Below are 64,188 nucleotides of genomic sequence, written 5' to 3' on the forward strand. Positions count from 1 at the left end.
AAAGGAGGTAAGGGGAGTGGGGGAGGAATGGGATGTATTTAGGGAATCAGTGATGGCTTGCACAAAAGATGCTTGTGGCATGGTGGGTTCATTAGAAAAGGTAGTGAGTGGTGGGATGAAGAAGTAAGATTATTAGTGAAAGAGAAGAGAGAGGCATTTGGACGATTTTTGCAGGGAAAAAATGCAAATGAGTGGGAGATGTATAAAAGAAAGAAGCAGGAGGTCAAGAGAAAGGTGCAAGAGGTGAAAAAGAGAGCAAATGAGAGTTGGGGTGAGAGAGTATCATTACATTTTAGGGAGACTGAAAAGATGTTCTGGAAGGAGGTGAATAAAGTGCGTAAGACAAGGGAGCAAATGGGAACTTCAGTGAAGGGTGCTAATGGGGAGGTGATAACAAGTAGTGGTGATGTGAGAAGGAGATGGAGTGAGTATTTTGAAGGTTTGTTGAATGTATTTGATGATAGAGTGGCAGATATAGGGTGTTTTGGTCGAGGTGGTGTGCAAAGTGAGAGGTTTAGGGAAGATGATTTGGTAAACAGAGAAGAGGTAGTAAAAGCTTTGCGGAAGATGAAAGCCGGCAAGGCAGCAGGTTTGGATGGTATTGCAGTGGAATCTATTAAAAAAAGGGGGTGACTGCATTGTCACTTCTTCATCCCACCACTCACTACCTTTTCTTATCTGCCCACCTCACACGCTTCTCATGCCACAAGCATCTTTTGGGCAAATCATCACTGCTTCCCTAAATACATCCCATTCCTCCCCCACTCCCCTTACCTCCTTTGTTCTCACCTTTCTCCAGTCTGCACTCAGTCTCTCCTGGTATATCCTCACATAAGTCTCCTTCCCAAGCTTTCTTATTCTCACCACTCTTTTCACCCCAACATTCTCTCTTCTTTTCTGAAAACCCCCTCAAATCTTCACCTTCGCCTCCACAAGATAATGATCAGACATCCCTCCAGTTGCACCTCTCAGCACATTTACATCCAAAAGTCTCTCTTTCGCGCGCCTATCAATTAACACGTAGTCCAATAGCGCTCTCTGGCCATCTCTCCTACTTACATATGTATACTTATGCATATCTCTCTTTTTAAACCAGGTATTCCCAATCACCAGTCCTTTTTCAGCACATAAATCTACAAGCTCTTCACCATTTCCATTTACAACACTGAACACCCCATGTACACCAATTATTCCCTCAACTGCCCCATTACTCACCTTTGCATTCAAATCATCCATCACTATAACCCGTTCTCGTGCATCAAAACTACTGTCACACTCACTCAGGTGCTCCCAAAACACTTGCTTTTCATGATCTTTCTTCTCATTCCCAGGTACATATGCACCAATAATCACCCATCTCTCTGTATCCACTTTCAGTTTTACCCATATCAATTTAGAGTTTACTTCCTTACACTCTATCACATACTCCCACCACTCCTGTTTCAGGAGTAGTGCTACTCCTTCCCTTGCTCTTGTCCTCTCACTAACCCCTGACTTTACTCCCAAGACATTCCCAAACCACTCTTACCCTTTACCCTTGAGCTTCGTTTCACTCAGAGACAAAACATCCAGGTTCTTTTCCTCAAACACACTATCTATTCTCCTTTTTTCTCATCTTGGTTACATTCACACACATTTAGACACCGCAGTCTGAGCTTTCGAGGAGGATGAGCACTCCCCACGTGACTCCTTCTTCTGTTTCCCCTTTTAGAATGTTAAAATACTATGAGGGGAGGGTTTCCAGCCCCCCTCTCCCGTCCCCTTTAGTCGCCTTCTACGACGCGTGAGGAATGCGTGGGAAGTATTCTTTCTCCCCTATCCCCAGGGATATATTATTACATGACAGCTAGAGACTGAGTGTGAACGAATGTGGCCTTTGTCTTTTCCTAGCGCTTCCTCGCACACATGAGGGGGGAGGGGGTTTTTATTTCATGTGTGGCGAGGTGGCGATGGGAATGAATAAAGGCAGACAGTATGAATTATGTACATGCGTGTATATGTATATGTCTGTGTGTGTATATATGTATGTATACGTTGAGATGTATAGGTATGTATATTTGCGTGTGTGGATGTGTATGTATATACATGTGTATGTGGGTGGGTTGGGCCATTCTTTTGTCTGTGTCCTTGCGCGACCTCGCTAACGCGGGAGACAGCGACAAAGCAAAATAAATAAATAAATGATAAATATATATATATATATATATATATATATATATATATATATATATATATATATGTGTGTGTGTGTGTGTGTGTGTGTGTGTGTGTGTGTGTGTGTTACCATACTCCGCCTTCTGGAGGTCACGTTTAGCGAGGCTGAATCACTGTCAGTATAGTCTCATTATAGAACTCGTTGCAGCGCTACATTATACAACGGTAACTTTCTACGCACCAGAGGCAGACAAAGTCTCTGCCCAACACCAGCCACTCCCGGCATAACACACGTGACACTGACTTCCCTCACCAATAACATCATCTACATAAACTAACCCAAGTTTTACTAACACAAGTTCTGGTCAAGAAGAATTCGTTCGCATTCTTATAAAACAATTCATCCGCTTCTCTATAAACTATACCTCGCCTGCTTCATCTTCCAGACTCTCAAAAACAAATATAACAAAACTACAAACAAAACAAAAAGAGGAATGGTGAACTAAGAACAATCACTAGCTGCCTGGCCATCACACCTTTCCAAAACTCTTGCATTCACCTCCCTAACCACCCCATCCATAAACAAATTAAACAACCATGGAGACATCACACACCCCTGCCGCAAACCAACATTCACTGAGAACCAATCACTTTCCTCTCTTCCTACTCGTATATATGCTTTACATCCTTGATAAAGACTCCTCACCGCTTCTAGCAACTTACCTCCCACACCATATATTCTTAAGACCTCTCTCAAAGCATCTCTATCGACCGTATCATATGCCTTCTCCAGATCCATAAATGCCGCACACAAATACTTCTTTCTGTAAGTATTTCTCACAGACATTCTTAAAAGCAAACACCTGATCTATACATCCTCTGCCACTTCTGAAACCACACTGCTCTTCCCCAATCTGATGCTCAGTGCGAGCATTCCCCCTCTCAGTCACCCTCCCATACAACTTACCAGATATACTCGACAAACTTATGCCTCTGTAGTTTGAACACTCACCTTTGTCCACGTTCCCACCATACAGTAGCAATATTCTTGCATTTCACAAATCCTTAGGCATCCCACCGGCATAGTTCACATACCACACACTGGTGCACCTTACACTGATGTACTTCACCAACCACACGCTGGTGCACCTTACACTGGCACACTTCACCTTCCACACAATGGTGCACCTTACACTGGCACTCTTCACCTACCACACAATGAGCACCTTACACTAGCACCCTTCACCTACCACACGATGGTGCACCTTACACTGGCACACTTCACCTACCACACAATGGTGCACCTTACACTATCACACTTCACCTACCACACATTGGTGCCTCACATGGGCATCCTTCACCTACCACATACTGGGGAACCTTACATCGGCATTCTTCACCTACCACACACTGGTTCACCTTATACTGGCATACCTCACCTACCACACACTGGTGCACCTTACACTGGCATACGTCACCGCCCACACACTGGTGCACATTAGTCATATTTCACCTACCACACACTGGTGCACCTTACACTGCCATACTTCACCTACTGCACATTGGTGAACCCTTACAATGGCTTAATTCACCTACCACACACTGGTGCACCTTACACTCTCTTACTTCACTTACCACACACTGATACACCTTACACTGGCATACTTCACCTAGCACACACTCGTCCGCCTTAAACTGTCATACTTCGCCTACCACACACTGGTGCACCTTATACTGGCATACTTTACCTACCACACATTGGTGCACCTTACACTGGCATACTTCACCTACCATACGCTGATGAACTTTATACTGGCATACTTCACATACCACACTGATGCACCTTACACTGGCATACTTCAACTGCTACACACTGGTGCACCTTACACTAGCATATTTCATCTGCCACACACTGGTGCACCTTACACTGGCATACTTCACTTACCACACACTGGTGCACCTTACACTGGCATACTTCACTTACCACACACTGGTGCACCTCAAAGTGGCATACTTCACATACCACACACTGGTGCACCTTACATTGGCATACTTAACCTACTACACACCGTTACTCATTACACTAGCATACGTCACCTACTACACACTGGTGCACCTTACACTGGCATACCTTACTTGCCACACACTGGTGCACCTTATACTAGCATACTTCACCTACCAAACACTGGTGCACCTTACACTGGCATACTTCACGTACCACACACTGGTGCACTTTACATTGGCATCCTTCACCTTCCACACAGTGGTGCACCTTACACTGGCACACTTCACCTACCACACACTGGTACACCTTTCACTGGCATACTTCACCTACCACACACTGGTGGAACTTACACTGGCATACCTCACCTACCACTCACTTGTGCGCCTTACACTGGCATACTTCGCCTACCACACACTGGTGCTCCTTACACTGGCATACTTCATCTACCATACACTTTTGCACCTTACACTGGCATACGTCACCTACCAGACACTGGTGCGCCTTACACTGGCATACTTCATCTACCATTCACTGGTGCACCTTACACTGGTATAATTCACCTACCACACTGGTGCACCTTACACTAGCATATTTCACGTACCACACACTGGTGCACATTACATTGGCATACTTCATCTACTACACACTGTTACTCATTACACTGGCAACTTACACTGACATAGTTCACCTACCAAACATTGGTGCACCTTACACTGGCATGATTCACCTAACACTCACTGGTGCACCTTACAATGGCATACTTCACCTTCCACACACCGGTGCACCGTACACTGACATACTTCACCTGCCACACACTCGTGCACATTATACTGCCATACTTCACCTACCACACACTGGTGCATCTTACACTGGCATACTTCACCTACCACACAGTGGTGAACCTTACAATGGCATACTTCACCTACCACACACTGGTGCACCTTACACTGGCATGATTAACCCTAACACACACTGGTGCAACTTACACTGGCATACTTCACCTACCACACACTAGTGCACCTTATACTGGTATTCTTCAACTATCACACAATGGTGCACCTCACACTGGCATACTTCACCTACCACACACTGGTGCACCTTACACTGGCATACTTAATCTTCCACACATTGGTGGACCTTACACTGGTATACTTCACCTACCACACACTGGTGGACCTTACGCTGGTATACTTCACCTACCACACACTGGTGGACCTTACGCTGGTATACTTCACCTACCACACACTGGTGCACCTTACACTGACATACTTCACCTACCACACACTGGTGCACCTTACACTGGCATACTTCACCTACTACACACTGGTGCATCTTACCCTGACATACCTCACCTTCTACTCACTGATTGACCTTACACTGGCATACTTCCCTTACCACTCACTGGTGCACCTTAACACTGGCATGCTTCATCTACCACACACTGTTACCTTGCACTGGTATACCTCACTTACCACACACTTGTGCATCTTACACTGGCATACTTCACCTACCACACACTGGTACACCTTACACTAGCATGATTAACCAACCACACACTGGTACACCTTACTCTGGCATACTTCACCTACCACACACTGGTGCAACTCACACTGGCATACTTCACCTACCACACACTGTTGCTCCTTACACTGGCATACTTCACCTACCACACACTGGTGCACCTTACACTGACATACTTCAATAACAATCACTGATGCAGCTTACACTAGCATACTTCACCTACCACACACTGGTGCACCTTACATTGGCTTAATTCACCTACCACACAATGGTGCAACTTACACTGGCATACTTCATCTACCATACACTGGTGTACCTTACACTGGCATACTTCACCTACCACACTGGTGCACCTTTCACTTGCATACTTCACCTACCACAAACTGGTGCACCTTACACTGGCATACTTCACCTACCACACACTGTTGCTCCTTACACTGGCATACTTCACCTACCACACACTGGTGCACCTTACACTGACATACCTCAATACCAATCACTGATGCAGCTTACACTAGCATACTTCACCTACCATACACTGGTGCACCTTACATTGGCTTAATTCACCTACCACACACTGGTGCAACTTACACTGGCATACTTCATCTACCACAAACTGGTGCACCTTACACTGGCAAACTTCTTCTACAACACACTGTTGCTCCTACACTGGCATACTTCAGCTAACACACTGGTGAACCTTACACTGGCATACTTAACCTACCAAACACTGGTTCACCTACCACACACTGGTGCACCTTACACTGGCATACTTCACCTACTACACAGTGGTGAACCTTACATTGCCATACTTCACCTAACACACATAAGTGCACCTCACACTGGCATACTTCATCTTCCTCACACCGGTGCACCTTACACTAGCATACATCACCTACCACTCATCGATGCACCTTACACTGGCATACTTCACTTACCTACACACTGGTGCTCCTTACTGGCATACTTCAGCCATCACACACTCTTGCACCTTACACTGGCATACTTCACCTACTGCACACTGGTGCACCATACACTGGCATACTTCACCTACCACTCACTGATACTCCTTGCACTGGCATACTTCACCTACCACACACTGGTGCACCTTGCGCTGGCATACTTCACCTACCACACACTAGTGCAACTTACACTGGCATAGTTCACCTACCAAACACTGGTGTACCTTACACTGGCATACTTCACCTACCACTCACTGTTGCACCTTACAATGGCATACTACACCTTCCACTCATCGGTGCTCCTTACAATGGCATACTTCACCTACCACTCGTCAGTGCACCTTACTGGCATACTTCACCTACCACTCATCGGTGCACCTTACACTGGCATACTTCACCTACCACACACTGGTGCACCTTACACTAACATGCTTCACTTCCATATACTGATGCACCCTACACTAGTGTACCTCACCTACCACACACTGATGCACTTCACGCTGGCATACTTCACCTACCACACATTGTTTCTTACACTGGCATACTTCACCTACCACACACTGATGCATCTTACAATGGCATACCTCACCTACCCCTCACTGATGCACCTTACACTGGCATACTTCACCTACCGCACACTGGTGCACCTTACACTGACATACCTTACTTACCACACACTGGTGCACCTTACACTAGCATACTTCACCCACTACATATGGGTGCACTTTACACTGGCATTCAATTATCACACACTGGTGCACCTTACACTCTCATACTTCACCTACCACACATTGGTGTACCTTACACTGGCATACTTCACCTTCAACATACTACTTCACCTACCACACACTGGTGCACCTTACACAGACATACTTCACCTACCACACTGGTCCATCTTACAATGGCATATCTCACCTATCACTCACTGATGCGCCTTATACTGGCATACTTCACCTGTCACACACTGGTGCACCTTACACTGGCATACTTCACCTACCACACAGTGGTGCACCTTACGCTGGCATACTTCACCTACCACACACTGGTGCACCTTACACTGGCATGATTAACCCTAACACACACTGGTGCAACTTACACTGGCATACTTCACCTACCACACACTAGTGCACCTTATACTGGTATTCTTCAACTATCACACAATGGTGCACCTCACACTGGCATACTTCACCTACCACACACTGGTGCACCTTACACTGGCATACTTAATCTTCCACACATTGGTGGACCTTACACTGGTATACTTCACCTACCACACACTGGTGGACCTTACGCTGGTATACTTCACCTACCACACACTGGTGCACCTTACACTGACATACTTCACCTACCACACACTGGTGCACCTTACACTGGTATACTTCACCTACTACACACTGGTGCATCTTACCCTGACATACCTCACCTTCTACTCACTGATTGACCTTACACTGGCATACTTCCCTTACCACTCACTGGTGCACCTTAACACTGGCATGCTTCATCTACCACACACTGTTACCTTGCACTGGTATACCTCACTTACCACACACTTGTGCATCTTACACGGGCATACTTCACCTACCACACTTTGGTACACCTTACACTAGCATGATTAACCAACAACACACTGGTACACCTTACTCTGGCATACTTCACCTACCACACACTGGTGCAACTCACACTGGCATACTTCACCTACCACCCACTGTTGCTCCTTACACTGGCATACTTCACCTACCACACACTGGTGGACCTTACACTGACATACTTCAATAACAATCACTGATGCAGCTTACACTAGCATACTTCACCTACCACACACTGGTGCACCTTACATTGGCTTAATTCACCTACCACACAATGGTGCAACTTACACTGGCATACTTCATCTACCATACACTGGTGTACCTTACACTGGCATACTTCACCTACCACACTGGTGCACCTTTCACTTGCATACTTCACCTACCACAAACTGGTGCACCTTACACTGACATACTTCAATACCAATCACTGATGCAGCTTACACTAGCATACTTCACCTACCACACACTGGTGCACCTTACATTGGCTTAATTCACCTACCACACAATGGTGCAACTTACACTGGCATACTTCATCTACCATACACTGGTGTACCTTACACTGGCATACTTCACCTACCACACTGGTGCACCTTTCACTTGCATACTTCACCTACCACAAACTGGTGCACCTTACACTGACATACTTCAATACCAATCACTGATGCAGCTTACACTAGCATACTTCACCTACCACACACTGGTGCACCTTACATTGGCTTAATTCACCTACCACACACTGGTGCACCTTACACTGGCATACTTCACCTACCACACACTGGTGCACCTTACACTGACATACCTCAATACCAATCACTGATGCAGCTTACACTAGCATACTTCACCTACCATACACTGGTGCACCTTACATTGGCTTAATTCACCTACCACACAATGGTGCAACTTACACTGGCATACTTCATCTACCACAAACTGGTGCACCTTACACTGGCATACTTCTTCTAAAACACACTGTTGCTCCTACACTGGCATACTTCACCTACCACACACTGGTGCACCTTACACTGGCATACTTCACCTACCACACACTGGTGCACCTTACACTGGCATACTTCACCTACCACACACTGGTGCACCTTACACTGACATACCTCAATACCAATCACTGATGCAGCTTACACTAGCATACTTCACCTACCATACACTGGTGCACCTTACATTGGCTTAATTCACCTACCACACACTGGTGCAACTTACACTGGCATACTTCATCTACCACAAACTGGTGCACCTTACACTGGCATACTTCTTCTACAACACACTGTTGCTCCTACACTGGCATACTTCAGCTACCACACACTGGTGAACCTTACACTGGCATACTTAACCTACCAAACACTGGTTCACCTACCACACACTGGTGCACCTTACACTGGCATACTTCACCTACTACACAGTGGTGCACCTTACATTGCCATACTTCACCAAACACACATTAGTGCACCTCACACTGGCATACTTCATCTCCTCACACCGGTGCACCTTACACTAGCATACATAACCTACCACTCATCGATGCACCTTACACTGGCATACTTCACTTACCACACACTGGTGCTCCTTACAACTGGCATACTTCAGCCATCACACACTCTTGCACCTTACACTGGCATACTTCACCTACTGCACTGGTGCACCATACACTGGCATACTTCACCTACCACTCACTGATACTCCTTGCACTGGCATACTTCACCTACCACACACTGGTGCACCTTGCGCTGGCATACTTCACCTACCACACACTAGTGCAACTTACACTGGCATAGTTCACCTACCAAACACTGGTGTACCTTACACTGGCATACTTCACCTACCACTCACTGTTGCACCTTACAATGGCATACTACACCTTCCACTCACCGGTGCTCCTTACAATGGCATACTTCACCTACCACTTGTCAGTGCACCTTACACTGGCATACTTCACCTACCACACACACTGTTGCTCCTTATTCTGGCATATTTCACATACCACGCACTGGTGCACCTTACACTGACGTACCTTAATTACCACTCACACTGGTGCACCTTAGATTGACATACTTCACCTACGACACAATTGTGCACCTTACACTGGCATACTTCATCTACCACACACTGTTGCTCCTGCATTGGCATACTGCCCCTCCGACACACTGGTGCACCTTACGCTGGCATATTTCACCTACCACACACTGGGGCACCTTTCACTGGCATACTTCACCTACCACACACTGTTGCACCTTACACTAGCATACTTCACCTACCACACGCTGGTGCACCTTACACAGGTATACTTCACCTTTCACACATTGGTGCACTTTACACTGGCATAGTTCACTTAACACACGCTGGTGCACCTTACACTGGCATACTTCACCTACCACTCACCGGTGCACCTTACACTGGCATACTTCACCTACCACACACTGGTGCGTCTTTTCTGGCATTCCTTACCTACCACTCACTGATGCACCTTAAACTGGCATACTTCACCCACCACATACTGGTGCACCTCACACTGGCATACTTCACTTACCACACACTGGTGCATCTTACGCTGGCATATTTCACCTACCACACACGGGCACCTTTCACTGGCATACTTCACCTACCACACACTGGTGCACCTTACACTGGCAAACTTCACTTCAACACACTGATGCACCTTACACTGGTGTACTTCACCTACCACATACTGGTGCACCTCACACTGCCATACTTCACCTACCAAACTGTTGCTCCTTAAACTGGAATACTTCACCTACCCCACACTGGTGCGTCTTTTCTGGCATTCCTTACCTACCACTCACTGATGCACCTTAAACTGGCATACTTCACCCACTACATACTGGTGCACCTTACACTGGCATACTTCACCTACCACACTGGTGCACCTTACACTGGCATACTTCACCTACCACACTGGTGCACCGTTCATTGGCATACTTTACCTACCACACTGGTACACCTTTCACTAGCATACTTCACCTACCACACATTGGTACACCTTACACTGGCATACTTCACCTACGACACACTGGTGCACCTTACACTGGCATACTTCATCTACCACACACTGTTGCTCCCACAGTGGCATCCTTCACATACCACACACTGGTGCACCTTAGACTGTCATACGTCATCAACCACACAATGGTGCACCTTACACTGGCATACTTCACCTAACACACACTGGTGCACCTTACACTGGCATACTTTACCTACCATACACTGTTGCACCTTACACTGGCATACTTCACCTACCACTCACCGGTGCACCTTACACTGGCATACTTCACCAACCACACACTGGTGCACCTTACACTGGCATAATTCATCTACTACACACTGGTGCTTTTTAATCTGGCATACTTCACCTACAGTACACTGGTGCACCTTACACTAGCATACTTCACCTTCCACTCGCTGGTGCACCTTACACTGGCATACTTCACCTACCACACACTGGTGCACCTTACACAGGCATACCTCACCCTTCACACACTGGCGCACCTTACACTGGCTTACTTCACCTACCTCGCCCCAATCCAAGTTCCATCCCTCTCCAAACACCAAAGTAAGCCCCATCCCTCTCCAAACACCAAAGTAAGCCCCATCCCTCTCCAAACACCAAAGTAAGCCCCATCCTTCTCCAAACACCAAAGTAAGCCCCATCCTTCTCCAAACACCAATGTAAGCCCCATCCTTCTCCAAACACCAAAGTAAGCCCCATCCTTCTCCAAACACCAAAGTAAGCCCCATCCTTCTCCAAACACCAAAGTAAGCCCCATCCTTCTCCAAACAACAAAGTAAGCCCCATCCTTCTCCAAACAACAAAGTAAGCCCCATCCCTCTCCAAACACCAAAGTAAGCCCCATCCCTCTCCAAACACCAAAGTAAGCCCCATCCTTCTCCAAACTCCAAAGTAAGCCCCATCCTTCTCCAAACACCAATGTAAGCCCCATCCCTCTCCAAACACCAATGTAAGCCCCATCCTTCTCCAAACACCAATGTAAGCCCCATCCCTCTCCAAACACCAATGTAAGCCCCATCCCTCTCCAAACACCAATGTAAGCCCCATCCCTCTCCAAACACCAAAGTAAGCCCCATCCCTCTCCAAACACCAAAGTAAGCCCCATCCTTCTCCAAACACCAAAGTAAGCCCCATCCTTCTCCAAACACCAAAGTAAGCCCCATCCTTCTCCAAACAACAAAGTAAGCCCCATCCTTCTCCAAACAACAAATTAAGCCCCATCCCTCTCCAAACACCAAAGTAAGCCCCATCCCTCTCCAAACACCAAAGTAAGCCCCATCCCTCTCCAAACACCAAAGTAAGCCCCATCCCTCTCCAAACACCAACGTAAGCCCCATCCCTCTCCAAACACCAAAGTAAGCCCCATCCCTCTCCAAAGCTCCATGTAAGCCCTTTCCTGTCTGTTCCATGTCCAGTACGAGTCTTTCTCAAGGTAGATTTTGTCTACTGCAGTTAAGTCATATTTGTTGTTGTCATCTTCCAAGTATAGCTTCTATGTTAACTCTAGCTACACTTATGTAAGATTTCCCTGAATTACCAACACAACCTAAATTACTGACTTAGATCAATCGTAAGGAGGAGTTTGTGAAGGATTTCAAGCAGTGAGTCATACTTATTGTTGTCACATTTCATATTGTTGATGTTCCAGTAATTGTGGTTATTGTTCCCCAGGACGAGTGTGAGCGGGATGAGCTCGCTCCCGCACCTCAAGCTTCCTGATGGCCTGCACCTGCAACCCTCCACCACATGCGCTCCACGCCCACCCTCCCACGTCCACCCTTCGCCTGCCATGGCCAACACCAGCAGATCAACAAAGTCCAGAGTCTCCACACAGTCTGTAGCATCGAAACCACCAGCTGTACCGCCAAGGACAGCACAACCAGCAGCGGTACAGTCAAGGATAGCACAACCAGCAGCTGTACAGTCAAGGATAGCACAACCAGCAGCGGTACCGCCAAGGATAGCACAACCAGCAGCGGTACAGCCAACTAGAGTGCAACAGACCGTAGTACAGCTAACGATAAAGCAACCAGCAACTGTACAACCACCGACAACACAGCCACTAGCAGTACAGCCAACAACACAGCCGGTGGCAGTACGGCCAACAACACAACCCCTGGCAGTACAGCCAACAACACAGCCAGTGGCAGTGCAGCCAACAGCACAGCCGGTGGCAGTACGGCCAACAACACAGCCGGTGGCAGTACAGCCAACAACACAGCCAGTGGCAGTGCAGCCAACAGCACAGCCGGTGGCAGTACGGCCAACAACACAGCCGGTGGCAGTACAGCCAACAACACAGCCGGTGGCAGTACAGCCAACAACACAGCCACTAGCAGTACAGCCAACAACACAGCCAGTGGCAGTACAGCCAACAACACAGCCAGTGGCAGTACAGCCAACAACACAGCCACTAGCAGTACAGCCAACAACACAGCCGGTGGCAGTACGGCCAACAACACAGCCGGTGGCAGTACAGCCAACAACACCGCCGGTGGCAGTACGGCCAACAACACAGCCGGTGGCAGTACGGCCAACAACACAGCCGGTGGCAGTACGGCCAACAACACAGCCGGTGGCAGTACGGCCAACAACACAGCCGGTGGCAGTACAGCCAACAACACAGCCGGTGGCAGTACGGCCAACAACACAGCCGGTGGCAGTACAGCCAACCACACAAGCACCAGGAAAGGTACACCCAGCAGTAATACAGCCAACGACAAGAGAAGCGAGAGCGGCACAGCCCACAACACCACAGGTGGGGTCATATCCCCTGGCCATACATCCAACACAACCGCCTTGGAAAAAGAACTTTTGTCGAGATAGTGAACCTGTAACTAAGAAAAGACGGCTTTTGGAAGCTACAGAAGCTGTAGTTGGACATGAAATGACAAAGACAGGAAGTAAACAAGAAGACGCAGAAGATATTTTAGCTCGGGTGTGTTCGGCTGTTGGAATCGACTCTGACTTGGTTGAGAGTGTGGTTGACGATCCCCCACCTCATAATCATCAATCAGAACTTGTGGGCAACACACACGTTTTTCCTGGTAGCCTGCAGTACTTGAGGGGAGTCAGGCCACTCCATCCAAGTATACCATCACTTGCTCACAGGCTAAGACGTCCTGAGTTCAGGTTCCACTCCAGCATGCATCCTGCCTACAGGATTTCACCTGATGGTTCCTATGCACTTGCACAAGTTCGTCATCCTTACCAGCAATACCATCATCGTCCCCGTGAACCCGCTTACATGGTGCCGCATCGCATTGCTATCCGTCCGGGAGAACCACATCATTACCGCCCATTTCCACACTACTTCAACAGATACCAGTATGTAGGGCCTCTACCCCACATCATGAACAGGCCTCCAATGTTGCGTCCAGGACCTCCCATAGGACCATCTGACAGACATCTCCCAGCACCACATAGCACCCCAAATCTCCCTCAACCATCTGATCTATGCCATTATCCTCCCCGAACTCTGCATCAGTCTCCACCAAGACCACCTGCTCTACAACCTGACCCCCGACGAGGACCCCCAGATGTCCATCATGCCCCTCACACAGTTACTGACGTAAAGCATAGACATCCGCTGAGACACTCAGACTCAGAAGTTCCTTATAGAATTCCTACTCCACATCACAATTCATGTGGTATAACTTCATCAGTCTCTGAACGTCCAGCAGCTACAGCCACGAGTCGATCCTTCACTAGTAGTCAAACTCCTTTTCAACCTAGTTTGCCAGATTCTACTGGCCAACATAAACAACGTGCAGGCGTGCATGAAATGTCCATTCCCTCCACATCTGTCAATCCCCTCCATCCTCAAGGTCCTCCATATCCTATTATCACCCATCCTGGCCGTGGTCAGTATCACCATCTTTACACTCAAGGATCAGAATCATACTCCAAGCATCCCTACACTCCTCGAGCAGAGCCTGCCAGGGATCCTGTTTGGCAGGAAAATGTTTCCTCTCGTGCACCCATTATGTCTTCACGAACATCGCCAGATAACAGGCCTCGAACCTCAGTTCAAGCTAGACCATCTTACGTTCCTGAGCAGTTGCAACATCGATATGACCAAACCTGGGGTGTAAAACGACCTTCTAGTGATTCAGACAGAGCTCCAGAGGTGGTGCAGGTACGACGGACTATGGAGCCCCCTAAACCTTGTGTGGAGCTTATTCCCATTGGACCTTCTCGTGATACAAGGGAAAGAAAATCTGTTGGTGAAGAAGACTCGCACATCTCTGTTAGTGTGATGCAGAAACAGATTGCTCCAGCAACTGACCCTCATCAACAAAGAGTAAATACCAATAGTTCACAGCACTCTCAGCTACCTGGCCGCACTTTTGTTAATGTTGATCACAAAGCACTCATAGCTGCCTATGGACAATCTGCTCATGTACAAGTTCCTGCTGCATATGTAGCTCAAACACCGTCTCTTCAACATAATCATCAGGACCGAATATCAATATCTCTCTCAGCAAATCCGGAGGTGCCTTCACCTACATCTCCACGTAAGGTCTTGCGACGTCCTCTGTCATCAGATCCATCATTTAATCGGAACTTTTCTTCAAGGGAAGAAACACCCAAATCTGAAGCACAAAAAGGACAAAGATACAACAGATCCAACAGTGAGCCTAGCAGCACTCAGTGCAAAGCCGATAACGACAACAATGAGCCTTGCAGCACTCAGTGCATAGCCGATAACAAATCCAACAGTGAGCTTAGCCGCACTCAGTGCAGAGCCGAGAACAGATCCAACAGTGAGCCTACCCGCACTCAGTGCAGAGCCGATAACAGATCCAAGAGTGAGCCTAGCCGCACTCAGTGCAGAGCCGATAACGACAACAATGAGCCTAGCCGCACTCAGTGCAGAGCCGATAACAGATCCAACAGTGAGCCTAGCCGCACTCAGTGCAGAGTCGATAACGACAACAATGAGCCTAGCAGCACTCAGAGCAGAGCTGATAATGACAACAATGAGCCTAACAGCACTCAGAGCAGAGCTGATAATGACAACAATGAGCCTAGCCGCACTCAGTGCAGAGACGATATCGACAAATGTAACACTTCTGTAAGGAAGACCGACTCTCACTGTAGTACCCACGAAATTTTTTCACCTGTCGATGATGCCAAGAAACAAACTACTTCATCTCGAACAAGTAGTGAGGGAGGAAAGCCCCAGATGGATATACATTACAGAAAGGTCAGTCAAGGGCAAATATCTTTACTAGACACTAATGAAGGGCACAGATTTACACCAGACAATGAAAGACAGATTTCTACACCAAACGAGGAAAGACAGATTTCTACACCAGACAATGATATAACTGTGGAAAAGATTGTTTACTTTACAAATCGTGACAGAGATTTACAAGAAAATGTACAGCATAAGACAAGAGACCATGATTTACCTCACAATGTACAGAATAAGACGAGATGGCTTGAGTCACATTATACAGCAGATCCAGAGAATATAGAAAGAGAGGCTCGTGGTCTCAGCTCAGGCGTGCACAGCTCTCGCTATGTCACCCACCACAGATCAGCCTCTGAGCCACCCCATGGCTTACTATCTGCTTCTATCGATACTGTTTCCCCAAATAAGCGACCAGCATCCTTACCTGGTGCAGGTCAGCAGGGCCTGTTTAACCCAGTTACCATGAAATGTCAGAATGACTTGAATGTAACATTTCAACAAGACCAACGTAACCCATTCAGTGAGAACCCAAGTGAGTTGGACAGTGATGAAGTCTTCATGGAACGGCTGAAGCTGGTACTGAATGATCTCTTGTCAGTCCCAGAGGCAACGAAATTGCAACAGCTGTCTTGCTCTCCGGAGCAGCTGCTGGCATCTGTCGTGCAGCGGGGTGGAGCTCATCCTTCAAAGGACTTGAGTCCACGAAAGCGGCTAAGAGAGGACTTCAAGACTGTCGTAAAATTGTCTCTCCCAGCAGACCTCTTAAGGGACTGGGGCTGGGACTCCTGCACTCCAGATCAAATACTTGACCAGCTCATCAAGGTCACCCACAACGGTATGATCAGTTGAGGCCAAAATCACATACTTTTTATTATCTATACACAATCATGCTTAAATATTTACCCAAATATATGTTTACATGAGCATACCTGTGTATGCTTGTCTTCCTAGCAAGTTTTTTTTGTGTATGATACAATACATAGATACTTCTGTACTGTATGTCTATCTGTATGCACATGCTGTCGGACTCTGCCTTCTCGTGGTTACACCGCTGAAAAGCCATTTGGATTAAGCTGTAGCATCGTCACCTGATGATAGTCTTAACAAGGAAATTCTTACTCCAAAGGAGTTGCCTACATTTCCTGCTTCTGTTCGTCATGCAGCCTTAGAACTGCAAGAGCCCCATAAAAGGTTTCCATGAGTTTTTTTGTAACATAAACGTACTTACATGGCTGTACAGTAGACATCTTCACTGACAAGATATTCTCATGCAAATTCTTGTTCGCTTGTATTTCAGTTTTTATACATGATTACCCTTGGACCATTTTCTGTGAAAGACTTGGTGTTGTTACCCAGGGGTCAGGGCCTTTCTAAAGGCTGCGTTGCTAACAGTGGTAAGGTAATGTGGACTGATTTGGAGTGAGAAGTTCTCTGACGAGACTGTGCAACCAATACTACAGCCTCACCAAAACTGGCTTTTCACATAGGATGTAACCTCGAACAGGCGGACTTCAGTGCTTACTTAAATACATATGTATTCTCCATCTATCTACCTATGTATCTCTGACACCTGTTCCCTCCTGGAAGTCCCTTAAGGGCAATAGGGACTCCATAACTGGTGAACTACAGTTCCCTTCAGTGTTTCATGCATAACAGGCCACTGGCAGAGGGTAACTTTAGGGCAGTGCCTGCAAAGGCTCATGCGTAATGGTCTTACAAACTATTTCTACCAAATGCCCGTGCCTAATGTTCCTACCTACTAGCTTATGTTTCTCTCTAATGCTCCCGCCTAATGTTCCTAGCCACAACTTTCACCTAACATTTCTGCCTAATGCTCCTGCTTACACCGTAAAAATTATAACTTCAAACAATGACATTCTTTTCAAGCCAATTCCCGATTTCTATTCATAGATAAACCTCTTCACTGAAATACACAAGACTACACTTACACATTTAGCCACACTTGCACGTTAGATTATGTATCCTGGTGTGTTTGCTTGAGTGTCAGCAGTGGTAGCATATGGTATTTGGGTGATCCCCCTCCAAAGGGGGAGGGGGATCACCCTCCAGTCAATACCCTTTATGTTGATGACCATAACAATCTCAAATTAGGGTCTCATTTCTCCATAAAGATATTACTACCTGTAAGAGGCTAGATGATTTTATGCCAGAGGTTGCAAAGTAAATAGATTAAGATAAAGACTGTAAGTGCACACCAAGATACATGGTTATGCTCAGGTTGTAACAAGAATACTCCAAGAGCTATACACATAGCAACATCTCAGAATAAGATTTGGGCAGTTACAACTTTTCAGTCAGTACCATCATACAATGATGGTACAATCAACATCATTATCAAATAACCAAGTTACAGTCAGTACCATCATACAGTAATTTAGTTTCAGTTTGTACTCTTGCAGTGGCTGTTACAATGACATAAATTAATGTTAAAACATTTAAAGTAGGATTGGCTGTTATGGTGCCTCCTTCTTCCTTCGAATAGGTCAACTGTGGAATTCTCCTCCTTCTCTTATCTTTTTGTCTTTGTGTCTATCTATATTTCTGACGTCTGTTTCCTTCAGGAACTCCCATCAAGGGATGGCCACGGCAAAAGTGTCCACTTATCCCTGTCCCTACATGCCTCCCTCACATACACCATTCCACACATTCTTCCACCATTTATCTTTCTCCAATATTTTCCACTGAATTTCCCCATGTCACAGATAGTCTTTTCTCCCACTAATTCTCTTTGATTTTACTATCATACATTTTCCTTGTAAACTCTCCACCTTCTATTCTTCCCACATGTCCAAACCACCTCAAAGTATCACGTTTCATCCATTCTACCATGTCCACAATTCATTCCCTTTGCATTCCTTGCCATACCACATCTTCCATACACCCCATCATTTCTTTCCTTATTCCATCTATTCTTACCACATGCTCCTCTCAAATAACTCATTTCCACAGCATGTATTCTTGACCTCTGTGACTCATTCCATATCCATGTTTTGGCTGCGTAGATCAGAGGTGAGAGGATAATGCTGTCCCTTAATTCTTCCTCCATCTGCATACACCTCTACCCTTCATTATTCTATTAAAGGACCCAATGACTCATCTACCCTGTGCTGCGCTCTCCCTTATCTCCCTTTCCATATCACCAAACAGCTCCTAAATACTTAAATTCTTTCACCTCTTCTAGTCTTTCTCCACCCATATCTAAAACAAAGTTTAGTACATTTTCTTCTTTCACTCTATATGGTTTTGCGAAATCTGTACTTTCATTGTTTCCTTGCAGAGACCAATACTTTACGTATCATTGCATTTACCATCAGTCAACTATGCTTACACATTATAAAACACGCTTACAGCTTTCCTTCTTCATATATCCTTACTTCCTTTAGAAGTCAGGTCTACAAATACCTGCGGAGCCCAGATAGATTTCTCGTTTCTTTCTCTATAACATTTTCCTTCACTTGAGGTGGCTCTGATTAGAGCATGATATTTCCCCACATAGTGGTCACAATGGAAAAGAAAATCAATTCTGATCCAGTCTTTGTAAAAACTGATACAGTAAAAACTGATACAGTGACTTGGCATTATTCCCATTGATGAAACAAAAATCAAACGCTTGTAATGAGGTAAAGTAGTCACCATCTTTGATAGCAGTGCCCAAAGGTCAGTCACCCCACGTCATTAACAGGAAAACTTCCATATGCTTCTAAATTCATGCAAGGGTAAATGATAATGATATATGCTCCTAGATTCCTGCAAGGGTAAATGATAATGATATATGCTCTTAGATTCCTGCAAGGGTAAATGATAATGATATATTTATTATACATGTTTGTTCTCCAACACTTGTGTTCAAATTTCTAAAAAGGGAAACAGAAGGAGTCAAGCGAGAAGTGCCCATCCTCCTTGAAGGATCAGATTGGGGTGTCTAAATGTGTGTGGATGTAACCAAGATGAGACGAAAGGGGAGATAGGTAGTATGTTTGAGGAAAGAAACCTGGAAGTTCTGGCTCTGAGTGAAATGAAACTCAAGGGTAAAGGGGAAGAGTGGTTTGGAAAAGTCTTGAGAGTAAAGTCAGGGGATGGTGAGAGGACAAGAGCTAAGGAAGGAGTAGCACTAATCCTGAAGCAAGTTGTGGGAGTGTGTAATAGAGTGTAAGAAAGTAAATTCTAGATTGATTAGGGTAAAACTGAAAATGGATGGACAGAGATGGGTGATTATTGGTTCTTTTGCACCTGGCCATGAGAAGAAAGATCATGAGAGGCAGGTGTTTTGGGAGCAGCTGAGTGAGTGTTTGCAGTTTTGATGCAAGAGACTGAGTTATAGTGACGGGTGAACTGAATGTGAATATGAGTAATGTGGCAGTTGAGGACATAATTGGTGTACATGGGGTGTTCAGTGTCGTAAATGGAATTGGTGAAGAGCTTGTGAATTTTTGTACTGAGAAAAGATTGGTGAACGGGAATACCTGGTTGCATAAGTATAAGCATGTGAGTAGGAGAGACGGTCAAAGGGCATTATTGGATTACGTGTTAATTGATAGGCGTATAAAAGAGAGACTTTTGGATGTTAATGTGCTGAGAGGTGCAAGTGGAGGGATGTCTGATTGCTATCTTGTGGAGGGAAAGGTGAAAATTTGTAGAGGTTTCTAGAAAAGAAGAAAGAATGTTGGGGAGAAGAGAGTGGTGAGAGTAAGTGAGCATGGAAAGGAGACTTGAGTAAGAAAGTACTAGGAGAGATTAATTGTAGAATGGCAACAGGTGAGAGCAAATGACATGAGGGGAGAGGATGAGGAATTGGATGTATTTAGGGAAGCAGTGATGGCTTGTGCAAAAGATGCATGTGTCATGAGAAAGATGGGAGATGGGCAGAATACAAAGGGTAGTGAATGGTGGGATGAAGAAGTAAGATTGTTAGTGAAAGAGAAAAAAGAGGTGTTTGGACGATACTTGCAGGGTAGTAGTACATATGACTGGGAGATGTATGAAAGAAAGTGGTAAGAGGTCAAGAGAAAGGTGCAAGAGGTGAAAAAGAGGGCAAATGAGAGTTGGTGTGAGAGAGAATCATTAAATTTTAGGGAGAATATAAAGATGTTTTGGAAGAAGGTAAATAACATGCATAAGACAAGAAAACTATTGGGAACATCGGTAAAGGGGGAAAGTGGGGAGTTAATAACAGGTAGTGATAAAGTAAGGAGATGGAGTGAGTATTTTAAAGGTTTGTTGAATGTGTTTTATGATAGAGTGGCAGATATAGGGTGTTTTGGTTAGGGTGGTGTGCGAAGTGAGAGGATCAGGGAGAATGGTTTGGTAAAGAGAGAAGAGGTAGTGAAAGCTTTGTGGAAGATGAAAGCCATCAATGTGGTGGGTTTAGTTGGTATTGCAGTGGAATTTATTGAAAAGGGGGGGGTGACTGTGTTGCTGATTGGTTGGTAAGAATATTCAGTGTAAGAATATTCAGTGTATGAATATTCAGTGCCTGAGGATAAGAGGAAAACATGCATAGTGCCATTGTATAAAGGCGAAGGGGATAAAGGTGGTGCTCAAATTACAGAGGCATAAGTTTGTTGAGTATTCCTGGGAAATTATGTGGGAGGGTATTGATTGAGAGGGTGAAAGCATGTTCAGAGAATCAGATTGGGGAAGAGCAGGGTGGTTTCAGAAGCAGTAGAGGATGTGTGGATCAGGTGCGTGCTTTGAAGAATGTATGTGAGAAATACTTAAAAAAACAGATGGATTTTTATGTAGCATTTATGGATCTAGAAAAGGAATATGATAGGGTTGATAGAGATGCTCTGTGGAAGGTATTAAGAGTATATGGTGTGGGAGGAAAGTTGCTAGAAGCAGTGAAAAGCTTTTATCAAGCATGTAAGGCATGTGTACGAGTAGGAAGAGAGGAAAGTGATTGGTTCTCAGTGAATGTCAGTTTGCAACAGGGGTGCGTGATGTCCCCATGGTTGTTACATTTGTTTATAGATGGGGTGGTTAGGGAGGTGAATGCAAGAGTTTTGGAGAGAGGAGCAAGTATGCAGTCTGTTGTGAATGAGAGAGCTTGGGAAGTGAGTCAGTTGTTATTCGTCGATGATACAGCTCTAGTGGCTGATCCGGGTAAGAAACTGCTGAGGTTGGTGACTGAGTTTGGAAAAGTGTGTGAAAGGAGAAAGTTGAAAGTAAATGTGAATAAGAGCAAGGTTATTCGGTTCAGTAGGGTTGAGGGACAAGTTAATTTGGATGTACGTGTAAATGGAGAAAAACTGGAGGAAGTGAAGTGTTTTGAATATCTGGGAGTGGACTTAGCAGCAGATGGAACCATGAAAACGGAAGTGAGTCACAGGGTGGGAAAGGGGCGAAGGTTCTGGGAGCGATGAAGAATGTGTGGAAGGAAAGAACGCTGTCTCGGAGAGCAAAAATGGGCATGTTTGAAGGAATAGTGGTTACGAGGTATGGGCTATAGACAGGGTTGTACGGAGGGTTAATGTGTTGGAAATGAAATGTTTGAGGACAATATGTGATGTGCGGTGTTTTGAGGAGTAAGTAATGAAAGAGTAAGAGAGATATGTGGAACTAAAAAGAATGTGGTTGAGAGAGCAAAAGAAGGTGTGTTGAAATGGTTTGGACATATGGAGAGAATGTGTGAGGAAAGATTGACAAAGAGGATATATGTGTCAGAGGTGAAGGGAACAACGAGAAGTGGGAGACCAAATTGGAGGTGGAAGGATGGAGTGAAAAAGATTTTAGGCAGTCGGGGCCTGAATATACTAAAGGGTGAGAGACGTGCATGGAATACAGTGAATTGGAATGATGTGGTATACCGGGGTCAACGTGCTGTCAGTGGACTGAACCAGGGCATGTGAAGCGTCTTGGGTAAACAGAGAAAGATCTGTGGAGCCTGGATGTGGAAAGGGAGCTGTGGTTTCGGTGCATTACACATGACAACTAGAGACTGAGTGTGAACTAATGTCCCCTTTGTTGTCTGTTATCTTGGCGCTGCCTCTCTGAAATGGGGGGTAGCAGTGCTATTTTCTGTGTGGCGAGGTAGCAACAGGAATGGATGAAGGCAACCAAAGCAATCAAGTGTAAATATGTACATGTGTATATATGTATATGTCTGTGTATGTGTGTGTATATGTTGATATGTATATGTATGTATATGTGCGTGTATGGGCATTCATGTATATATATATATATATGTGTGTATGTGAGTGAATGGACCATTCTTCGTCTGTTTCCTGGCGCTACCTTCCTGACGCGGGAAACAGCGATTAAGTATAATGAATAAATATATTCACGATAACTCTCTCTCTCTTGGCCACACATTCAAACCTTTTTACAAAAACTTATCTCTGCCAGTGGCCAACACCGTTGATCAACCTCATAATTTTCAGTGTGTTTACTTCAGGCACAACTTTAACTCATTAATACAAAACCATTTCAAGAATGGCTGGTTTATGACAGTTCCCACTATAGTAATCATTTATATTTTCTCCTGAAAAAACATCATCTCTGAGGACTATTCAATTCATAAACACTTTCCCATCACTAACTATTAGTTTATTCACCTGTTAGGCATTACATCTAAAAGTATCACCTTTGGGGCAAATCCATGCACAACTTATCAATGATTTTAGCATAGGCCATCTGCCCATCAAATGTGTTTGTTTGGCACCAGCATCAAACCATCACAGTGAGCTGATGCAAGATCCCACTTGTACATCACAAGGATCTCACCTAACACCGTGACTTAGTTCTTTTCCCACTGACATGGAGAGCTGGGCTTCAATGTAGCTAACTTCTAAGATAAATATGGAGGATGCCAATCTCCTTCACATCAGTTATTCCTCTCATTGCTGCTTCACCAAACCCGCTTCCGCTGCCAGACCAAAACACAAGATTCCTGCAAAAATTGAGATAACACCCTTGCTGCCTTTACTTCCAGCTAATTTCACAGAGGTATACACTAGTTTACACGTGATATTCACCCTTTCCCTTGACACAAATGTAGCAATCATTCCAAAATCACTGGCTTATGTCTGTTTATCCCTCATCACCAACCCTGTCAACACGCTATCCCAGGATTGTGACATACCCATCAAGTTCACATTGTATCAAACCTGCTTTTCTTATTTTGTTTTGATATCATGGAGATTATGAAACTGCTCCTAATAGTGGTGTTAGACACCAGTGGGAAATTTTCAAAAAATCAATAGATAGCAAGTATTAGAATACGAAGATGATAATGTAGCAGCTCAACACTTTCAGGGAATCTTAGTATCCTTGCATTGCCCCAGAATGATCTTATAACAATAAATACAATACAGAACTGTATTACCTCCGTCCACTATGATTATGTATCTATTTATCGTACTTTGTTGCTGGCCCAACCCACCCACATACACATGTATATACATGAACGCCCATACACGCACATATACATACATTAACATACCCAGACATTTACATACATACACATGTAAATATTCATACTTCCTGCCTTCATCCATTCTCATCGCCACCCCGCCACACATGAAATGGATCCTTTCTCCCCATGGGCGCGTGCGAGATAGTGCTAGGAAGAGACAACAAAGGCCACATCGTTCACACTCAGTCTCTAGCTGTCATGTGTAATGCACCGAAGCCACAGCTCCCTTTCCAGATCCAGATCCCAGATCTTCACATGCCATGGTTCAGTCCATTGACAGCACGTCGACCCCGATATACCACATCGTTCCAATTTACTCTATTCCTTGCACGCCTTTCACCACCCCCCCCCCCCCTGCATGTTCAGGCCCCAATCACTCAAAATCTTTCTCACTCCATCCTTCCGCCTCCAATTTGGTCTCCCACTTCTCGTTCCCTCCACTTCTGACACATATCCTATTGGTCAATCTTTCCTCACTCATTCTCTCCATGTGACCAAACCATTTCAATACACCCTATTCTGCTCTCTCGACCACACTCCTTTTGTTACCACACAACTCTCTTACTCTTTCATTACTTACTCGATCAAACCACCTCACTCCACATATTGTCCTCAAACATCTCATTTCCAACACATCCACCCTCCTCCGCACAACCCTATCTATAGCCCATGCCTCTCAACCATATAACATTGTTGGAACCACTATTTCTTTAAACATACCCATTTTTGCTCTCCGAGATAACATTCTCGCCTTCCACACATTCTTCAACGCTCCCAGAACCTTCGCCCCCTCCCCCACTCTATGATTCACTTCCGCTTCCATGGTTCCATCCGCTGCTAAATTCACTTCCAGATATCTAAAACACTTCACTTCCTCTAGTTTCTTTCCATTCAAACTTACCTCCCAATTACCTTGTCTCTCAACCCTACTAAACCCAATAACCTTGCTCTTATTCACATGTACTCTCAGATTTCTTCTTTCACATACTTTACCAAACTCAGTCACCAACTTCTGCAGTTTTTGATCTGAATCAACCACCAGCGCTGTATCATCAGCAAACAAAAACTGACTCTTTTCCCAAGCCCTCTCATCCACAACAGACTGCATACTTGCCCCTCTCTCCAAAACTCTTGCATTCACCTCCCTAACAACCCTGTCCATAAACAAATTGAACAACCATGGAGGCATCACGCACCCCTGCCGGAGACCAACATTCACTAGGAACCAGTTACTTTCCTCTCTTCCTACTCGTACACATGCCTTACATCCTCAATAAAAACTTTTACTGCTTCTAGTAACTTACCTCCTACACCGTATACTCTTAATACCTTCCACAGAGCATCTCTATCAACTCTATCATCTTCCTTCTCCAGACCCATGAATGCTACAGACAAATCCCTCTGTTTTTCTAAGTATTTCTCACATGCATTCTTCAAAGCAAAGACCTGATCCACACATCTTCTACCACTTCCGAAAACACACTGCTCTTCCTCAATTTAATGCTCTGTACATGCCTTCACCCTCTTAATTAATACCCTCCCATATAGTTTCCCAGGAATACTCAACAAACTTATACCTCTGTAATTTGAACACTCACTTTTACCCCTTTTGCCTTTAGACATTGGCACTATGCACGCATTCCGCCAATCCTCAGGCACTTCACAGTGAACCATACATACATTGAATATTCACCCCAACCAGTCAACAACAGTCACCCCCATTGTTAATAAATTCCACTGCAATACCATCCAACCCGCTGCCTTGCCGGCTTTCATCATCCACAAAGCTTTCAGCACCTCTTCTCTGTTTATCAAACCATTCACCCTGACCCTCTCACTTCGCACACCACCTCGACCAAAACACCCTATATCTGCCACTCCATCATCAAATACATTCAACAGACCTTCAGAATACTGACTCCATTTCCTTCTCACTTCACCGCTACTTGTTATTACATCCCCATTTACTGATGTCCCCATTTGTTATCTTGTCTTACGCACTGTATTTACCTCCTTCCAAAGCATCTTTTTATTCACCCTAAAATTTAACGATACTCTCTTACCCCAACCCTCATTTGCCTTCTTTTTCACCTCTTGCACCTTTCTCCTGCCTTTTTCTCCCAGTCATTTGCACTATTTCCTGCAAATGTCATCCAAAAGCCTCTCTCTTCTCTTTCACTAACAATCTTACTTCTTACTTCCAACACTGACTACCCTTTCTAATATGCCCACCTCCCACCTTTCTCATGCCACATGTAACTTTTGCGCAAGATATCACTGCCTCCCTAAATACATCCCATTCTTCCCCCACTCCCCTTAGGTCATTTGTTCTCACCTTTTTCCATTCTGCACTCAGTCTCTCCTGGTACTTCCTCCTTTCCAAGCTCACTTACTCTCACCACTCTTCACCCCTTCACCTTCGCCTCCACAAGATAATGATCAGACATCCCTCCAGTTGCCCCTCTCAGCACATTTACATCCAAAAGTCTCTCTTTCACGCGCCTATCAATTAACACATAATCCAATAACACTCTCTAGGCATCTCTTCTACTTACATACGTATACTTATGATATCTCTCTTTTTAAACCAGGTATTCCCAATCACCAGTCCTTTATCAGCACACAAATCTACAAGCTCTTCACCATTTCTGTTTACAAAACCGAACAACCCATGTACACCATTTATACCCTCAACTGCCACATTACTCACCTTTGCATTCAAATCACCCAATACTATAACCCGGTCTCGTGCATCAAAACTTCTAACACACTCACTCAGCTGCTCCCAAAACACTTGCCTCTCATGATCTTTCTTTTCATGCCCAGGTGCATATGCATCAATAAAATGAATGGGTAGGAGAGATGTGTGGTAATAAGAAGAGGGTGGTTGAGAGAGCAGAATAGGGTGTTTTGATATGGTTTGGTCACATGGAGAGAATGAGGGAGGAAAGATTGACCAAGAGGATATATGTGTCAGAGGTGGAGGGAACGAGGAGAAGTGTGAGACGAAATTGGAGGCATGTTCAGGCCCCGATCACACAAAATCTTTTTCACTCCATCTTTCCACCTCCAATTTCGTCTCCCTCTTCTCCTCGTTCCCTCCACCTCCGACACATATATCCTCTTGGTCAATCTTTCCTCACTCATTCTCTCCATGTGCCCAAACCATTTCAAAACACCCTCTTCTGCTCTCTCAACCACGCTCTTTTTATTTCCACACATCTCTCTTACCCTTACATTACTTACTCGATCAAACCACCTCACACCACACATTGTCCTCAAACATCTCATTTCCAGCACATCCATCCTCCTGCGCACAACTCTATCCATAGCCCACGCCTCGCAACCATACAACATTGTTGGAACCACTATTCCTTCAAACATACCCATTTTTGCTTTCCGAGATAATGTTCTCGACTTCCACACATTCTTCAAGGCTCCCAGAATTTTCGCCCCCTCCCCCACCCTATGATCCACTTCCGCTTCCATGGTTCCATCCGCTGCCAGATCCACTCCCAGCTATCTAAAACACTTCACTTCCTCCAGTTTTTCTCCATTCAAACTCACCTCCCAGTTGACTTGACCCTCAACCCTACTGTACCTAATAACCTTGCTCTTATTCACATTTACTCTTAACTTTCTTCTTTCACACACTTTACCAAACTCAGTCACCAGCTTCTGCAGTTTCTCACATGAATCAGCCACCTGCGCTGTATCATCAGCGAACAACAATATATATATATATATATATATATATATATATATATATATATATATATATATATATATATATATATATATACATATATATATATATATATATATACATATATATATATATATATATATATATATATATATATATATATATTTTTTTTTTTTTTTTTTTGCCGCTGTCTCCCGCGTTTGCGAGGTAGCGCAAGGAAACAGACGAAAGAAATGGCCCAACCCCCCCATACACATGTATATACATACGTCCACACACGCAAATATACATACCTACACAGCTTTCCATGGTTTACCCCAGACGCTTCACATGCCTTGATTCAATCCACTGACAGCACGTCAACCCCGGTATACCACATCGCTCCAATTCACTCTATTCCTTGCCCTCCTTTCACCCTCCTGCATGCTCAGGCCCCGATCACACAAAATCTTTTTCACTCCATCTTTCCACCTCCAATTTGGTCTCCCTCTTCTCCTCGTTCCCTCCACCTCCGACACATATATCCTCTTGGTCAATCTTTCCTCACTCATTCTCTCCATGTGCCCGAACCATTTCAAAACACCCTCTTCTGCTCTCTCAACCACGCTCTTTTTATTTCCACACATCTCTCTTACCCTTACGTTACTTACTCGATCAAACCACCTCACACCAAACATTGTCCTCAAACATCTCATTTCCAGCACATCCATCCTCCTGCGCACAACTCTATCCATAGCGAAAATTCTGGGAGCCTTGAAGAATGTGTGGAAGTCGAGAACATTATCTCGGAAAGCAAGAATGGGTATGTTTGAAGGAATAGTGGTTCCAACAATGTTGTTGTTGTATATATATATATATATATATATATATATATATATATATATATATATATATATATATATATATATATATATATATATATATATATATATATATATTATCCCTGGGGATACGGGAGAAAGAATACTTCCCACGTATTCCCTGCGTGTCGTAGAAGGCGACTAAAAGGGGAGGGAGCGGGTGGCTGGAAATCCTCCCCTCTCGTTTTTGTTTTTTTTTTCAATTTTCCAAAAGAAGGAACAGAGAAGGGGGCTCAGGGGAGGATATTCCCTCAAAGGCCCAGTCCTCTGTTCTTAACGCTACCTCGCTAATGCGGGAAATGGCGAATATATACATTATTTGTTTTTTATTTTCCTTTGTCGCTGTCTCCCGTGTTAGCGAGGTAGCGCAAGGAAAAAGACGAAAGAATGGCCCAACCCACCCACATACACATCTATATACATACACGTCCACACACGGAAATATACATACCTATACATCTCAATGTACACATATATATATATATACACACACAGACATATACATATATACACATGTACATAATTCATAGTTTACCTTTATTTATTCCCATCGCCACCTCGCCTCACTTGGAATAACAACCCCCTCCCCCCTCATGTGTGCCAGGTGGCGCTAGGTAAAGACCACAAAGGCCCCATTCGTTCACACTCAGTCTCTAACTGTCATGTAATAATGCACCGAAACCACAGCTCCCTTTCCACATCAAGTTCCCACAGAACTTTCCATGGTTTACCCCAGACACTTCACATGCCTTGGTTCAATCCATTGACAGCACGTCGACCCCGGTATACCACATCGTTCCAATTCACTCTATTCCTTGCACGCCTTTCACCCTCCTTCATGTTCAGGCCCCGATCACTCAAAATCTTTTTCACTTCATCTTTCCACCTCCAATTTGGTCTCCCACTTCTCGTTCCCTCCACCTCTGACACATATATCCTCTTGGTCAATCTTTCCTCACTCATTCTCTCCATGTGACCAAACCATTTCAAAACACCCTCTTCTGCCCTCTCAACCACACTCTTTTTATTTCCACACATCTGTCTTACCCTTACATTACCTACTCGATCAAACTACCTCACACCACATATTGTCCTCAAACATCTCATTTCCAGCACATCCACCCTTCTGCACACAACAACATCCCGCGCCTCGCAACCGTACAACATTGTTGGAACCACTATTCCTTCAAACCTACCCATTTTTGCTTTCCGAGATAATTCAAGGCTCCCAGAATTTTCGCCCCCTCCCCCACCCTATGATTCACTTCCGCTTCCATGGTTCCATCCGCTGCCAAATCCACTCCCAGATATCTAAAACACTTCAATTGCTCCAGTTTTTCTCCATTCAAACTTATGACTTGACCCTCAACGCTACTGTACCTAATAACCTTGCTCTTATTCACATTTACTCTTAACTTTCTTCTTTCACACGCTTTACTGAACTCAGTCACCAGCTTCTGCAGTTTCTCACATGAATCAGCCACCAGCGCTCTATCATCAACGAACAACAACTGACTCACTTCCCAAGCTCTCTCATCCACAACAGACTGCATACTTGCCCTCTTTCCAAAACTCTTGCATTCACCTCCCTAACAACCCCATCCATAAACAAATTAAACAACCATGGAGACATCACACACCCCTGCCGCAAACCTAAATTCACTGAGAACCAATCACTTTCTTCCTACACGTACACTTTCTTCCCTTACATCCTCGATAGAAACATTTCACTGCTTTTAACAACTTGCCTCCCACACCATATATTCTTAATACCTTCCACAGAACATCTCTATCAACTCTATCATATGCCTTCTCCAGATCCATAAATGCTACATACAAATCCATTTGCTTTTCTAAGTATGTCGCACATACATTCTTCAAAGCAAACACCTGATCCACACATCCTCTACCACTTCTGAAACCACACTGCTCTTCCCCAATCTGATGCTCTGTACATGCCTTCACCCTCTCAATCAATACCCTCCCATATGATTTACCAGGAATACTCAAAAAACTTATACCTCTGTAATTTGAGCACTCACTCGTATCGCCTTTGCCTTTGGACAATGGCACTATGCAAGCATTCCTCAGGCACCTCACCATGAATCATACTTACATTAAATAACCTTACCAACCAGTCAACAATACAGTCACCCCCTTTCTTATTATATTCCACTGCAAAACCATCCAAACCTGCTGCCTTGCCGGCTTCCATCTTCCGCAAAGCTTTTACTTCCTCTTCTCTGTTTACCAAATCATTTTCCCTAACCCTCTCACTTTGCACACCACCTCGACCAAAACACCCTATATCTGCCACTATATATATATATATATATATATATATATATATATATATATATATATATATATATATATATATATATATATATATATATATATATATATATATATATATATTTATTTATTTATTTATTTATTTTTTATTTATTTTGCTTTGTCGATGTCTCCCGCGTTAGCGAGGTAGCGCAAGGAAACAGACGAAAGAATGGCCCAACCCACCCACATACACATGTATATACATACACGTCCACACACTCAAATATACATACCTATACATCTCAACGTATACAAATATACATATACACACAGACATATACATATATACACATGTATATAATTCATACTGTCTGCCTTTATTCATTCCTATCGCCACCTCGCCACACATGAAATAACAACCCCCTCCCCCCCTCATATGTGCGAGGTAGCGCTAGGAAAAGACAACAAAGGCCCCATTCGTTCACACTCAGTCTCTAGCTGTCATGTAATAATGCACCGAAACCACAACTCCCTTTCCACATCCAGGCCCCATAGAAATTTCCATGGTTTACCCCAGACGCTTCACATGCCCTGGTTCAATCCATTGAGAGCACGTCGACCCCGGTATACCACATCGTTCCAATTCACTCTATTCCTTGCACACCTTTCACCCTCCTTCATGTTCAGGTCCCGACCACTCAAAATCTTTTTCACTCCATCTTTCCACTTCCAATTTGGTCTCCCACTTCTACTCAATCTTTCCTCACTCATTCTCTCCATGTGACCAAACCATTTCAAAACACCCTCTTTTGCTCTCTCAACCACACTCTTTTTATTACCACACATCTTTCTTACCCTATTATTACTTACTCGATCAAACCACCTCGCACCACATATTGTCCTCAAACATCTCGTTTTCAGTACATTCACCCTCCTGCGCACACCTCTATCCATAGCCCACGCCTCGCAACCATACAACATTGTTGGAACCACTATTCCTTCAAACATACCCATTTTTGCTTTCCGAGATAATGTTCTCGACTTCCACAGTCTTCAAGGCTCCCAAAATTTTCGCCCCCTCCCCCACCCTATGATACACTTCCGCTTCCATGGTTCCATCCGCTGCCAGATCCACTCCCAGATATCTAAAACACTTCAATTGCTCCAGTTTTTCTCCATTCAAACTTACCTCCCAATTGACTTGACCCTCAACCCTATTGTACCTAATAACCTTGCTCTTATTCACATTTACTCTAAACTTTCGTCTTTCACACACTTTACCAAACTCAGTCACCAGCTTCTGCAGTTTCTCACATGAATCAGCCACCAACACTGTATCATCAGCGAACAACAACTGACTCACTTCCCAAGCTCTCTCATCCACAACAGACTGCATACTTGCCCTTCTTTCCAAAACTCTTTCATTCACCTCCCTAACAACCCCATCCATAAACAAATTAAACAACCATGGAGACGTCACACACCCCTGCCGCAAACCCACATTCACCGAGAACCAGTCACATTCCTCTCCCCCAATACGTACACATGCCTTACATCCTCGATAGAAACTTTTCACTGCTTCTAACAACTTGCCTCCCACACCATATATTCTCAATACCTTCCACAGAGCATCTCTATCAACTCCATCATATGCCCTCTCCAGATCCAAAAATGGTACACACAAATTCATTTGCTTTTCTAAGTATTTCTCACATACATTCCTCAAAGCAAACACCTGATCCACACATCCTGTACCACTTCTGAAACCACACTGCTCTTCCCCAATCAGATGCTCTGTACATGCCTTCACCCTCTCAATCAATACCCTCCCATATAATTTACCAGGAATACTCAACAAACTTATACCTCTGCAATTTGAGCACTCACCCCTGTCCCCCTTGCCTTTGTACAATGGCACTATGCAAGCATTCCGCCAATCCTCAGGTACCTCACCGTGGATCATACGTACATTAAATAACCTTACCAGCCAGTCAACAACACAGTTATCCTCTTTTTCTTATAAATTCCACTGCAATACCATCCAAACCCGCTGCCTTGCCGGCTTCCATCTTCCGCAAAGCTTTTACTACCTCTTCCCTGCTTACCAATCATCTTCCATAACTCTCTCACTTTACACATCACCTCGACCAAAACACCCTATATCTGCCACTCTATCATCAAACATTCAACAAAACTTCAAAACACTCACTCCATCTCCTTCTCACATCACCACTACTTGCTGTTACCTCCCCATTAGCCTCCTTCACTGAAGTTCCCATTTGTTCCCCTGTCCCACGCACCACATCTACCTCCCTCCAAAACATCCTTCCACCCTCCCTAAAATCTAATGATACTCTCTCACCCCAACTCTCATTTGCCCTCTTTTTCACCTCTTGCACCTTTCTCTTGACCCTGCGTCTTTCTTTTATATATTTCCCTTTCATTTGCACTATTTCCCTGAAAAAATCGTCCAAATGCCTCTCTCTTCCCTCCCACCAACAATCTCACTTCTCCATCCGCTTTCTAATCTACCCTTTCTAATCTGCCCACCTCCCACTCCTCTCATGCCACAAGCATCCTTTGCGCAAGCCATCACTGCTTCCCTAAATGCATCCCACTCCTCCCTCTATCCCCTTACCTCCCCCGTTCCCACCTCCCTCCATTCTGTACTCAGTCTCTCCTGGTACTTCCACACACAAGTCTCCCTTCTGATGCCAAAAGCATCTTTTGCGCAAGCCATCACTGCTTCCCTATATACATCCCATCCCTCTACCACTCCCCTTACGTCCTTTGCTCTCACCTTTTTTCCATTCTGCACTCAATCTTTCCTGGCACTTCCTCACACAAGTCTCCTTCCCAAGCTCACTTACTCTCACCACTCTCTTCACCCCAACATTTTCTCTTCTTTTCTGAAAACCTCTACAAATCTTCACCTTCGCCTCCACAAGATAATGATCAGACATCCCTCCAGTTGCACCTCTTAGAACATTAACATCCAAAAGTCTCTCTTTCACGCGCCTATCAATTAACACGTAATCCAATAACACTCTCTGGCCATCTCTTCTACTTACATACGTATACTTATGATATCTCTCTTTTTAAACCAGGTATTTCCAATCACCAGTCCTTTATCAGCACACAAATCTACAAGCTCTTCACCATTTCTGTTTACAACACCGAACAACCCATGTACACCAATTATACCCTCAATTGCCACATTACTCACCTTTCCATTCTAATCGCCCATCTCTATAACCCGGTCTCGTGCATCAAAACTGCTGACACACTCACTCAGATGCACCCAAAACACTTGCCTCTCATGATCTTTCTTCTCATGCCCAGGTGCATAGGCATCAATAATCACCAAGCTCTCTCCATCCACTTTCAGTTTTACCCATATCAATCTAGAGTTTACTTTCTTACATTCTATCACATACTCCCACCACTCCTGTTTCAGGAGTAGTGCTACTCCTTCCCTTGCTCTTGTCCTCTCACTAACCCCTGACTTTACTCCCAAGACATTCCCAAGCCACTCTTCCCCTTTACCCTTGAGCTTCGTTTCACTCAGAGCCAAAGAATATCTCCCACGCATTCCCCACGTGTTGTAGAAAGCAACTAAAGGGGACGGGAGCGGGGGCTAGAAACCCTCCCCTCCTTGTATTTTAACTTTCTAAAAGGGAAACAGAAGAAGGAGTCACGCCGGGAGTGCTCATGCTCCTTGAAGGCTCAGATAGGAGTGTCTAAACGTGTGTGGATGTAACCAAGATCAGAAAAAAGGAGACATAGGCAGTATGTTTGAGGAAAGGAACCTGGATGTTTTGGCTCTGAGTGAAACGAAGCTCAAGGATAAAGGGGAAGAGTGGTTTGGGAATGTCTTAGGAGTAAAGTCAGGGGTTAGTGAGAGGACAAGAGCAAGGGAAGGAGTAGTACTACTCCTGAAACAGGAGTGGTGGGAGTATGTGATAGAGTGTAAGAAAGTAAGCTCTAGATTGATATGGGTAAAACTGAAAGTTGATGGAGAGAGATGGGTGATTATTGGTGCATATACACCTGGGCATGAGAAGAAAGATCATGAGAGACAAGTGTTTTCGGAGCAACTGTGTGAGTGTGTTATTAGTTTTGATGCACGAGACCGGGTTATAGTGATAGGTGATTTGAATGCAAAGGTTAGTAATATGGCAGTTGAGGGAATACTTCGTGTACATGGGGTGTTCAGTGTTGTAAATGGAAATGGTGAAGAGCTTGTAGATTTGTGTGCTGAAAAAGGACTGGTGATTGGGAATACTTGGTTTAAAAAGAGAGATAACCATAGATATACGTATGTAAGGAGGAGAGATGGCCAGAGAGCGTTATTGCATTACGTGTTAATTGATAGGCGCGTGAAAGAGAGACTTTTGGATGTTAATGTGCTGAGAGGTGCAACTGGAGGGATGTCTGATCATTATCTTGTGGAGGCGAAGGTGAAGATTTGTAGAGGTTTTCAGAAAAGAAGAATGTTGGGGTGAAGAGAGTGGTGAGAGTAAGTGAGTTTGGGAAGGAGACTTGTGTGAGGAAGTGCCAGGAAAGACTGAGTGCAGAATGGAAAAAAGGTGAGAGCAAAGGACGTAAGGGGAGTGGGGGAGGAATGGGATGTATATAGGGAAGCAGTGATGGCTTGCGCAAAAGATACTTTTGGCATGAGAAGCGTGGGTAGTGAGAGGTGGGATGAAGAAAAAAGATTATTAGTGAAAGAGAAGAGTGAGGCATATGGACGATTTTTGCAGGGAAATAGTGCAAATGACTGGGAGATGTACAAAAGAAAGAGGCAAAAGGTCAAGAGAAAGGTGCAAGAGGTGAAAAAGAGGGCAAATGAGAGTTGCGGTCAGAGAGTATCATTAAGTTCTAGGGAGAATAAAGATGTTTTGGAAGGAGGTAAATAAAGTGCGTAAGACAAGAGAACAAATGGGAACATCGGTGAAATGGTCTAATGGGGAGGTAATAAGTAGTAATGGTTATGTGAAAAGGAGATGGAGTGAGTATTTTGAAGGTTTGTTGAATTTGTTAGATGATAGAGTAGCAGATATAGGGTGTTTTGTTCGAGGTGGTATTCAAAGTGAGAGGGTTAGGGAGAATGATTTGGTAAACAGAGAAGAGGAAGTGAAAGCTTTGTGGAAGATAAAAGTCAGCAAGGCAGCAGGTTTGGATGGTATTGCAATGGAATTTATTAAAAAAGGGGGTGACTGTATCGTTGACTGGTTGGTAAGGTTATTTAATGTATGTATGACTCATGGTGAGGTTCCTGAGGATTGGCGGAATGCTTGCATAGTGCCATTGTACAAAGGCAAAGGGGATAAGAGTGAGTGCTCGAATTACAGAGGTATAAGTTTGTTTAGTATTCCTGGGAAATTAAATGGGAGGGTATTGACTGAGAGGGTGAAGGCATGTACAGAGCATCAGATTGGGGAAGAGCAGTGTGGTTTCAGAAGTGATAGAAGATATGTTCATCAGGTGTTTGCTTTGAGAAATACTTAGAAAAGCAATTGGATTTGCATGTAGCATTTATGGATCTGGAAAAGGCATATGATAGAGTTGACAGAGATGCTCTGTGGAAGGTATTAAGAATATATGGTGTGGGAGGCAAGTTGTTAGAAGCAGTGGAAAGTTTTTATCGAGGATGTAAGGCATATGTACGAGTAGGAAGAGAGGAAAGTGATTGGTTCTCAGTGAATGTTTGTTTGCGGCAGGGGTGCATGATGTCTCCATGGTTATTTAGATTTGTTTATGGATGGGATTGTTAGGGGGTGAATGCAAGAGTTTTGGAAAGAGGGACAAGTATGCAGTCTGTTGTGGATGAGAGAGCTTGGGAAGTGAGTCAGTTGTTGTTCCCTGATGATAATGCGCTGGTGGCTGATTCGGGTGAGAAACTGTAGAAACTGGTGACTGAGTTAGGTAAAGTGTGTGAAAGAAGAAAGCTGAGAGTAAATGTGAATAAGAGCAAGGTTGTTGGGTACAGGAGGGTTCAGGAATAAGTCAGTTGGGAGGTAAGTTTCAGTGGAGAAAAACTGGAGGAAGTGAAACGTTTTAGATATCTGGGAGGGGATTTGGTAGTGAATGGAACCATGGAATCGGAAGTGAATCATAGGGTGGGGGAGGGGCGAAAGTTCTGGGAGCGTTGAAAAATGTGTGGAAGTCGAAGACGTTATCTTGGAAAGCAAAAATGGGTATGTTTGAAGGAATAGTGGTTCCAACAGTGTTGTATGGTTGCGAGGCGTGGGCTATAGATAGAGTTGTGCAGAGGAGGGTGGATGTGCTGGAAATGAGATGTTTGAGGACAATATGTGGTGTGAGGGGGTTTCATCGAGTAACTAATGAAAGGGTAGGAAAGATGTGTGAGAATAAGAAGAGTGTGGTTGAGGTGAGAGAGCAGAATAGGGTGTTTTGATATGGTTTGGTCACATGGAGAGATAGAGGGAGGAAAGACTGACAAAGAGGATATATGTGTCAGAGGTGGAGGAAACGAGGAGAAGTGTGAGACGAAATTGGAGGTGAAAAGATGGAGTGAAAAAGATTCTGAGTGATCGGGGCCTGATCATGCAGGAGGGGGAAAGGCGTGCAAGAAATAGAGTGAATTGGAACGGTATGGTACATCGGGGTCGACGTGCTGTCAATGGATTGAACCAGGGCATGTGAATCGTCTGGGGTAAACCATGGAAAGTTTCGTGGGGCCTGGATGTGGAAAGGGAGCTGTGGTTTCGGTGCATTACACATGACAGCTAGAAACTGAGTGTGAACGAATGTGACGTTTGTTCTCCTTTCCTAGCGCTACCTCGAGCACATGCGGCGGGAGGGGGTTGTCATTTCATGTGTGGCGGGGTGGCGACGAGAATGAATAAGGGCAGACAGTATGAATTATATACATGTGTATATATGTATATGTCTGGATATATATATATATATATATATATATATATATATATATATATATATATATATATATATATATATATATATATATATATATATGTTAATTGACAGGCGCGCGAAAGAGAGACTTTTGGATGTTAATGTGCTGAGAGGTGCAACTGGAGGGAAGTCTGATCATTATCTTGTGGAGGCTAAGGTGAAGATTTGTATGGGTTTTCAGAAACGAAGAGTGAATGTTGGGGTGAAGAGGGTGGTGAGAGTAAGTGAGCTTGGGAAGGAGACTTGTGTGAGGATGTACCAGGAGAGACTGAGTACAGAATGGAAAAAGGTGAGAGCAATGGAAGTAAGGGGAGTGGGGGAGGAATGGGATGTATTTAGGGAATCAGTGATGGATTGCGCAAAAGATGCTTGTGGCATGAGAAGATTAGGAGGTGGGTTGATTAGAAAGGGTAGTGAGTGGTGGGATGAAGAAGTAAGATTATTAGCGAAAGAGAAGAGAGAGGCATTGGGACGATTTTTGCAGAGAAAAACTGCAATTGAGTGGGAGATGTATAAAAGAAAGAGACAGGAGGTCAAGAGAAAGGTGCAAGAGGTGAAAAAGAGGGCAAATGAGAGTTGGGTTGAGAGAGTATCATTAAATTTTAGGGAGAATAAAAAGATGTTCTGGAAGTGGGTAAATAAAGTGCGTAAGACAAGGGAGCAAATGGGAACTTCAGTGAAGGGCGTAAATGGGGAGGTGATAACAAGTAGTGGTGATGTGAGAAGGAGATGGAGTGAGTATTTTGAAGGTGTTTTGAATGTGTTTGGTGATAGAGTGGCAAATATAGGGTGTTTTGGTCGAGGTGGTGTGCAAAGTGAGAGGGTTAGGGAAAATGATTTGGTAAACAGAGAAGAGGTAGTAAAAGCTTTGAGGAAGATGAAAGACGGCAAGGCAGCAGGTTTGGATGGTATTGCAGTGGAATTTATTAAAAAAGGGAGTGACTGTATTATTGACTGGTTGGTAAGGTTATTTAATGTATGTATGACTCATGGTGAGGTGCCTGAGGATTGGCGGAATGCGTGCATAGTGCCTTTGTACAGAGGCAAAGGGGATAAGAGTGAGTGCTCAAATTACAGAGGTATAAGTTTGTTGAGTATTCCTGGTAAATTATATGGGAGGGTATTGATTGAGAGGGTGAAGGCATGTACAGAGCATCAGATTGGGGAAGAGCAGTGTGGTTTCAGAAGTGGTAGAGGATGTGTGGATCAGGTGTTTGCTTTGAAGAATGTATGTGAGAAATACTTAGAAAAGCAAATGGATTTGTATGTAGCATTTATGGATCTGGAGAAGGCATATGATAGAGTTGATAGAGATGCTCTGTGGAAGGTATTAAGAATATATGGTGTGGGTGGCAAGTTGTTAGAAGCAGTGAAAAGTTTTTATCGAGGATGTAAGGCATGTGTACGTGTAGGAAGAGAGGAAAGTGATTGGTTCTCAGTGAATGTAGGTTTGCGGCAGGGGTATGTGATGTCTCCATGGTTGTTTAATTTGTTTATGGATGGGGTTGTTAGGGAGGTGAATGCAAGAGTTTTGGAAAGAGGGGCAAGTATGAAGTCTGTTGTGGATGAGAGAGCTTGGGAAGTGAGTCAGTTGTTGTTCGCTGGTGATACAGCGCTGGTGGCTGATTCATGTGAGAAACTGCAGAAGCTGGTGACTGAGTTTGGTAAAATGTGTAAAAGAAGAAAGTTAAGAGTAAATGTGAATAAGAGCAAAGTAATTAGGTACAGTAGGGTTGAGGGTCAAGTCAATTGGGAGGTAAGTTTGAATGGAGAAAAAGTGGAGCAGGTAAAGTGTTTTAGATATCTGGGAGTGTATCTGGCAGCGGATGGAACCATGGAAGCGGAAGTGGATCATAGGGTGGGGGAGGGGGGCGAAAATCCTGGGAGCCTTGAAGAATGTGTGGAAGTCGAGAACATTATCTCGGAAAGCAAAAATGGGTATGTTTGAAGGAATAGTGGTTCCAACAATGTTGCATGGTTGCGAGGCGTGGGCTATGGATAGAGTTGTGCGCAGGAGGATGGATGTTTTGGAAATGAGATGTTTGAGGACAATGTGTGGTGTGAGGTGGTTTGATCGAGTAAGTAACGTAATGGTAAGAGAGATGTGTGGAAATAAAAAGGGCGTGGTTGAGAGAGCAGAAGTGGGTGTTTTGAAAAGGTTTGGGCACATGGAGAGAATGAGTGAGGAAAGATTGACCAAGAGGAAATATGTGTCGGAGGTGGAGGGAATAAGAAGTGGGAGACCAAATTGGAGGTGGAAAGATGGAGTGAAAAAGATTTTGTGTGATCGGGGCCTGAACATGCAGGAGGGTGAAAGGAGGGCAAGGAATAGAGTGAATTGGATCAATGTGGTATACCGGGGTTGACGTGCTGTCAGTGGATTGAATCAGGGCATGTGAAGCGTCTGGGGTAAACCATGGAAAGCTGTGTAGGTATGTATATCTGCGAGTGTGGAGGTATGTATATACATGAGTATGGGGGTAGGTTGGGCCATATCTTTCATCTGTTTCCTTGCGCTACCTCGCAAACGCGGGAGACAGCGACAAAGCAAAAAAAAAAAAAAAAAAATATATATATATATATATATATATATATATATATATATAAATATATATATATATATATATATATATATATATATATATATATATATATATATATATATATATATATGTATATATATATATATATATATATATATATATATATATATATATATATATATATATATATATATATATATATATATATATATATATATATATATATGTTGAGATTGGGGAAGAGCAGTGTGGTTTCAGAAGTGGTAGAGGATGTGTGGATCAGGTGTTTGCTTTGAAGAATGTATGGGAGAAATACTTAGAAAAGCAAATGGATTTGTATGTAGCATTTATGGATCTGGAGAAGGCATATGATAGAGTTGATAGAGATGCTCTGTGGAAGGTATTAAGAATATATGGTGTGGGAGGCAAGATGTTAGAAGCAGTGAAAGGTTTTTATCGAGGATGTAAGGCATGTGTACGTGTAGGAAGAGAGGAAAGTGATTGGTTCTCAGTGAATGTAGGTTTGCGGCAGGGGTGTGTGATGTCTCCATGGTTGTTTAATTTGTTTATGGATGGGGTTGTTAGGGAGGTAAATGCAAGAGTCTTGGAAAGAGGGGCAAGTATGAAGTCTGTTGGGGATGAGAGAGCTTGGGAAGTGAGTCAGTTGTTGTTCGCTGATGATACAGCGCTGGTGGCGGATTCATGTGAGAAACTGCAGAAGCTGGTGACGGAGTTCGGTAAAGTGTGTGAAAGAAGAAAGTTAAGAGTAAATGTGAATAAGAGCAAGGTTATTAGGTACAGTAGGGCTGAGGGTCAAGTCAATTGGGAGGTGAGTTTGAATGGTGAAAAACTGGAGGAAGTGAAGTGTTTTAGATATCTGGGAGTGGATCTGTCAGCGGATGGAACCATGGAAGCGGAAGTGGATCATAGGGTGGGGGAGGGGGCGAAAATTTTGGGAGCCTTGAAAAATGTGTGGAAGTCGAGAACATTATCCCGGAAAGCAAAAATGGGTATGTTTGAAGGAATAGTAGTTCCAACAATGTTGTATGGTTGCGAGGCGTGGGCTATGGATAGAGTTGTGCGCAGGAGGATGGATGTGCTGGAAATGAGATGTTTGAGGACAATGTGTGGTGTGAGGTGGTTTGATCGAGTAAGTAACGTAAGGGTAAGAGAGATGTGTGGAAATAAAAAGAGCGTGGTTGAGAGAGCAGAAGAGAGTGTTTTAAAATGGTTTGGGCACATGGAGAGAATGAGTGAGGAAAGATTGACCAAGAGGATATATGTGTCGGAGGTGGAGGGAACGAGGAGAAGAGGGAGACCAAATTGGAGGTGGAAAGATGGAGTGAAAAAGATTTTGTGTGATCGGGGCCTGAACATGCAGGAGGGTGAAAGGAGGGCAAGGAATAGAGTGAATTGGAGCGATGTGGTATACAGGGGTTGACGTGCTGTCAGTGGATTGAATCAAGGCATGTGAAGCGTCCGGGGTAAACCATGGAAAGCTGTGTAGGTATGTATATTTGTGTGTGTGGACGTGTGTATGTACATGTGTATGGGGGGGGTTGGGCCATTTCTTTCGTCTGTTTCCTTGCGCTACCTCGCAATACGCGGGAGACAGCGACAAAGTATAAAAAAAAAAAAAAAAAAAAAAAAAAATGTTGAGATTCATATGTATATATATATATTTGCGTATGTGGACGTGTATGTATATACATGTGTATGGGGGTGGGTTGGGCCATTTCTTTCGTCTGTTTCCTTGCGCTACCTCGCAAACGCGGGAGACAGCGACAAAGCAATATATATATATATATATATATATATATATATATATATATATATATATATATATATATATATATATATATATATATATATATATATATATATATATATATATATATATATTGACGTTTGTGTAAATAACTTATATACATTTCCTTTTTCCATAGCCAGAGGTTGAACCATTATGTGACATCCATTTTCATTTCATTTCAAGCTAGAAGTTTCAGTTTTCTAAATTGTTTCTTACATTTTTCATATGTATATATATGTATGTGTGTGTGTGTGTATATGTGCGTATGTATGTGTGTGTGTATGTGTATATATATATATATTATTTTTATATTATTTATTATACTTTGTCGCTGTCTCCCGCGTTTGCGAGGTAGCGCAAGGAAACAGACGAAAGAAATTGCCCAACCCCCCCCCATACACATGTATATACATACGTCCACACACGCAAATATACATACTTACTCAGCTTTCCATGGTTTACCCCAGACGCTTCACATGCCTTGATTCAATCCAATGACAGCACGTCAACCCCGGTATACCACATCGCTCCAATTCATTCTATTCCTTGCCCTCCTTTCACCCTCCTGCATGTTCAGGCCCCGATCACACAAAATCTTTTTCACTCCATCTTTCCACCTCCAATTTGGTCTCCCTCTTCTCCTCGTTCCCTCCACCTCCGACACATATATCCTCTTGGTCAATCTTTCCTCACTCATTCTCTCCATGTGCCCAAACAACTTCAAAACACCCTCTTCTGCTCTCTCAACCACGCTCTTTTTATTTCCACACATCTCTCTTACCCTTACGTTACTCACTCGATCAAACCACCTCACACCACACATTGTCCTCAAACATCTCATTTCCAGCACATCCATCCTCCTGCGCACAACTCTATCCATAGCCCACGCCTCGCAACCATACAACATTGTTGGAACCACTATTCCTTCAAACATACCCATTTTTGCTTTCCAAGATAATGTTCTCGACTTCCACACATTCTTCAAGGCCCCCAGAATTTTCGCCCCCTCCCCCACCCTATATATATATATATATATATATATATATATATATATATATATATATATATATATATATATATATATATATATATATATATATATATATATATATATATATATTATCCCTGGGGATAGGGGTGAAAGAATACTTCCCACGCATTCCTCGCGTGTCTTAGAAAGCGACTAGAGGGGACGGGAGCGGGGGCCAGAAATCCTCCCCTCCTTGTATTTTTTAACTTTCTAAAATGGGAAACAGAAGAAGGAGTCACGCGGGGAGTGCTCATCCTCCTCGAAGGCTCAGATTGGGGTGCCTAAATGTGTGTGGATGTAACTAGGATGAGAAAAAAGGAGAGATAGGTAGTATGTTTGAGGAAAGGAACCTGGATGTTTTGGCTCTGAGTGAAACGAAGCTCAAGGGTAAAGGGGAAGAGTGGTTTGGGAATGTCTTCGGAGTAAAGTCAGGGGTTAGTGAGAAGACAAGAGCTAGGGAAGGAGTAGCAATACTCCTGAAACAGGAGTTGTGGGAGTATGTGATAGAATGTAAGAAAGTAAATTCTCGATTAATATGGGTAAAACTGAAAGTTGATGGAGACAGATGGGTGATTATTGGTGCATATGCACCTGGGCATGAGAAGAAAGATCATGAGAGGCAAGTGTTTTGGGAGCAGCTGAATGAGTGTGTTAGTGGTTTTGATGCACGAGACCGGGTTATAGTGATGGGTGATTTGAATGCAAAGGTGAGTAATGTGGCAGTTGAGGGAATAATTGGTATACATGGGGTGTTCAGTGTTGTAAATGGAAATGGTGAAGAGCTTGTAGATTTATGTGCTGAAAAAGGACTGATGATTGGAAATACCTGGTTTAAAAAGCGAGATATACATAAGAATACTTATGTAAGTAGGAGAGATGGCCAGAGAGCGTTATTGGATTACGTGTTAATTGACAGGCGCGCGAAAGAGAGACTTTTGGATGTTAATGTGCTGAGAGGTGCAACTGGAGGGATGTCTGATCATTATCTTGTGGAGGCTAAGGTGAAGATTTGTATGGGTTTTCAGAAAAGAAGAGTGAATGTTAGGGTGAAGAGGGTGGTGAGAGTAAGTGAACTTGGGAAGGAGACTTGTGTGAGGAAGTACCAGGAGAGACTGAGTACAGAATGGAAAAAGGTGAGAACAATGGAAGTAAGGGGAGTGGGGGAGGAATGGGATGTATTTAGGGAATCAGTGATGGATTGCGCAAAAGATGCTTGTGGCATGAGAAGAGTGGGAGGTGGGTTGATTAGAAAGGGTAGTGAGTGGTGGGATGAAGAAGTAAGAGTATTAGTGAAAGAGAAGAGAGAGGCATTTGGACGATTTTTGCAGGGAAAAAATGCAATTGAGTGGGAGATGTATAAAAGAAAGAGACAGGAGGTCAAGAGAAAGGTGCAAGAGGTGAAAAAAAGGGCAAATGAGAGTTGGGGTGAGAGAGTATCATTAAATTTTAGGGAGAATAAAAAGATGTTCTGGAAGGAGGTAAATAAAGTGCGTAAGACAAGGGAGCAAATGGGAACTTCAGTGAAGGGCGCAAATGGGGAGGTGATAACAAGTAGTGGTGATGTGAGAAGGAGATGGAGTGAGTATTTTGAAGGTTTGTTGAATGTGTTTGATGATAGAGTGGCAGATATAGGGTGTTTTGGTCGAGGTGGTGTGCAAAGTGAGAGGGTTAGGGAAAATGATTTGGTAAACAGAGAAGAGGTAGTAAAAGCTTTGCGGAAGATGAACGGAAGATAAAGCCGGCAAGGCAGCAGGTTTGGATGGTATTGCAGTGGAATTTATTAAAAAAGGGGGTGACTGTATTGTTGACTGGTTGGTAAGGTTATTTAATGTATGTATGACTCATGGTGAGGTGCCTGAGGATTGGCGGAATGCGTGCATAGTGCCATTGTACAAAGGCAAAGGGGATAAGAGTGAGTGCTCAAATTACAGAGGTATAAGTTTGTTGAGTATCCCTGGTAAATTATATGGGAGGATATTGATTGAAAGGGTGAAGGCATGTACAGAGCATCAGATTGGGGAAGAGCAGTGTGGTTTCAGAAGTGGTAGAGGATGTGTGGATCAGGTGTTTGCTTTGAAGAATGTATGTGAGAAATACTTAGAAAAGCAAATGGATTTGTATGTAGCATTTATGGATCTGGAGAAGGCATATGATAGAGTTGATAGAGATGCTCTGTGGAAGGTATTAAGAATATATGGTGTGGGAGGCAAGTTGTTAGAAGCAGTGAAAAGTTTTTATCGAGGATGTAAGGCATGTGTACGTGTAGGAAGAGAGGAAAGTGATTGGTTCTCAGTGAATGTAGGTTTGCGGCAGGGGTGTGTGATGTCTCCATGGTTGTTTAATTTGTTTATGGATGGGGTTGTTAGGGAGGTGAATGCAAGAGTTTTGGAAAGAGGGGCAAGTATGAAGTCTGTTGGGGATGAGAGAGCTTGGGAAGTGAGTCAATTGTTTCGCTGATGATACAGCGCTGGTGGCTGATTCATGTGAGAAACTGCAGAAGCTGGTGACTGAGTTTGGTAAAGTGTGTGAAAGAAGAAAGTTAAGAGTAAATGTGAATAAGAGCAAGGTTATTAGGTACAGTAGGGTTGAGGGTCAAGTCAATTGGGGGGTGAGTTTGAATGGAGAAAAACTGGAGGAAGTGAAGTGTTTTAGATATCTGGGAGTGGATCTGGCAGCGGATGGAACCATGGAAGCGGAAGTGGATCATAGGGTGGGGGAGGGGGCGAAAATTCTGGGAGCCTTGAAGAATGTGTGGAAGTCGAGAACATTATCTCGGAAAGCAAAAATGGGTATGTTTGAAGGAATAGTGGTTCCAACAATGTTGTATGGTTGCGAGGCGTGGGCTATGGATAGAGTTGTGCGCAGGAGGATGGATGTGCTGGAAATGAGATGTTTGCGGACAATATGTGGTGTGAGGTGGTTTGATCGAGTAAGTAACGTAAGGGTAAGAGAGATGTGTGGAAATAAAAAGAGCGTGGTTGAGAGAGCAGAAGAGGGTGTTTTGAAAAGGTTCGGGCACATGGAGAGAATGAGCGAGGAAAGATTGACCAAGAGAATATATGTGTCGGAGGTGGAGGGAACGAGGAGAAGAGGGAGACCAAATTGGAGGTGGAAAGATGGAGTGAAAAAGATTTTGTGTGATCGGGGCCTGAGCATGCAGGAGGGTGAAAGGATGGCAAGGAATAGAGTGAATTGGAGCGATGTGGTATACCGGGGTTGACGTGCTGTCAGTGGATTGAATCAAGGCATGTGAAGCGTCTGGGGTAAACCATGGAAAGCTGTGTAGGTATGTATATTTGCGTGTGTGGACGTATGTATATACATGTGTATGGGGGTGGGTTGGGCCATTTCTTTCGTCTGTTTCCTTGCGCTACCTCGCAAACGCGGGAGACAGCGACAAAGCAAAAAAAAAAAAAGAAAATAAAAAAAAAAAAATATATATATATATATATATATATATATATATATATATATATATATATATATATATATATATATATATTTCATTATGTGGTGGGGTGGCGACGGAAATGAATAAGGGCAGACAGTATGAATTATGTACATGTGTATATATGTATATGTGCGTGTGTGGACGTGTATGTATGTACATGTGTATGTGGGTCGGTTGGGCCATTCTTTCGTCTGTTTCCTTGCGCTACCTCGCTAACCAGGGAGACAGCGACAAAGTATAATATATGAATAAATCTGACTCATGGTTAGGTGCCTAAGGATTGGCGGAATGCATGCATAGTGCTATTGTACAAAGGCAAAGGGGATTAAGGTGAGTCCTCAAATTACAGAGGTAGAAGTTTGTTGAGTATTCCTGGTAAATTATATGGGAGGGTATTGATTGAGAGGGTGAAGGCATGTACAGAGCATCAGATTGGGGAAGAGCAGTGTGGTTTCAGAAGTGGTAGAGGATGTGTGGATCAGGTGTTTGCTTTGAAGAATGTATGTGAGAAATACTTAGAAAAGCAAATGGATTTGGGTGTAGCATTTATGGATCTAGGGAAGGCATGTGATAGAGTTGATAGAGATGTTTTATAGAAGGTATTAATAATATATAGTGTGATAGGCAAGTTCCTAGAAGCAGTGAAAAGTATTTATCGAGGATGTGAGGCATGTGTACAAGTAGGATGAGAGGAAGGTGATTGGTTCTCAGTGAATGTCGGTTTGCAGCAGGGGCGCATGATGTGTCCATGGTTGTTCAATTTGTTTATGGATAGGGTTGTTAGGGAGGTAAATGCAAGAGTTTTGGAGAGAGGGGCAATTATGCAGTCTGACAAGGGAGTCAGTTGTTGTTCGCTGATGATGCACCACTGGTGGCTGATTCAGGTGAGAAACTGCAGAAGACTTTGAGTTTGGTTAGGTGTGTGTGAGAAGAAAGCAGAGAGCAAATGTGAATAAGAGCAAGGTTACTTGGTGCAGTTGGGTTTAGGGACAAGTCAATTGGGAGGTAAGTTTGAATGGAGAAAAACTGGGGGAATTGAAGTGTTTTAGATATCTGGCAGTGGATTTGGCAGCGGATGGAACCATGGAAGCAGAAGTGAGTCATAGAGTGGGGGGAGGGGGAAAAGTTCTGGGAGTGTTGAAAAATGTGTGGAAGGCGAGAACATTATCTCCAAAAGCAAAAATGGGTATGTTTGAAGGAATGGTGGTTCCAACAATGTTATATGGTTGTGAGGCATGGGCTACAGAGAGAGTTGTGTGGAGGAGGGTAGATGTGTTGGAAATGAGATGTTTGAGGACAAGATGTGGTGTGAGGTGGTTTGATCGAGTAAGCAATGAAAGGGCAAGAGAGATGTGTGGTAATAAAAAGAGTGTGGTTGAGAGAGCAGAAGAGGGTGTTTTGAAATGGTTTGGTCACATGGAGAGAATCAGTGAGGAAAGATTGACAAAGAGGATATGTGTCAGAGGTGGAGGGAACGAGAAGAAGTGGGAGACCAAATTAGAGATGGAAGGATGGTGTGGGAAAGGATTTTGAGTGATCGGGACTTAAACATGCAGGAGGGTGAGAGGCATGCAAGGAATAGAATGAATTGGAACGATGTGGTATACTGGGGTCGATGTGCTGTCAATGGATTGAACCAGGGCATGTGAAGCGTCTGAGGTAAACCATGGGAAGTTTTCTGGTGCCTGGATGTGAAAAGGGAGCTGTGTTTTCGGTGCATTATACATGACAGCTAGAGACTGAGTGTGAACGAATGTGGCCTTTGTTGTCTTTTCCTAGCGCTACCTTGCGCGCATGCGGTTGGGAGGGGGTTGTCATCTAATGTGTGGCAGGGTGGCGACGGGAATGAATAAAGGCAGCAAGTATGAATCATGTATATGTGTATACATGTATATGTCTGTGTATATATATATATATATATATATATATATATATATATATATATATATATATGTATACATTGAAATGTATAGGTATATATATGTGCGTGTGTGGATATGTATGTATATACATGTGTATGAGGGTGTGTTGGGCCATTCTTTCGTCTGTTTCCTTGCACTGCCTCGCTAACGCGGGAGACAGCAACAAAGTGAAATAAACAAATAAGTTATTATTATTATTATTATTTATTGTTATTATTTATTGTTATTATTATTGTTATTATCATTATCATAATTATTATTATCATTATTATTGTAATTATTATTATTATTATTATTATTATTATTATTATTATTATTATTATTATTATTATTTTTATTATCATTATTATTATCATTATTATTGTTATTATCATTATTATTATACAGTCACAAGACCCCTCACATGGGGTTTCTGCAGCTTTTAGGCTGCATTCTCTCAGGAGCAAGGAAATGATGGCATTCTTTAGAGTGTTAACTTTGTAACCATTTCCCATAAAAATCAAAGACTTTTATTTTCCATAAGCTGCCTGCTGGGTCATATGAGCAATGCTTGTGGATTACTAGTCAGCATCACTTATGATTAGATCTAGGGTTTTATGTGATTGCCTTTGAACCTGTTACTTTTATTCTTGATTAATGAAGGCATTTTTGGGAAATGCTTTCACAATAGTTCCTATGGTGATGATCCAAGAATTTCACTTCAAGCATCACAATACAGATGTCCCCACCTGTTCCTAGTAGTCATTACCTTGAGTTGTGAAAACCAGCAAATTAGAACTAAAGTCCTATTCCATTATTCCATGCACAGAAATTCAGGCCATTCAAGGAGCCTTTTCTAAGCACTCTATTTTTTTCAAAGCTGAGATTGTACTCCTCACTGTTTATTGATGATACAATTTCATCAAAGGCGACTTCTCTCTTGCAGTGTAGCCCTTTGCAGGAGAAGTCTGGTAACAGCAGTATTTAGCAGGGAAAACATAACAGGACGGTTATTTGATTATAGCAACATGGTAGGAGCAATAGATAGAAGCAGTAGTTAGGAGCATTGGGTAGAAACATTGAAAAGAGTTGACAGGAAGCAACATTGAACAGGAGCATTAGCAGAAACATTTAACAGAGATGACAGTAGGATTATTAGGCAGGAGCATTAGGTAGAAGTAGTTAGTAGTAACATTAAGTAGGAGTCTCTGTAAACACTGCCCTAGAGCTGCCATCTCCCAGTGTCCTGTTAAGAGTGAGGCATTAAAGGCTAAGATGCAGCACTTGAGTTCACTAGTTATGGAGCTGTGTTGCTGTGGCCACCCCCTTGAGGGGGATCCAGATGAGAGCAGGTGTTAGAGATGTAATTGTATAGATAAATAGATAGCAACATGTTAAGATATAAGTTCTAAAAGCTTGTCTTTATAGGTCTACAAAGATACAAATTTTATCATCCTGCACAATATGAGAAACATGCTAATCTGACCATGATCCTTACAGGTGATGACAGTGTCAATGGCAGTGTGATAGCTACCCTATCCAGCCCTCTCACCCACGATGACAGCCTTGAGGATGATGTCTTCAGCCCCTCACCCTGTAATGCCCCAGACCCACACATCCCAAGGCCTTACATTCATGCAACACATGTGCCAGAGCCACCTCATGACCTCGTTTCTCAAGGTCCTCATATACGTGTTGTAAAGCCCTTTGCCGACACCTCCACAACATACACAATGCATCACCATGTTCCTGTATCTTATGTTCCTACTGTATGTGCAATACCACCCCATGCTCCTCACAATGTTTCTGCATGTTCCACAAGTTTACACAGCCATGTACTCGTCTCCCATCCCTCAGACCCTCATAGTACTCAAGTGTACAAAACTGGTCAAGAGGAACATGCCAGTCCAAACCAAGGGAAGGACTCTTACCCACCTCCCCCTGACCAAGCTCAACACACTGCTGTGAAATGGCCTGGTTAGTGGTTTACATTCACCTTGATCCCTGTTCATTCTTCATTCTAAATGTTGTTTAAGAAAGAAATTTGGTTGTATCATGTGAGTGTGCTTATGTGCATGTTGTCTTTGCTCATTTAAGTCTTTAAATGGGTTTATTTGCATCATTGTAAATGAAAGCATAGGAGAGATTTTGTTAGTTGTACTGCATCAACAGTCTTCCAAATCATGATTTAGCCGATGTTTCGTAAGTGGATTTGTAATGAAACAAAGTTAGACTTATGCACCTTCTTTCAGTTCAGGAATGCATAATGTGAATAAATGATCATACAAGTGGAATTTTTTTAACAGTGGCCTACCCCATAGCCCAAGAAAAGATCATAGTCCTCAGCATTGTATATTAAGTAGAACTGCTTATGCCATGATTTTTCAGGAATGTGGTAAAAGATATAGTACTTAGAATACATATGTAATACTTAGTAAGACTGAGGCCCTTTAAGTTTCCTCTTAGAGGCAAGGGTACTTCATTCACTCATTGGCTCTTCAAGCTTGCTCTGTTGGTGAATGATTGTGTGTTTCATGAAAAGTTTTCTGACTGTGATAAGTGTTTTTGAATATTCAGTGTTTTGGATTACATATAGTATTCAAGGGTTAAGTAATAATTCTTGCTCAATGATGATAGAAAGATATTGCTCATAACCAAGAAAATATTATCTGTAGTTCACAATCTCCATATTCCAACCTGTTAACCACCATTTATCTTTTGATATATAAGACTCTAGTAACTTTTATTATTCATGAATTTAAAAGTGCTTCTAACTAGTCTAACTTTTGAACATATCTTCAGGTTCAGATTCTATTTTATGAATTTAATAGCATTGGCCTATCTGCTCAGGTAGTGACAGTGTTGTGGGGTCATTAGAGTGCACTCCTGTCAATACCAAGGCTCCAGCAACATGACCACTTGTACTTCGAGGTATGTCCAACCCTCAGTACCCAAATTCATTATTATAGACATAACACTACCGATGTAAGTAGTCTTTCTTTTATCAGACCATCACAGTCTACATAATTATAAGGATCATCACACATCTGGCACATTATTAAGATAGCTTTCACACATACTGTGTGGATATTTTTTCTTTTATACTTATTCATCACTTCTCACATCAGCAAGGTAGTACCAAGAACAGACAAGGAAAAGGATTTATTCTCCAGCTCTTGTGTAATGCATCAAAAACACAGCCTCTTATAATCAGGCCCTCCTGAACTTTCCATGTTTTTCCTCACCTGCTTCATATGCCCTGGTTCAGTCATTGACAGCATATCACCCCATGTATACCGCAATGCTCCATTTCACTCTATTCCATGCATGATAAGATCCCAAGCAATCAAAATCTGTTTTACTCCATCCTTCCATCTCCAATTTGGTCTTTCCATCTCCTTTTAACCTCCATTTCTGACATATCCTCTTTGTCAACCTTTCCTCACTCAGTCTCTTCAAATGCCCAAACCATTTCAGCACACCCTCTTCAGCTCTCTCAGCCATACTCTTCTTATTACCACACCTCTCTTTTACCGTATCATTATTCAATCAACCTTCCTCACACCACATATTGTCCTCAAATGTTTCATTTCCAACACATTTACCTTTTCTAGTACATTCTCATCTATATCCCATACCATGCATCCATACAGCATCGCTAGGACAGCTGTACCTTCAAACATAACCATTTTTGCCCTCCCTCATAGCAACCTGTCTTTCTACACATTCCTCAGTGCTCCTAGAACCTTTATTCCCTCACCCACCCTGTGACTTATCTCCATATCCATGCATTCAGTGCTATTTCCACACCCAGGCATGTACAACATTCACTTTGTCCAAGTCTTCTTGTTTCAAAGTCGAATCCTACCTGACTTGTCTTCTTGTACTGCTAAACCTATTAGTCTTACTTAAATTCACATTTACTCTCAACTTTCTCCCTTGATAAACTCTTCCAAACTTAGACACCAACTTTTGCAGTTTTTCACTCAAATCTGCCACCATTGCTGTGTCATCAGCAAACAACAACTTACTTCCCAGGCCCCATTACTCCCTACCTGCCTCCCTATTCAAGACTCTTACATTCACTTTCTTCACCACCCCATCCAAAAATAAATTAAACTGCCATGGTGATATTACTCACCCTAACCATAGACCCACCTTCACCTGGAACTATTCGCCCTTCTCTCTACCTACTTGCACACATTCCTTGCTCACTCGATGAATACTCCTCATTACTTCAAATATTCATGACACATTCCACAAAGCATCTTTGTCAACCTTTCACATGCTTTATCAAGATCCATAGATACCACATACAAACTGCTCTGTTTCTCTAAGTATTTCTCACACATTTTCTTTTTAGCAAAAACCATATTTGCACCTCCTCAACTGTTCCTAAAACCACATTGTTCATGCCAACTGATGCTTTGTGCATGTCACCACCTTCTTAGGCAGCCACTGACCAAGGGGGTATGTTACCAGTACTACCCACCTTGGTACCAGGAGGGGTGTTTAGTGAGCGAGCACCTCAGTGTTTGTCAAGTTGCACTCCTCTAATCCAGGTAACTGTCTTTTCTTTCTGCCTCACCAACATGTGGACTATTGACATTAGTCCACAGACATACAATTACTCCTTGTTACACATAACACTTGACTCACACAACTCATTCTTCATAACTGTAGATTTTCTTGCTCTGAGTACTGTGCACTAACTGTGCCTTTTGGCAAAATGTTAGGAATAGTAAATAGAAGTGGTAGGTAGGAACATTAGGTAGGAGCATTAGGTAGAAACATTAGATAGAAGTAGTAGGTAGGAACATTAGGCTGGAACACTACATAGAAGTGGTCAGTAGGAAAATTAGGAAGTAGTTTAAGGAAACATTTTGCTAGAGTTGCCCTCTGCCATTTGCTGTTAAAGACTAAGATGTGGCACTGAAGTTCACCATTTATGGAGACTCTTTTACCATGGCCACCCCCTTGAGGGAGTTCCTAGAGGGAACAGGTATCAGAGATATAGATAGATAGATAGACTTACAATTTACTCTCAACTAACTTATACTATTATACTATCATAATTCAGACGCCACTTTTGTCCCCATTTCCTTTATACAATGGCACTATATTTGCACTCTACCAGTCATCAGGCAGATCACCAAGATCCATACACACGTGAAAATCCTAGCTAACGTATCAGCAACACAGTCATCCCCGTTTCCTGACCCAACTTTTTTATCATCTAAAGTGGCCCTGATAGGGCATGTTTTGTCCATGCCATATTGTTCACAATAAAAAAGAAATAAAGTGACATCTTATATGATGTATAAAGCATTTGTTAGATTTTGTGATTATGCATGTGACTGAATATTTTTACCTAGGTTGTATTTGTAATGAAATATTATTTTTTTGCAGGGATTATATTATTTTAATATTTCTTCATTTTCACTAGTAAATACTGGTGTGTTGTGATTATGAATGTTATGAACTCATGTGAATTATTCACCTTTCAGTTCTACAGCGTGGAATGTTCATCTTTGAGACAAGGATCCAGAATTCAGATCATTATGGGACCCATATTATGGACTGTCATCATGCGTGAAATGAAAAGATTCCTTAGGGATGAACATAATTTACAGCAGCATCTGATTTGGGATTCAGATAGAGTTTTTGAATATTTACCTCAGGTTATTAATGTGAATCTTCAGAATTAAACGTGAAAACCTCAGATGGTTTTTCAAAAAGATGTGGAGGAAGTAATATTTGCCATTTCTAATAAGTAGCTTTGTTCAAATGTGTGAAGAATTATCAGCATTCTCAAGGGCCGTGTATACAGTGAGATTGTGTATGGTCTTAGAACTATGTGGTACAGATGAAGGAGATTTTGGTGTTCATTTCTTTTGCATTTGATGTTGGTAGCCTAATAACCCTGGGAGTCAATAGGCCTAAATCTTGACAAACCAACCACTGTAATCCACTTTGGACACAAGAAATATCAACTTGTCATAGTCAGTACACCAAGGATTATCACATACTGCATAACCTCAGTTTTCACTCTGAACTTCAACCTCAGCAAGTGCCCTAAAGATCATTCATTCCAGCCTCATCAAATGCATCAAGAATGATAAACTTTTAACTAAGAAGTTCACCAAGAGTTATTAAGTCCAGGATCTTCTTGTACATGATAATGTATCATATTATTATCAACAATGGTAGCGTGAATATCAGCTCTGGCCTCATGTCATGTATGGCACCTAGAATTATTGTCTCAGCCTAAAGTTTTCTTTGCATGGTATTACGATGACAGAAATATTAATTTGATGTTTCCATAAAAGCACATACAGTAATATGAAATGTTTTTAAGTTATATTGTACAGTAAGAACTGTAGCTGATGTAATGGTCTTGCTCAGGAAGGCTCTGTTGTACAGGGGTTCTTGTATTCTTGTAGATTCTTATGTCCATCTGCCATAAAAACCACACTTAGAATGGAGTCCATTTGATTTTATGGCATAAAAGATTAAGCATGGACATAGACAAATTTTTACAGTTCATGTGGATTTCACAAGATAAAAGATTTCATTTATCTTTGGAGAAATAATATAAAGGCAAGGAATCATATACCGTGTTACTGTAAGAGGAAATAGTGAACTTCTGAGGCTTTGATTTCCTTTCAAGTGATTTATCAGGAATCCAGTCATTAACTAGTTGACTGTGACTGCTCTAGACATTTGATGTGTCCATAGTGTGGCAATTTTCACAGACTTCAAGAAAAGTTCTACAATTTTTGTCTTCCCATTCAAGAAAGGTTTTTTCCGGAATGATTTATATACATATCAATAAAACTTGGCATGATTATTGGATATAGAAATAGTCAGGTTGCAAAGCTGTCAGGCGTACAGCGCATCACTCCTAACAGTGCAATACTCGCACATCATACTGTGTAATCATGTTATAATTCTCAGTGATGCTTTATATGTTTATACATTTATGTACATTTTTTTCATATAAATCTTAGCATTATCTATATACATTTTTTCTGCTGCCTGGCAGGACAAAAATTATGTACTTTTCACTTCATATTTTGGTGATTGCTGACCAAATGAGTTGAAAAATTTGGGTGAAGTGTATGGAAACATTATATGAGTTTCCTGTAGTTGCTTTACCAACCACACACTGGTGCACCTTACACTGGCATACTTTACCTACCACACACTGGTGCACCTTACACAGACATACCTCACCTACCATACACTGGTGCACCTTTACTGGCATACTTCACCTACCATACACAGGTGCACCTTACACTGGCATACTTCACCTACCACACACTGATGCACCTTACACTGGCGTACTTCACCTACCCCACACTGATGCACCTTACCCTGGCATACCTCACTTACCACATACTGTTGCACTTAACACTGGCATTCTTCACCTACCACACACTGATGCACCTTACACTGGCATATTTCACCTACCACACACTGTGCACCTTACACTGGCATATTTCATCTACCACACACTGGTGTACCTTACACTGGCATACATCACCTACTACACACAGGTGCACCTTATACAGGCATACTTCACCTACCACACCCTGGTTTACCATACACTGGCATACTTCACCTACCACTCTCTGGTATACCTTACACTGGCACACCTCACCTTCCACACACTAGTGCACCTTACACTGGCATACCTCATCTACCACACACTGGTGTACCTTACACTGGCATACTTCACCTACCACACACTTGTGCATCTTACATTGGCATACTTCACCTACCACACACTGGTGCACCTTACACTGGCATACTTCACCACCACACACTGTGCACCTTACACTGGCATACTTCACCTACCACACATTGGTGCACCTTACACTGGCATACTTCACCTACTACACACAGGTGCACCTTATACTGGCATACTTCACCTACCACACTCTGGTATACCTTACACTGACATACTTCACCTACCACACACTGGTGCACCTTATACGCATACCTCACCTACCACACACTGGTGTAACTTACATTGGCAGAATTCACCTACCACTCACTAGTGCACCTTACATTGGCATACTTCACCTACCACACACCAGTGCACATTACAATGGCATACTTCACCTACCACTCACTGGTGCACCTTACACTGACATACTTCACCTACAACACACTGGTGCACCTTACACTGGCATACTTCACCTACTACACACTGATGCACCTTACACTGGCATACTTCACCTACCACACACTTGTGCACTTTACACTGGCATACTTCACCTACCACTTACTGGTGCACCTTACACTGGCATACTTCACCTACCACACACTGGTGCAGTTTACACTGGCATACTTCACCTACCACTCACTGGTGCACCTTACACTTGCATACTTCATCAGCTAGGATTTTTAAATGGCCAGACAATATATAGTACATTTAGAGTTAACTCCCAGAGATATCCTGTGCCATGTATGGCACATCACCAGTCAGTGGATTAATGTGTTTCTACATTTTTACAAATGTTAGACACATAACGATTGTTGTTATAAAGAAATTATTTGCCTGTTTAATTATAATGCAGTTGATGCATAACCACAAGGAGAATAACCTGTATACAAAGTTCTTTATTATAAGCACTTTAAATCAGACTTATGTACACCAATGGTTGGATTTGAACCCTGGACAGGACACCTGGCTACCTGAACCCCTCGGAAGCTAAAGACACACACCAGAATTCTGGTGATTTTCTTATATGTGTCCCAACCTCATCTAGCATAGAATTTAATATATTGTGGCTCCAGTGATGTGAAAACTATGTTGATGAACAAACAAATGTGTAAACACCACATGATTCGAATCTGACCCATGGTGAATATTTATTTGTTTGTCCATTGACATTAGATAAGACTGCTATAGCTGCTCAGACTCATTAATGTTTTTTTACTTTTGTGCCTTTTCCATGTTCTAATTCAGAATGTGATATTTAGAATCTGTAAATACTTTGATCATCGAAATTCTTGTCATGCATTTGCATGTAAAGATGCTGTGCAGCATTAGCATTTGAAGTATCTATTAGTTTTCTACTAGACATGAAACAGGTATGATTTAACCCAACAGTGGTAAGAGTAACAATTTGGCAATGCTTGAAATAGAGGATGATAGGTGATACCTTGATTGTTTCTAGAGCAATAGGCATTGGCCTCAAGTTTGTCATGCTCTACTTTATTTTGAAAGCCAGCAACTTTCTCATTGGCAATATTTGTTATGTTATCTTGCCAATTGTGTCAGTAAATAATCTTTAAGAGTATTCGTTAATTCACTAAGTGTATTTTAAATGCAGCACAGAATGGAGCTTTATTTGACAGTATATATAACACTTTAATGGACTAATATTTTTTATAAACCCTTCATGAGAGCAGGACCAGAACTTTTTTAGTGATTGTTTGATATGTATATATTATATCTTTTTTATGAGTTTGGTTAAGATACTCTCTTTGGGATATGAAATTAGTCTAAAATTTCTTGTCATTATTCTTCATGCACCTGCTTATCTTTGTACAGTGTAACTTTATTGACATAAACAGTTCAAATTCTTTTATGTTCTCTTACCTCAGAATTGCCTTGTAAATCATGACAAGCTTGTGCTAAGGAAGCTTTTGGTAGATGCACAAGGCTAACATGAGCTGTAGTGACAGCTCTCTGTGATCTCAACTCATAAGACAATTTTACTTGGACTGGGTAGGCAGAGGTAGTTGGTATGTATGCTGAGAGAGAGCACACATTTCATGATGGTAGTTTCTATGCTGAGAGCACACGTTTTTTAATGGTATTGTTACTCGGCTAACATTTCGCACCTAAGAAGTTGGTACCCTGAAACTTTTGCAAGATGACATGAAATATGAGTGACTTAGTACAGTTATTAGTCACGGTAACTTACATAGAATTAGGTTCAGCAGACTTAGCTTGAGGGAATAGAGTCAATTATATGATAACTGTTATAAGGAAAACTTTGTACATAGGACTATCTCTCTTTATGTTTATCACTATTTTATGGGCATGTTACTTTTGTCTAGATGTGTATTACCATACTGAATATTCCTTCTTAGTGATGGGTCTTTCTATTTTTACTTAAGCGACTATTAAAAAGGAAGATGTGATACTTAAGGAGGATTTGCTCAGCAACAGCAAAAAGCAGAAATAGTTGATTATATGCAGACACTTCATTTCTTTGTATCATTTTCCATTGGTTCATTACAAATATCCTTTTACATTACATTACAAATATCCTTTTTTTACAGATTCAGGCAACATGAATGTGTGCATGAGATACAAATAAACAAGGAATACCTGTTAAAGAGTATTGCACATATATGAAAATATCTTGCAATATTTGCTCAAGTAATCAGTTGGGTTGTAGGATGGTCAGTGTAAAACTGTTTATTCCTCATGTACAAAATAATGGCCTTTCTCTTTGCAGGAATCCCAATTCTTGTTTTAAAGAATACCTTCAACAAAATGTAAAAGCAAGTCAATTCCTTTGTATATAAAACAAAAAGTTAATCAAATGAATACATACTGTGTACATTACAAGGAAAAATTTGTAAAGACTGTTGAATGGTTGTGTGTGATGGGGAAACATTGATGCAATATTCTCATTTTCTTATGATATCATGGCATTCAATAAAAGTATATGATTTTAGTATGATATAAGGGTTGCCTCTTCAATTTAGACTTTAATCATATGTAACCATGAAATTCACACTTCAATGCCAAAGGAACCTGATGATACAGGGTACTTTGTACTATACAGTCTCATTGTACTATACAGTCTCATAATGTTGCTGAAGTTGTTTATGAACTTAGATGGTGGAATTAAGTACAGTCTCTTGATGTTTGCAGGATTTTATATCAGCTTAGATGCTGGAATAAAGGATTATATCAGTAATAGAAATCTGTCCTCTTAATCATCATACAGTTTTGCAGGTATTTATTATAGATGTATGATAAGGAACAGAAATTTGTGTAAATAATTGTCCTATGTAGTGCTGTTTGTCAATGAATGAGAAATGTTCTTCAGACATGTCCAAACTTAACTACCTCTTTCACTTAATGTTGTATAAAGTTAAGTGAAATTCTAAATATATATCATGTAAAATTTGGAATTTTTTGTACAGTTTATAGCTCCTTTTTAATTCAATGGGTATAGGAGTAATGTACATGAATTAAGACTGTAACTTATTGACTTAATCTGAGATAAAATGCCATTGATCAAATATTACTCTCTCTTTATTACCCCTCAATGGAGCTCTTTAACAATATTTTTGGCAGAGTTACTGGTGTGTGTGAAAATTGGAGAACCATACGGTGTCAGGAGTGATTTATTGGGACAAGTAAATATGTCTAGATCTTAACTTTAACTGGTTTATTAAGCAGAAAATGTTTTTTGTAGAGGAAACACTAAGGGAAGTAATACCCACACCTCCATATCATCTATAAATAACATATGTAACTAAATAGAAGTGTAGGGCTAATGAATTTGCTGTTTTTTATTTTTTTTTTTCTTTACTTGAAGGCACTATGTAATTAGATTATGGTCTTTAAAGTTAAAAGTGCTGTGTAAGTGAATGGTCTTTTTTCTACTGGTCCATAGAATAACCAGTATTATTTGTAAATCTAATGCTGTTGCATATCTATCATTTCATTTGAGCTAAGTAAGTACTCTTTCTCGAGGAGAAGTTTACCATCCTAAGACCCTAGATTATAATGTCAGTTCCATATACACAACTTTAATAGACAGGTGGAAGAATAGCCACCACAGACGTGTGAGCAGTACTCCACACTGGAGCAAATTTTGTTTTTTGATATATGATAGCTCTTCCCAATAAAAAATAATCGTGGCACCTATACAATACTCCCAGCTTTTGAGAACCATGTTTTGGACTGTCCATTATGTGGAGCTTCTAATAAAAGAGTCGAGGATGTAGGTATGCCCAACATGCTTATATCATTACCAGGTTGAATTATGGTGTTTCAAACAGAATAGTAGAAAACAAATGAGATTTGGCCCGTTTTGCTCTATCCAAATCTAACCAATTCATGGATATGAGCAACCTACACGTCTACACATTTATGGACTGGGGGGAGGGAGATTTTTTAAATATTTGCCAGCTACATGAGGGAAAATTTTTCAGTTAATGTGTACCTGTCTTTTCCAGACTAATGTGGATCTATTTATTATATCTCTGATGCTTATTCCCTCTGGCAAACCCCATTAAGGGGATGGCCTCAATGAAAGAGTCTCCATTTATCATTGTCCTTACAAGTCTCCCCCACATACAGCATTCCATGCATTCTTCCACTATTTCTCTCCCTCTAATATTCTTCCACCCTATTTACCCATGTCACAGGTGATCTTCCACTCACACCAACCCCTTTAATTGTCCTATCATACACTCTCCTTGTAAACAACCAGTCTTGCATTCTTTCCAAATGCCCAAACCACCTCAAAGAATTACATTTCACCCATTCTATCACTCCACAATTCATTTTCTTAGTATTTCCTGCCTAAGAAGTCTACCATACTCACTCTCATTTCTTTCTTCATTCCATGTAGTCATACCATATGCTTCTTTCAGATAAATCATTTCCACAGCCTGGATTCTTGATTTCTGTGACTCATTCCATGTCCATGTTTTGGCTGTAAAGGTCAAGGGTAGGAGGATTATGTTGTCCCTTAATCCTTTCTTCACTTCCAAACTTACACCTCTACCCTTTGGTATTCTACTAAGGTACTCAATGACTCTTCTACCCTGTACTGCTTCTCGCTGATCTTACCTTCCATATCACCAAATTTACCCAGATAGCTCCCAGATACTTAGGTTCCGTCACCTCTTCCAATCTTTCCTTCCCCATATCTATAACACAATTTGATACACATTCTTCTCTAACTCTTTGAGGATATGCAAAATCTATGCTTTCACTCTGTTTCCTTTCAGACACCACAACTTTACTTTTTCTCACATTTACCTTCAATTGCCTATGCTTACAAATAACATAAAACACACTAACAACGTTCTGCAACTCCACTCTCAGCAAAGAACACAGTATCATCTGCAAATAGGCATGATACTAGCCACCATACCTCACCACCAAAGTCCATCTCTGCATCCCCTTTCCCTAGTTTTGCTTTCATCTCTTTCATCTCTCAGCCTTTATAAGGGGAGTGGGGGAGGAATGAGATGTATTTAGGAAAGTAGTGATGGCTTGCGCAAAAGATGCTTATGGCATGAGAAGCGTGGGAGGTGGGCAGCTTAGAAAGGGTAGTGAGTGGTGGGATGAAAAAGTTAGATTATTATTAATGAAAGAGAAGAGAGAGGCATTTGGACGATTTTTGCAGGGAAATAATGCAAATGACGGATGTATAAAAGAAAGAGGCAGGAAGTCAAGAGAAAGGTGCAAGAGGTGAAAAAGAGGGAAAATGAGAGTTGGGGTGAGAGAGTATCATTAAATTTTAGGGAGAACAAAAAGGTGTTTTGGAAGGAGGTAAATAAAGTGCGTAAGACAAGGGAACAAATGGGAACATCAGTGACGGGGGCTAATGGGAAGGTGATAGCAAGTAGTGGTGATGTGAGAAGGAGATGGAGTGAGTATTTTGAAGGTTTGTTGAATGTGTTTCATGATAGAGTGGCAGATATGAGGTGTTTTGGTCGAGGTGGTGTGCAAAGTGAGAGGGTTAGGGAGAATGATTTGGTAAACAGAGAAGAAGTAGTGAAAGCTTTGCGGAAGATGAAAGCCAGCAAGGCAGAGGGTTTGGATGGTATTGCAGTGAAATTTATTAAAAGAAGGGGTGACTGTGATGCTGACTGATTGGTAAGGTTATTTAATGTATGTATGACTCATGGTGAGGTGCCTGAGGATTGGCAGAATGCTTGCATAGTGCCATTGTACAAAGGCAAAGGGGATAAGAGTGAGTGCTCAAATTACAGAGGTATAAGTTTGTTGAGTATTCCTGGGAAATTATATGGGAGGGTATTGATTGAGAGGGTGAAGGCATGTACAGAGCATCAGACTGGGGAAGAGCAGTGTGGTTTCAGAAGTGGTATAGGATGTGTGGATCAGGGGTTTGCTTTGAAGAACATATGTGGGAAATACTTAGAAAGAAAAGCAAATGGACTTGTATGTAGCATTTATGGATCTGGAGAGGGCATATGATAGAGTTGATAGAGATGCTCTGTGGAAGGTATTAAGAATATATGGTGTGGGAGGCAAGTTGTTAGAAGCAGTGAAAAGTTTTTATCGAGGATGTAAGGCATGTGAACAAGTAGGAAGAAAAAAGTGATTGGTTTTCAGTGAATGTCGGTTTGCGGCAGGGGTGCTTGACGTCTCCATGGTTATTTAATTTGTTTATGGATGGGGTTGTTAGGGAGGTGCATGCAAGAGTTTTGGAGAGAGGGGCAAGTATGCAGTCTGTTGTGGATGAGAGAGCTTGGGAAGTGAGTCAGTTGTTGTTTGCTGACGATACAGCGCTGGTGGCTGATTCGTGTGAGAACCTGCAGAAGCTGGTGACTGAGTTTGGTAAACTGTGTGAAAGAAGAAAGCTGAGAATAAATGTGAATAAGAACAAAGTTATTAGATACAGTAGGGTTGAGGGACAAGTCAATTGGGAGGTAAGTTTGAATGGAGAAAAACTGGAGGAAGTAAAGTGTTTTAGATAGCTGGGAGTGGATTTGGCAGCGGATGGAACCATGTAAGCGGAGGTGAGTCAT

At 42.5% G+C, this 64,188-nt stretch overlaps 1 protein-coding gene across 1 annotated transcript; it reads left to right on the plus strand.

Moving 5' to 3' along the window:
* The first annotated feature begins 9,413 nt into the window (after positions 1–9,413).
* On the plus strand, positions 9,414–60,696 carry LOC139750937 (uncharacterized). The gene is made up of 4 exons (XM_071665856.1): positions 9,414–17,300; positions 50,920–51,396; positions 52,270–52,350; positions 54,927–60,696. Exons 1-3 carry the CDS (start codon positions 12,953–12,955, stop codon positions 52,332–52,334), a joined length of 4,890 nt encoding a protein of 1,629 aa, XP_071521957.1. The 5' UTR covers positions 9,414–12,952; the 3' UTR covers positions 52,335–52,350; positions 54,927–60,696.
* Positions 60,697–64,188: the final 3,492 nt, after the last annotated feature.

Source organism: Panulirus ornatus, chromosome 10 (genome assembly GCF_036320965.1).
Source record: "Panulirus ornatus isolate Po-2019 chromosome 10, ASM3632096v1, whole genome shotgun sequence".
Taxonomy (NCBI): Eukaryota; Metazoa; Arthropoda; class Malacostraca; order Decapoda; family Palinuridae; genus Panulirus; species Panulirus ornatus.

Coding starts and splice junctions, on each gene's coding strand:
- LOC139750937 (XM_071665856.1), top strand. CDS start 12,953: ATGAGCTCGCTCCCGCACCTCAAGCTTCCTGATGGCCTGCACCTGCAA. Junction 17,301..50,919: donor CATCAAGGTCACCCACAACG/GTATGATCAGTT, acceptor TGATCCTTACAG/GTGATGACAGTGTCAATGGC. Junction 51,397..52,269: donor CACTGCTGTGAAATGGCCTG/GTTAGTGGTTTA, acceptor CTATCTGCTCAG/GTAGTGACAGTGTTGTGGGG.